The sequence below is a fragment of the Jaculus jaculus genome, chromosome 4 (genome assembly GCF_020740685.1).
Source record: "Jaculus jaculus isolate mJacJac1 chromosome 4, mJacJac1.mat.Y.cur, whole genome shotgun sequence".
NCBI lineage: Eukaryota > Metazoa > Chordata > Mammalia > Rodentia > Dipodidae > Jaculus > Jaculus jaculus.
The window spans coordinates 122,052,355-122,124,443 of NC_059105.1; the positions used below are offsets into that span (position 1 = coordinate 122,052,355).

Genomic DNA, 72,089 nt, shown 5'->3' on the forward strand with positions numbered 1-72,089 from the left:
ACAGTCAGAATGTGTATGGGGCCATTTTCACTAAAGATCTGTACTCCCTCAGGGCTAAAATGGATTTGTGCCCCCATCTTGGTCAGGAGGTCTTGTCCCAAGAGAGGTATGGGCACCTGTAGATGACCATAAATGAATGGGTTGCCTGTCACATTCCCAAGTCAACCTTTATTTGGGTAGTCCATGGATATCGGTTAGTTATGGTGCCCCCCTAGACCCGTATTTTCTTGTTAGACAGGGGCCCCATAGGTTGTTTTAGGATGGAGTGTTGTGCTCCTATGTTGACTAGGAACTCTACCAGTTTCCCCTCCACCTTTAGGGTTACCCAGGACTCATGGAGGGGATGTGAGCCATGACACCCTCAGTCACTCAGTTCTATCTCCAAAACTTTTGATCCTTTCTCTCTCTGCTTTTTGGGGCAGTCATTCTTCCAGGGTCCTATAGCTTTTTGCAGTAAGTGCACTGGTGTTTTTGGAGATGGGGTTGTCTCTCCTCCTCCTCCTTCTTCTTCCTTTTTTTGTTTTTTGGTTTTTTGAGGTAGGGTCTCACTCTAGCCCAAGCTGACCTGGAATTCAATGTTGAGTCTCAGGGTGGCCTCAAACTCATGACAATCCTCCTACTTCTGCCTCCCAAGTGCTGGGATTAAAGGCGTGTGCCACCATGCCCAGCTTTGTCACTTCTTTTGTTGAGGGGTTAGTTTGTCTTTCCCTCTTCCATAGGCTATATCTCTTAATTCTCTGGAATCAGATCTTTCTCTCCATGTAGCCCACCAGTAGTACTCTGGTGAGTCCTTTTGTTTGCCTGTCTTCTGGAGTCTCCCTATTGCTGTAGACCTATTCTGCTATGGCTATGAACTCCACCATTTGCTTACACGTGAATCCATCCTGTTGTTAGAGCTTTCTGCAGATGTCTGGCACTGCCTGGTTGACAAAAGCCATGTTCACAGCAGATTGATTTTCCTTTGATTCAGGGCCAAGGGGTGTGAAAGTCCAGTAGGCCTCCAACAGCCACTCTAGGAAGGCTCCTGGGCATTTCTCTTTACCTTGCATGACCTGGTAGACCTTCTGGTGGTCTCCCAGAGACCACCCATTAGAATATGGTGGTAGACCTTCAGCCTCTCCTTACCTGCAGGGTCGTTAGGGTCCCAGTTTGGGTGAATCAAGGGAAAAGCTGTGTCAGTGTTGGCCTGGACTCCCATGGGCTGGCCATTTGGCCCTGGAACCAACTTTTGGGTTGCAGATAGCACCCATTCTCTTTCCTCAGTCGGGAAGAGTAGTTGCAAAACTGTTGGCAATCATTCCATGTGGGGTCAGAAATCCAAGTGTGACTGGACTAGGTCCAGTGGGGTGGAACTTGCTGCCTGTCCCATGGTGTCTCACAAGAAAGTAGAAAAGGATGAACAGGGCTTCCGGCCAAGATGGCGACTGCCTAGCTGTGCTGAAAATACCAGGGAAAGAAAGGCAAGAAATTAAGGGTTATCAGGGTCTTCTTGCCAGTGGGATGGTGGGGAAAAATAGTGGGGAAAAATAGGGAATTGCAGATCACCTCTCATGTGGGTAGTCTACCCCCCCCCAAACAGCCACCATGCCCCACGTGGCTGTGCTCTGATTGTGTGCCCACTGGCCCACTGCTCTGTGCTCCGATTGCACACCCGCAGGGAACTCCGCCATTGTGTTCTGATTGCACACGTTGGCCCGTCACACTGTGCTCCATTCGCACACCCATGGGGACTGCCACCACTGTGCTCAAATCAGGCGGCCGCCAGACCCCCGCTGCTATGCTCCTATCGCACATCTGCTGGCCAGTATCCGCTGTGCCCTGATCCTGTGTCCTCCTCAGCTGCCTCTGCATTACAATTGAACGGGGAGTGGGCCCAGTCCCACAGCAAGGGCCACATAAGCCCACACTGAGTCACTAGCACCAGCACAGGTGCCATCCCCTACCTGTCCTCGCCGCCCACATCCCACTCCCGTGTGGCGGGGGAGCACAGACTGTTTGCAGGTCCCAGTGTTCCCAGCCAGAGTTTGGGCAGCTTCAGGGCTTGCTAACTCACTCCCCCTCCAAGCTCGAAGGCAGGCAGCTTTGGTGCATTACTGGGTGAGAATTCAGGCAACTTTGGCCCCCCTGTCAGGCAGTAGATAGGTGGCTTTGACAAGAGAGAGCAAAATCCCAGGCTGCTTGGCAACTGCCTCAGGCTGCCTTGGATTCCCATTGACCTAGAGCCTAGGCTGGTCCACCCACCTACCTGCCCATACACTGTCATGGGTAGACCACAACGCAAAAGAAATAACATGAAAAATAAAATGCAAGAAAATCCAGATAGATAACCCAGTCCAACAAGGATTATATCTAACCAAAACATAGAAGAGTGTTTAGGATCAGAACATCAAGTGGAAGCTATGAGCAATGCAACCCTGACAAACCTACTGCTAGAACTTGCAGGAAAGCTACAAAGAACAGATAATTGTGTGGATGCTACCATCACTAAGCTAGAGCAATATGAAAAGACACTGGAAGGAATTCAAAGAGAGCTAAGAGAGTGAGGGAGAGTGAAAAAAAAAAAGGAGGACCTTAAAAATCAGCTGGCCACACTAAATGAAAACATAAATAAATGCAAGGATGAATTCCAAGAATCATCAAGAAAATCAGAAAATGAGGTGGAAAGGGAGCTGGACAGAGCAGTGGAAGTGATACATAGGAAAGTAGTAGGAAATGGAAACTTAATTGAACAAGTCCAAAACCCTCTAGAGGCTCTCAAGAACACAGTCATCGAAGTGGAGGATAGAAACTCTGATCTGGAAGACGGGATGGAAGAAACAGTACGAGAGTTCAAAAATTTCAGTAAGTTCAAAAGTTCCAGTGAACAGAACATCAGGGAAATGTGGGATACACTTAAAAGTCCTAATATCAGAATCACTGGAATACCAGCAGGAGAAGAATTTCAGACCAAAGGCATGGAGAACTTATTTAACACAATAATTGAAGAAAACTTCCCCAGTCTCTTAAAAGAAAGGCCCATCGAGCTACAAGAAGCAAACAGAACTCCAAACAGACTGGACCAAAGGAGAAACTCCCCAAGACATACTATCATTAAGACTTTCAACATTGACACCAAAGAGAAAATCATAAAAGCAGCTAGGGAAAAACAGATCACCACTTTCAAAGGAAATCCCATCAGAATTACTTCAAACTTCTCAATGGAAACCCTGAAAGCTAGAAGGGCCTGGAATGAAACTCTCCCAACTCTAAGAAACTATGGCTTCCAACCCAAACTACTCTACCTGGCAAAAGTATCCCTCAAAATAGATGGTGAAAGAAAAAAACTTTCCATGACAAAACTCAGCTTTACAATTATATGAACCCAAAACCAAACCTACAGAAAGTATTCCAGGAAATTCTCCACAGAGAAGAAACAAATAACCAAACACAAATGCCTACAAGAAGCAGATCACAACAACCAAACCCAGAGTAGACACAAAAAATTTCAAATTCCATGAAAACAACGACACACCTCTACCACCACAACATGGCAGGGATCAAATCAAATCTCACAGTCATTAGTCTAAATATTAAAGGCCTTAATTCACCCACCAAGAGACGCAAGCTAATAGCATGGATGAAAAAATTAAACCCCTCAATCTGCTGCCTTCAAGAAACCCACCTAACCACTAAAGACAGAAACCTCCTCTGGGTGAAAGGGTGGAAAACAATATTCCAAGCAAATGGGAATAAGAAACAAGCAGGTGTAGCTATATGAATATTGGATAAAATAGACTTCAAACCAAAAATAATCAAAAAAGACAGAGAAGGCCACTTCCTAGTTATCAGGGGAACAATCCTCCAAGAGGATATTACAATCATAAATCTGTATGCACCAAACACAGGGGCACCACAGTTCATAAAACAAAACCTACTTGACAATAAAACAGAAATAACCACCAACACCATCATAGCTGGGGACTTCAATACACCATTATCAGTAATAGACAGGTCATCCAAACAGAAACTCAACAGGAAAGTAAGAGAGCTCAACAAAACCATAGATCACTAAGACCTAACGGACATCTACAGAACTTTCCATCCCAAATCCACAGACTATACATTCTTCGCAGCAGCCCATGGAACATTCTCTAAAATAGACCGTATACTGGATCACAAAGACTGCCTACATATATTTAGGAAGATTGCCATAATTCCCTGCATGATATCAGACCACAATGCTATATTGCTAGAAATCAACAATAAAAGACCCACCAAGAATCCCAACAGCACCTGGAAACTGAACAGTACACTCTTAAACAATAAATGTATAGTGGATGAAATAAAAAATGAAATTGCAAAATTCCTGGAATTGAATGACAATGAGAACACATCATACCAAACTTATGGGACACAATGAAGGCAGTCCTCAGGGGAAAATTCATAGCACTCAATGCCTGGAGGAATTCCCATTACGATCAGGAACAAGACAGGGATGTCCTCATTCACCTCTGCCTTTCAATATAGTTCTGGCAGTCCTAGCTCAAGAAATAAGACAGGAGAAGGAAATAAAAGGGATTCAATTTGGAAAGGAAGAAGTTAAGTTAGCTCTCTTTGCTGAGTACATGATTGTATATGTAAGAGACCCGAGAGACTCCATCCCCAAACCCCTGAAGGTGATTAACTCCTATAGCAAAGTAGCAGGACACAAAATCAATGCACAAAAATTGATAGCATTTCTGTATGCAAATGACAAAGATACAGAGAAGGAAATAAGGGACATAGTCCCATTTTCAATAGCAACAACAACAAAACAACCTTGGAATAATGCTAACCAAGGAAGTAAAATATCTATACAATGAAAATATAAAAACACTCAAAAAAGAAATTGAGGAGTACTTGAGAAGATGGAAAGACCTCCCATGCTCCTGGATAGGCAGAATTAACATTGTGAAGATGACAATCCCACCAAAGGCAATATATAGATTTAACACAATTTCAATTAAAATCCCTACAGCGTTCTTCACAGAGATAGAAAAAATGATCTCAAATTTCATATGGAAAAGGAGAAGGCCTCTCATATCCAAACATATCCTCAGCAAAAGAAATACCTCTGGTGGCATCACCATACCTGATCTAAACCTATACTACAATTTTATAATAATAAAAATAGCATGGTACTGGCATAAAAACAGGAGTATAGACCAATGGAATAGACTTGAGGACCCAGATTTTGGGTCAAGCAACTATAGCTACTTGATATTTGACAAAGGCCCAAACAATATAGGCTGGAGAAAAGATAGCATCGCCAACAAATGATGCTGGATAACCACATGCAGGAAACTAAAACTTGATCCACACATTTCACCATGCACAACACTCAAATCCAAATGGATCAAAGACTTCAACATAAGACCAGAAACTCGAATACTACTGGAAGAAAATTTAATAAGTACTTTCCATGATATAGGAATGGACAAAGACTTCCTGTACAAAACTACAGTGGCTCAAGTTCTTAAGCAGTCACTCAACCAATGGGATCATATGAAACTGAAGAGTTTCTTTACAGACAAGCATATAATAAGCAAAGCCAATAGAATTCCCACAGCATGGGAGAAAATATTTGCGGGTTATCCAACTGATAGAGGCCTTATTTATAGAATTTACAAAGAACTCAAAAGTCTAAACAATAAGAAGACAAATACCCCACTCACAAAATGGGGTGCAGAGTTGAACAGGCAATTCACAGAGGAAGAAATACAAATGGCAAACACACACTTAAGAAAATGTTCATCATCCCTAATCATCAGAGAAATGCAAATTAAAACAACTATGAGATTCCACCTTACCCCAATAATGATAGCCAACATCAAAAAGTCAAATGAAAATAAATGCTGGCGAGGATGTGGAGAAGCAGGGACACTCATTCACTGTTGGTGGGAATGCAGGATGGTACAACCACTCTGGAAAGCAATATGGAGACTCCTAAAAAAGCTGACTATAGAAATACCAACAGACCCAGTTATACCCTTACTGGGCATCTACCCTAAAACCTTCAAACCAAAGGCCAGAGAGATTTGCTCAACCATGTTTGTAGTGGCTCAATTTGTAATAACTAAAAGCTGGAATTAACCAGATGTCCATCATTAGGAGAATGGATAACGAAGATGTGGTATATCTACACAATGGAATTCTATACAGCAGTAAGAAAAAAATGACACAAAGAAATTTGAGGAAAAATGGTTGAACCTGGAACAGATCATTCTCAGTGAACTTACCAATCACAGAAAAAAAATCGACACATAGTCCTACTCATCTACAACACCTAACCTGAATCTACCCAAGATACCTTACATACCCAGCAAGCACCTCATGGACTAGACAATAGGATGGAAGGGAGGGTGGGGAGGGCATTGAAGGGTGGAAAACAGTAATCTGGACCCAAATGGCATTGCTACCATAAAATTCTACTTCCTAAAAGTCAGACCAAATGGCTGAACCTTCACTAGACCTTTACAGGAAACACGTGAACCATAAGACACTGGAGAGGGTAGGATCAAGACTAACCTAAATCTTCTACATCTTTCCTCCCTTCCTCTCCCCCTCTTCCCTCTATCTCTCTCCTCTCTAACTCTTGTATATTAGTTATGTTTTTCCTCAATTTATTAGTGGGCACTGGCCTGTAACCCCCACTTCCAGCTTGGGGCTACCATCCACAATGAGCCTTTGATCAGAGAAACCTACAAGGTTTCCCAAAACAATGAAAGACTTCTGTCAGAGTACTTGATGACCCACCAAAGGCCAGTGGTAAGACTCTATTGCTGAAGACTCCATATGCAGCTGATACGCAAAATGGAACGGCATGGCTGGAAGCCAGGAGAGAGTCAGTCCCCAGACAGTCAGCGTGTCTAGTGCCAGAAGGCGCTACATGGGCGACTGGGGGAAATGACCAATATCTGTCCAAGCAACTCATTGTCTAATCTAATTAGCTACAAATAACCTGACATGATTCCCAAACAAGTGCAATAGTGGCACACAGCCATGGTGAGGAACCAACTACTCTTGATTTGGCTAACTGATCCCCTCAGTGGTACTAGACCCATAGCTGGAGCAGGGAAACAAGTCAGAACCATACCCAAACACAAGCCCACTCTACAGTATCAAGCTATCATCAATCATGGAGAACATGAGGGCCTATACCTATCAATCTGTCTATCACAAAAGTTAGTAAGTGTTATTTCAATTTTCTGGGTGCTAACTTAATCTCCGTTGGAGAATCTGCTTCTCTTTTTCAGATAGATGCAGATCCTATGGAGAGAGCTGCCCCAACATACCTCAAAAGGGGCCCAACTGAAACTAAGGACAATTGGTGAAACAAGCAAGGGTGCTGTTTTCCTGTGAACTGGATACCAGCACAAAGGGGAAGGAGACCAACGCAGAGAAAAATCAACTCCTACCAAATCAGAGAGCCAGAGTCTCAGATGCCCCCAACACCTCATCACTGAAGCAGACCAAACATGCTCAGAGAAATTTTGCGGAAGAGGGGGTGGAAAGAATGTCAGAGTCACATGTTGAGTCATGATTTGCAGAGACATTTAGGATACCAATAATTGGGGACTAACTCCACAATGCACGACCCATTTAAATTAACAAGGAGGGTCTAACTGGAGGGGGCAGATCATAGATGAGCCTAAACAATGGTACCAAACTGCCTGTATTTGCTGATAAGAAAACTAATAAATCAAATTTAAAAAAAAAAAAAAGACCTCAACATAAGACCAGAAACTCAAATACTACTGGAAGAAAATTTAGGAAGTACTTTCCATGATATAGGAATGGAAAAAGACTTCCTGAACAAAACCTCAGTGGCTCACAATCTTAAACAGTCACTCAACCAATGAGATCATATGAAGCTGAAGAGTTTCTTTACAGACAAGCATATAATAAACAAAGCCAATACCCACAGAATGCTGGCGAGGATGTGGAGAAGCTCACTGTTGGTGGGAATGTAGGATGTTACAACCACTTTGGAAATCAATATGGAGACTCCTGAAAAGCTAACTATAGAGATACTAAAAGACCCAGTTATTCCCTTACTGGGCATCTACCCTAAAACCTTCAAACCACAGGCCAGAGAGATTTGCTCAACCATGTTTGTAGTGGCTCAATTTGTAATAGTTAAAAGCTGTAATCAACCCAGTTGTCCATCACTAGAAGAATGGATAACTAAGATGTGGAATATCTACACAATGGAATTCTATACAGCAGTAAGAAAAAATGAACCAAAGAAATTTGAGGAAAAATGGTTGAACCTGGAACAGATCATTCTCAGTGAACTTATCCAATCACAAAAAAAATATCGACACATAGTCTCACTCACCTACAACAACTAACCTGAATCTACCCAAGATACCTTACATACCCAGCAAGCACCTCATGGATTAGACACTAGGATGGATGGGGAGGGAGGGGAGGGCATCGGAGGAGTGGGAAACACTACTCTGGACCCAAACAGCAATGGTACCATAAAATTCTACTTCCTGCTGGGCGTGGTGGCGCATGCCTTTAATCCCAGCACTGGGGAGGCAGAGGTAGGAGGATCGCCAAGAGTTCGAGGCCAACCTGAGACTACAGAGTGAATTCCAGGTCAGCCTGAGCTACAGTGAGACCCTACCTCCAAAAACAAAACAAAACAACACAAAAAATTCTACTTCCTAAAAGGCAGACCAAATGGCTGAACCTTAACTAGACCCTGACAGGAAACACCTGAACCACAAGACACTGGAGAGGGTAGGATCAAGTCTAACCTAAATGTTCTACATCTTCTCTCCCTCCCTCTTCCCCTACCCTTCCCCTCTCTCCTCCATATCTCTTGTATATTAGTTATTTTTTCCCTCATTTTCTTAGTGGGCACTGACCTGTAACCTCCACTACCAGCACTGGGCTATTATCCACAATGAGCTTTTATTTCTTTTAATTTTTATTAGCATTTTCCATGATTATAAAAAAATATCCCATGGTAGTTCCCTCCCTCCCCTCCCCCACTTTCCCCTTTCAAATTCCATTCTCCATCATATTACCTCCCCATCACAATTACAATGAACTATTGATCAGGGAACCTACAAGGTTTCCTAAAAGAATGACAGACTTCTGTCAGAGTACTTGATGACCCACCAAAGGTCAGTGGTAAAACCCTATTGCTGAAGACTCCATACACAGCTGACACGTAAAATGGAATGGCATGGCTGGAAGCCAGGAGAGAGTCAGCTCCCAGACAGTCAGTGTGTCTAGTGCCAGAAGATGCTACGTGGGCGACTGGGGGAAATGACCAATATCTGTCCAAGCAACTCATGCTCTAACCTACTTAGCAAAAAATAACCTGGTGTGATGCCCACACAAGTTCAATAGTGGCACACAGCCATGGTGGGGAACCAGCTGCTCTTGATTTGGCTAACTGATCCCCTCAGTGGTACGGGACCCATAGCTGGAGCTGGGAAACAATTCTGAACCATATCCAAACATAAGCCCACTGTCCAATACCAAGCTACCATCAATCATGGGGTACAAGAGGGCCTACACCTATTAAACTCTCTATCAAAAAAGTGTTATCTCAATTTTACGGGTGCTAACTTACTCTCTGTTGGAGAATCTGCTTCTCTTTTTCAGATAGATGCAGATCCTAAGGAGAGAGCAGCCCTATCATACCTCAAAAGGGGCTCGACTGAAACTAAGGAAAATTGGTGAAACAAGCAAGGGTGCTGTTTTTCTGATGAACTGGATACCAGCACAACAGGGAAGGAGACCCACACAGAGAAAAATCAACTCCTACCAAATCAGAGAGCCAGAGCCTCAGAGGCCCCCAACACCTCATCACTGAAGCAGACCAAAAATGAACCCAACATGGCTCAGGGAAATTTTGTGGAAGAGGGGCGGAAAGAATGTCAGATTCCCATGTTGGGTCATGATATGCAGAGACATTTATCGTACTCATAACTGTAGGCTAACTCCACAATGCATGACCCATTTACATCAACAAGGAGGGGCCATTGGTTGGGGGTAGGTCATGGATGAGCCTAAACAATGGTACCAAACTGCCTGTATTTGCTGATAAGAAAACTAATAAATTAAATTTTTTAAAAAAGGATGAACAAGACACAAACACACAGACACAGAAACAAACCTCCCACCAAAATGATGCTGATGGTGGCCTCTCCCGTAAATAGGCTTCACCAGATGGGTGCGACCAGTCAGTATCAAAACCAGATTCACACTGGAGCTCTCTGGCTCCCACAAATGGGGGTCCAGAGAGTCCTCATAACTCCCATCCCAAAGAAAATAATTGCCGTGTCTGCCTGACCTTTGTGGGCCTTCAGATTGTGTCTGGTCACCAGATATACTGGAAAAACAAGAAACAGAGCAGAACAAAGACACACAGTACAGAGGGGTTCCCCAACTCACTGATTGGTGGAGAACCAATTGCTACCCTAGAAACACTCCACTATCAAGTCTGGGGGGTCTCCAGAAATTGCAGACAAGTCCCCAAATGTATTTATTTGTCTCAGAGAGCTGATGAGGTTGGGTGCAATTGGTAGAAGTGAGAGGCTGGAGAGAGGCTGCTCAGGCAGGCTAGGTTATAAGCTAGGTTCAGGACCTGGAGGGGAGTGATCACATACCATTCACAACTCTTGCTTCAGTACCCAAAGGAAGGCTCAGGCACATGCTGGACACCTCTATCTGTAGTTACCACCCAATTTGCCATAAAGTGCAGTGCTCATATATACAGGTAAGACCCCTGATTGGGCAGATCAGGCCAGGGCTCCTGGAAAACTCCTCACTTTTCCCATGCCAATCCTTGTCCCCACCCTTATCTCTACCTTTCCCATTTATAACTATGTGTCTACTGTGCTTCATGGCTTTATGGCACACCCTCTGCAAGGGCTTTGAACTTTTATGATTATGTAAAAAAGTAGCCATATGTATACAAATAAGAGGAGTGCTTCCTGACTTCCCCCAGGGAAAATATCATGTGGTTAAGGCTCCCCAGGCTTACCAACTGTGCTCACACACCTCTGGAAAAGCATCCCCTCAGGCCCCAGGTCACCTTCCCCAGACCCTAGGTCACCCTTCCCAGACTTATTCTGGACCATACATCTGTGGGTAGCTCAGTAAGGCTGTACCAGGAAATGAGGAATGGAGCAAAGGTTGTACTGGGAAGTGAAGACAAAGAGGAGGTCTGTGCAGAAGATATGCTGACTTCTCTTTCACCTCTGGCTGGAATGTTAGCTGCCATCTACTACCCAGTCTCTCTTTCAGCCCAGTTATGCTGCAAATACCACTGGATTCTTTATCTTTCCCAATCAGGTACTTGCTTATAGCATCCCAGTCCTATAAAGTCAAACCTGCCTACACTTAGAGATTGCATTTACTTGTGCATGTGCATACCCACACATGCGTGCATGTGCTGTGTTTATGTGTAGTGTATGTATGTGTATGTGAAGATGCGCATACATCAGTGGCATTTGTACAGAGTCCAGAGGAAGATTGTGGGTGCTCTTTCTCTATACATATTTCCTAGAGACAAGTCTCTGACTCACTTAGGAGCTGCCTTTTTTTTTTTTCCCCATCATCAAATCCCAGTGAGCTCTAGGGCTCCACCTGTCTCTGCCTCCCCAGTGCTGGGATTACAGGTTCATGCAACCATGTCTAGCATTTTCTGTGAGTTCTGGGGCTCTGAATTCAGGACCTCATGCTTTCATGAAAAACACTTTACCTACACTGAACCATCTCCCCTGACTTAAGGAGTACTTTTGATAGAATATGGACATCAAGTGAAGGTTACCACTTGCTGCCTACTCTCCAATACATGGGCTTTTGGAAGCTAACAGGAGCTGTGGTGGTGTGGTGTGCTGCTTGTTGAAGCACAGACAAGTTGACCTCCTTGATTACTGGGTTAGATTTTGTGTACTTAGGATTCTAATACTCTCCATCCAAGTCATTTGCACCTTTCCATTTAGAGGTAGACCATTTCTTGTTTCTAAGCATAAGATACCTAACACAGAGAAATGGAGAGACTTTGGCTCAGGACTAGCTTTTGGAGGGTCAGTTTAGGTTTTGGCTCATATTCAGGAATTGGAACTCAAGCCCTATGTACAGTTTAATGCAGAGGATCAAACAAATGTATAGGTAAATAATTCATAAATATATTCTTCCTGTCAAAAATTCAAATATGAAGCAGTCACAGTGAGATTGCTCACAGTGAGATTGCTGGGCCAAAAGTAAAGTATACTGTTGATTTTCCTAGTTATTATCACATGTGGCTATACCTCCACATATAATATGTAACAGTAGAGCTTCTTTAGTTTTACCAACAAAGGGTGTGTTAAAATTTTGACATTTTGTCATGAGACAGGAAAATAGAGTACTTTTGATTGGACTTTCTTTTTATGAGTAATGTTGAACAACTTTTGCTCTTTCCAGGATCTAATGTAATTCCTTTTATATGACTAGCCTAGCCTGCTAATATACCTCCTTTCCAATTGTTATGTGAACTTTTGTTTCTGTTTTTTTTCTCTGATGTTCTGTATGTTAGATAATTTCACATTGCTGAGATGAACACCCAAAGCAGACACAGTTTATGGAAGGAAAGGAAAAGGTTTATTTCAAACACAGATCCAGGGGAAAGTTCCATCTATTGTGGAAGAAGCTGTTTCCATACATCCAATCAGAGAGAAACAATGAGACAGCCAGCCAAAATAAAAAGTAGTAAGCACAAAACCTAGCAGCAAGCAGGACCCTCAGAGTCAAAACTGCTCTCTTAAACCTTTGGGCTGGTATTTAGTTCTGCTCCAGTGACACCTTAGGGTTGGACTCCAGGATCTATCCCCTGTGATACCTCTTCCAGCTAAGCAGCTGGAGATCCATGTTACAAGTTTAATTTTAACACTTGACTCTATGGGGGACATACATTCAAATTACCATAACTTTCTTTTTAGGAGTAATGTTTAACAACTTTTTCTTTGTCCAGGATCTTGTGTAATTCCTTTTCTGTGATCAGCCTAGCTTGTTAATATGCCTTCTTTCCAACTGACATGTTACATTTTTGTTCCTATTATTTTCTCTGATGTTTTGATGGCATCTGTATGTTCATCAAATTATCCCTTTATCTAGGATGAGTTACAATTTTTAAAAATTATTTAAGTGTATGTGTGCTGTGTGTGTGTTTATGTGTGTGTGTGTACACATGTGTGAATATGTGTGCACACCAGGGTCTGTTGCTGCTGCAAATGAATGCCTGATCTATTTTTCATGGGTTGCTCGGGGATTGAATCAATACTGGCAAACTTTGCAAGCAAGTACCTTTAACCACTTAACTATCTCCCCATCCCCAAGTTGCAATTTTATTTGTAGGTTTTTTTTATGTTTTTACTTTGTTTCTGGTGATTCTGTCATCTTGAATTTATTTCTTTATTTGTTTATTCTCATGCTTGCATGCTTTTATTCACTTGGGTGCCTCTACCAGGTAAAGTTTATCTACAGTGCCCTATTTTCATGTTTTTATACACACCTGACACTTTAAAAAAAATTAAAGTTTTATTTACTTGAGAGAGAGAGAGAGAGAGAAAGAGAGAGAGAAAGAGGGAGTGAGAGAATGGGTGCCAAGGCATTTAGCCACTGCAAACGAACTCCAGATGTATGCCACCATGTGCCTCTGGCTTACGTGGGTGTTGGGGAATCAAATCTGGGTCCTTAGGCTTCACAGGCAAGCACCTTAATTGCTAAGCCATCTCTCTGCCACCCCCCCCCCCTTTTTTAGGTTTTCAAGGTAGGGTCTCACTCTAGCTCAGGCTGACCTATCTATCTATCTACCTATTATCTATCTATCAATCATCAATCAATCAATCAATCAATCTGCATCTATCTATCTATCTATCATCTATCTATCTCTATCTGTCTTCATCATCATATCATCTATCCATCTAATCTGCCTCTCCTATCTAACTAGGAGTTCCTAGATTTTTTAGTTCTATACTTTCAGCCTCAATTGCATAGCATTTTCATAATAGATGTCTATGAATAGACAAATCACCTTATCCCTATAATACTTCAGTTGAACCTAGTTTTAAAATTAACACTCTGCACTGAGTATCTCTTTTTTTTGAAAAACAGAAACTAAGGGTATGGACAAGGAAGTTTGTCTTTGTGACCAGGGATGCTCCTTCGCACTTTGCAGCACTCATTAATAAGGAGTGGACTTCTAAAATTCCATTGAGAGTTCTCATAACCCCATTTATCTTTACCTTCCTGTGTCAAAATCCAAGAAAAGACAATAGCCAGGATGGAAAGTTTTTTTTCAGTGAAATTTATTTCAGACTCATTGAAAGAGTGTGATCATACTTCTTCATTCATGAATATTTCCATCTATATAAGATGAACTTATTTATTTTCATTCGTGATAAAAGAACTTGATGCAGACAGTGTATACTCACAGTTGCCTCTTGTCTCTCTTGAATTAAATTAAATAGATCAATCAATCAATAAATACAAAAATAAATAAGTGAGTAGTTGCTCGGGAGAAATAGTCAGCTCTAACCTATAGCCACTTAAAACCACCTCATTCTCCTTGAGGCTGGATTCAACACACATGGACTTGCTAAGAAGATACATATTCCATACTGAAGTCAACTATATCCTGGCCACTATTTTTTCCCAGGAAGACAGGCCTTTGTTCTGCTTGAGATGTGCTGATGTACCAGTTAGGGAACTGAGCAGACTCAAACTCCACCTTGTTTTTGATTTCTGTCTTGTTGAACACAAATCGCTTTTCCATCTTCTTCTTTGGGTATTGCTTGGGGTCTACACTCTGAAGCAAAACAGAAATAAGGAATTTTAGTGAGGAAAGAGATGAAGAGAAGAAGATATAGATGTGGTAGGGATGTTCTCAGGCTTCTAGAGACTGAGGAATAGCGTGAGGGACCAGAGGCTACACTTCTAAGTTATCTTTGAGACCTCAACTTTCTATATAGTCACCGAGTCTTAGGACTAATGTTGGGGAGCATGATGTAGGTCCACTTTTTATTTTTTAAGGTAGGGTCTCACTCTTGCCCAGGCTGACCTGCAACTCACTATGTAGTATCAGGGTGGCCTCAAACTCATTGCAATCTTCCTACCTCTGCCTCCCAAGTGCTGGGATTAAAGGTGTGCTCAACCACACCCAGTTTAGGTGCAAATTTTTTTAAAGCGAAAATTCGGCTAAGGCTTCTAGTAGTACCTAGTTTCCATGGATTTTTGTTATTTTTGTCTTAAGGTCCTAGCTAGAATGACATTGACTTGGGAACAAAACTTATGCTAAGAAAGCTACAAGTGGTGATGGTACTGTGATTTTGGAATTGAAGTGAAGATGGGTAGCAGGTCCCTTTAATTCATTAGTTACCCAATCTGTCATCTATCAAGTGAAGGAAACATAACAATATAGAATACTTCCAGGTTTTACATTGTATGATCACTTGGGATGATAACATAATAAATGCAAAAAAGAAATTTAATTTTCCTTGGTTGGAGTGAGGATGGCATGCATTCAAAAATACATCAAATTTATTTTACATTTATGCAACACTTTCAAGGAGACATGCTCCGAAATTTTCTGGGTGTGGGGATCATGTCTAGGTTGATGTCTGGGAAGTGAAAGATGGCTGAGGGTCTTTCAGAGGAGACCCAGCTAGGCTTCCATGTGGGATGTGCTCACCTCCAGCTGAAGGGTGGGCTTCTCCTCTTTCATCACACAGGATAGGTACAGATTCTTTCCCCTGAGGGCCAAGGCCACAGGTATTTTGTCATTAGTATCTTCTCCTTGCACGAAGCTCATGGAGAATACCACTGGAGAAAGGAGAGGAGTCTGTGGTCAGGGACACAGCAGTGCATGGTGGCCTCAAGCACCTGTCTCCATGTGTAGGACCCATAGAGTCCTCTGTGGGAACCTGCAGTAAGCTTCCTTTCTCATAGCAGATGAGGTAACTGTGCTTTTCACAGACAACAGTATGGTGATTTGGTTGATTCAGGGTTTGTCAAGGAACACATGAAGGTTTCTCAGAGTCTCTTAATTGTGGTAATTAAGAATGAAAAGGGGTCAAAATTTTAAGCACTGAAGCTGTATTGTCACTGTTGATCTGTGCACTCATCTGTAGGAGCACAACAATTTGGTCGATATACACACACATAAAGCTGGGCTCTAACAGAACCCAGGGCACAGTGCTGTTTCAAGAACATACAGAAGCAAGTGGGAAGAACTGGGAGAGCAGTGGCTTAGGAGGAGAAAGTGGCTTCAAAAAAGAAAAATCCATTTTTGTCTTCCTTAGTTATAGCAGTCTCAGTTGGAGGCCCTAAGCCACCTTCATGACTTGCTTATAAAGAAGCCTAAGGCTGGAGAGATGGCTTGCAGTTAAGGCGTTTGATTTCAAAGCCAAAGGATCCTGGATCAACTCTCCAGGACCCACGTTAGCCAGATGCACAAAGAGGCGCATGCATGTGTTGTTCATTTTTCTTGCAAGGAAATGTATTGCAAGGAGGTATTGGGTGGGAAGGATGTTGGGAGCAATGGACAGGGTTGTACACAGGGATATACAGTACATATCACCTCTCCACCATACTAGTTTTAGCTTGAATAGCAGGAAAGAAAACCCACAGGCAGTTAGAGCATGCCCATCAAATGACACTACATTATGGTAAATTGACATTGCATTATCCTTGTGTGACTGGGCTGGGCTATAGCCCTTTTATGTTTCTTTTCTTATCTGTTGATAATTTGATTTTGAAACATGGAAAAACTAAAGTTGCCAGGAGCCTAGAGAGGGAAACTTACCTTCTTGATTTAGATTCTGTCCATTGAGGTGGAGAGCTTTCAGCTCATATGGGTCAGACAACACGAGGCATTTTTGTTGTTCATCCCGAAGTCTGCAGTTCAGATGTCTCACAGCTGCATCACATACATAGCCATCGTCATCCCATGTGTCACAGATGATGGGCTCTGAAAATTGAAGAACAAATGTTTAAGGAGGAAATTAGAAGGGAAAAACTTAGCATTTGGTTTCTTGGAGGACATTTAAGCACACATGGTCAGAGTTCAGCTCTAATTTTTGTGGGGTGAAGTTGGGAGGGAGTGAGTAAGAATATTCGATTTGGCACTGTGAGATATGGGTGCAAACTTCAGTGCTCACTGTGGATTAGCAAATAAAGTATAGTAATAATGAAGTCTAGTAATAATGCTAGCCCAACATGGAGATGGTGAATTTTGCAAGTGAGAGCGCTTGGAGATGGAGCAGGTGAATTGCAAATATAAGTGGTTACAGAAGTCTTCTTTTAAGAATAGTTTGAGCTCCAGATGATTAATTTTGTTTGGAGGCTTTTTTGCTTTCCTCTCATTGCTGAGCCTGCCACCTGTGAGGGGCTTCAGCTTGGAGAGGGAAGTTGACTGCTGAGAAAGGGACTGGGAAGGACCTGAGTAATGGTCTACCATCTGTTCCCAGCTTTCTTCAAGTACCTTCTTCAAAGATGAAGGAAAGGAAGGTTCTCAGGTCATCATCCTGGAAGGCCCATGAGCAAGAAACTGGTTTCTGCCTCAGTTTCTCCACAGCCACGATGAGTGACACTACCTGTCTGAAGCTCTTATTGAAGTGTTTTTGGGAGACCTGCAGCTGGATGCCCTCATCCAGACAGCTGACCTCCAGGTCTCTGGAGCAGCGCTGTGGAGAAATCAGGGCAGTGAGCATGTTAAGTAGTCTGGTCAGTCAGTGAACTAATATATAGCATAGGAGACCACCAACCTCCTAAACACAATTCCTTTGTTCTGAAGCCCAGAGAAGTTAAGTGGCTTACCCAAGTGCACGTGGCAAAGAGATACAGGCTTTCTGACACTCACATTCTATTCTTTTAAATAATCCCCATTTCTACCTTATCTTTCTTATACAGGCCCCATCTCACCCCATACTTACACCTGTTTAAATTTTTTATCCTTTGGTATTTTGTTCTAACACTTTGCATTTAATTTTTCATGACAGTAATCACTACATTCTCTATTTGCCTATGCTCACTCAAGTTCTCAATTGCCCTACATACTTCCTTTTCCTCCTAAATATTCCACACATATTATAAGAATGGTTTCTACTTGGTTATTTCCTGTTATTCAGAGGAATTCTTTAAAAGTCCAGCATTAAAGCATAACTAAAGTTGATAATGGTTGCAAAGCTTGAAGGACAGTGATAGAGCCCTCTAACAGTACAAAGACAAGCTGAACAGGACAAAAGTTTCTTCACAGAGCGGATTTTTTCCATGACAGCCAGGCTTTAGAGCAGGCAGTAGGGTGAGAGACTGGTGGAGAAGCTGAGGGGACCCACCCAGAAATGAAGTTAGCCAATTACAGAGGTCTCAATAAAAAATAATAAAAGATACATATACTTTTTACAACAGTGAGTACTGGATTTTGAAGTTAGGAAAGGCTTTCATAAACTTTAGAAAAGGTTTGAGAAAAGGATTTCTATACTGCTCCACCCAAATGGCCTATATGTGGTCACATCACATCAGAAAGTTACTCAAGCCTCATATGGATGGGATGTCATCATGGCTCTCCATGGGGATGAGAGTCTGAAAAGGGCCCATCTGCTGAGATGAACTTAGGCAGCACTGAAAATATTTAAGGGCTAAAGGTTTTCCAGGATGCCAGCAGCTCAGAGATCATCTGCTTCATGCCCTGTGTTTTTCAGATGAGGGCCAAAGTGAGAAGAAACTTGTCCAAGACCAAGTAGCAACTGAGCAATTATTTTTTAATACCAATTATTCTTTCATTTACATTGTTTACATCTTATTATCTTAACCTCCATCGTAAGGAATATAACAATCTATTCTACTATAAAGGACAGGGGCATGTTAACTCCAGATCAGCCTATCTGGGTTATAGTTTCACTTAAATGACATGAGTGGACTGCAAGCATCTCCTTAAGGAGGACCAAATGTGTGCTGAAGGCTTGGCAGTCTTCCTAGTATAAAACAACATGGACATCTCAGAAAGCTTTGGTGAGTGGCTATGGCAGGGTCAGGTCAGCAGGTAGACAGCCCATGTCTGTCTCACTGGAAGAAGCAGAACTCATTTCATCACAAAATACCATGAGCTTTTTCCATGTCAGAACCCCTCCATAGAATGTGAGCCAATCTTAGTCTTACCTTCATCTTGGGGCTATCAGCCTCAAAGAACAGGTCATTCTCCTCACTGTAATGAAAACAGACATGGGAGTGATGCTTCCTAATCAAGATTATTTTTCTTTTGCTGTGCACAAGCTTTCACTGTTAGGTCTATAAACAATTGCCACTTAAAGCTGTCTGAAGACTTTTAGCAAGTTCTGTGGTGATATGTAAGGAACAAACTAGAAAGTAGACTTTGGGTTAGGCAGGTGGGCACCCTAGATACCACTCTGTTGGTTCCTGATGCCTTAATTCTAGACTAGCAGAGTCAGCTAAGATCTAACCTTGTCCTTGCCCTCATCCAAGCAAAACTTTGCAAGGTCTCTATAATTGTCCACTTGGAGTTTTTCTTCCCATTGTACGAGTCCATGTAGAAACAACCTCTGAATCATCCACAAATCCCAAGGCTTGAGTTGGAGTGGGAAGCTAGTCTTTAAACTAGTTTGACTTGAGGTTTGCTAGCCACTGAAGGAGGCAAATTGGGGGCAAATCTGGCCTTGTATCAAACATAATCCTCTTATTCCTGAAAGCATAGCTGTGAGGATGTGACTACTTCTCCTTTCCCCACTGACCTCTGGAAAGCCATCATGTTACTGGTGAGTTCAGGAACTGCTGTCATAGCTGATTCCAAGATCTATACAAAGAGGAGAAAGCCAATGACCATGTGCAGAAAGAGGGAGAGGGAGAGAAAAGGAGAAACACAGAGAGAGACTCACTGACTGACTGACTGAGACTCTCTGAGGACCTACCTGTAAATTGTAAATAAGAGTTAATTCTTACCTGAGCAATACAGTAAAGCGTGGCTGGAGAGGATCCCAGATCAACGTGCTTTGTCTCTGACCTCAAACAGATCTGTTGTCTTCCAGTTCTCCCTCACCATTTTATAGTCTCCAAAAGCAGAAGTGAAGAACTGAGAAAAATTTCTCTTCACTTAACAGATTTCACAACCAAGGTAAAAGCATGGGGCGGGGGGGGGGGGGAAGAGGATTGATGGGAACTCATGGAGGAAGGGGCTATTACACTGAAATAATTCTTAGTCCCTGGAAGGACAAGGGGTAGCAAACTATGACACATTAAATGTGTCACCATGGAAACAGGCATTGCTTTTCCTTAGAGCACTGTGCAGATGATGTCAATATTAAAGTGCTGGATTTCTTCTGGGTTAGAAAAATGTCCTAATTTATGAACTCAGAACAAAGAACTCCTAACTTATGAACTCAGAACAAAGCCAGATACACATGCACAAATATATCCCATCCTTTGTCTCCTTGTATGTAAGTTCAGGAACTTCCCAGAGTGGAGAAAAATAACTTCCTATAATGCAGGGACAACAGCCCTCCCTGCATGGTTTCAAAATGCCATTTGGAAGCTGGCAAATCAACTAGAGAATCCTCTGGAGAGACACTTGCTTTCCTTTGGATAGAACAAAGCACATAAAGTGTTTAGGCATCCAGAATTTTCACAGTGTTGGATTAATGCTGGAGGCTAGTCCATACAATCCAGTAATTCTGGGTGTTAGTATCCTGGCCAGTTTCATGTTGAAACCACTTTAATGCTTGATGACCATTGGAAATGAAACCGAGTTAAGTTGCACTATGTAAAGGTATGAGGCACAAGATCCAAAGGATGACAACTCTTTTGCAGATTGAACAAGTAACCAGTACATAAACAGTGCACGGAGTATGGTACTTTTGACACACTTTTTTTGTTATAGCATTCATTACAGTCCTGAATCAAAACCTGGTTTGCCTTTCTGGTTTTCAGAAGTCTGTTATAACCAAGTCTAGCACAGGGCCTAACATATAAATGCAGGCAGTAAAGGTTTGGTTCTGTGCAGGTGAACAGGAATTTGACAATGTTTGCATCCAAGTAAACATGTTCTGGATATTGTGCTTGTTATGCCTTACTTCAGGGGAACAGCATTTGACTTTGACAGCCAAGAGAATCTTAAGCGCAAAGAGACCAGGCTCTATAGTGGCACTGGAAAAGCTTTAGGGCTTGTTCACCAATGGCTACCCTTTTATTATTTTTTTAATAAAAACTTTATTAAAATTTAAACACTCAATGGTCAATTGCTTCAGCACTCAGAGTTTTGAATCTCCCCAGTTGTCACCAAAAATTGCAAAAAGAAGTTTCTCTGACCAAGGGTGCAGCATTTGTAGAATTTGATATTCATCTTTCAAAGGACTTTGTGTCTATGGTATATCACAAATTTACCTGTTGTTTGATGATGAAAAAGAAATTTGATGCTGATCCAGTTGAATTATTTGAAATCTCAGTTAAATAATTAACATTTGACCAGCTCCAGTTGTCAAAGTTTACTCATGGGACTGCACTAAAATCTAAAGATAAGAAAGAATCTATGATGAAGAAAATTCTTTGTCTGAAAATCAGCCGTTTTCTTCTCTGAAGATGGTTTTAGAGTCACTTCCAAAAGATGTAGAGTTTAACATAGAAATAAAATGAATCTGCCAACAAAGGGACAGAATGTGGGATGGGAACTTATTATCAACATATTTTGACATGAATCTATTTTTGGATATAATTTAAAAAACTGTCTTGAAAAATTCTGGGAAGAGGAGAATTGTGTTTTCTTTGTTTGATGCAGATATTTGTTTGATGGTTTGGCAAAAGCAGAACAAATATCCCATATTATTTCTGACCCAAGGAAAACCTGACATTTACCCTGAACTCATGAACCTCAGGTCTCAAAAACCCTATTGCAATGAGTTTTCACAGTTTGAAAATCTTTTGGAAATAAATGCACATACTGAAGACCTGCTCAGGAACACATCCTACATATAAGAAGCAAAAGATAAGGGACTGGTTATATTCTGCTGGAGAGATGATATACCAACAACTCTGGTAAAGAAGGAAGTTGAAGGACTTTGTAGTTAATGGTCTAGTTTATGGTAGGTATTTGTTTTTATAAAAAATTCATGAAATAGTAGAGAAAGTGTAGCTTTCATCTTATAAACTATTAAATAAAATTAAATTTGGGTAAGTTAAAAACATATACAATCCCCCCCTACTACCTTCCTTTGTCCTTCTCCTTCACCTCCTTCCACTGAAACCCTCAGCTTTCCAACTGTTCTCTTTTATTTTGATAACTTCTTTTCATTTTTGGTGGGCCCAGTATTATACAGACCTTGTTCAGGTAAAACAGCTGCTGTGAGGTCAGGAATGCAATGGCCACTTGGTATCTATAAGACAGTGTTTCAAAGCACTTCTCCTCATCATTTATTTTTTATTTTTATTTTGTAGTTTTAAGACAAAGAGAGAGAGAGAGAGAGAGAGATTGAGAGATAATTGGAAGACCAGGGCTTGCAGCCACTGCAATCTAACTCCAGATGTGTGCACCATCTTGTGTGCATGTGTGACTTTATGCACTTTGTGTCACCTTGTGCATCTGGCTTACATGGGACCCAGGATACTTAGACTTTGAGGACAAGCACCTTAACTTCTAAGCCATCTCTCTAGCCCTGTCCTCATCTTTTGGTTATTTATTTATTGCTACTTATTTTGCAATTGCGCAATAGTCCCTGAGCCTTGACAGGTATGATAGAGATGTCTCAGTCTTCTTATTTTTATGTGGGTGGATGGAGAATAGAACCTGGGCCTCAAGCTTGCAAATACATTATGCCTTTAATTTCTGAGCCATAGCCTCAGCCCCTCAGTCTTCTTTTTAAAAATTTATTTATTGGGCTGGAGAGATGGCTTAGCAGTTAAGCGCTTGCCTGTGAAGCCTAAGGACCCCGGTTCGAGGCTCGGTTCCCCAGGTCCCACGTTAGCCAGATGCACAAGGGGGCGCACGCGTCTGGAGTTCGTTTGCAGAGGCTGGAAGCCCTGGTGCGCCCATTCTCTCTCTCTCCCTCTATCTGTCTTTCTCTCTATGTCTGTCGCTCTCAAATAAATAAATAAAAAATGAACAAAAAAATTTTTAAAAATATTTATTTATTTGTGAAGAGAAAGAGAGAGAGAGAGATTGAGAGAGAGAGAGAGAGAGAGAGAGAGAGAGAGAGAGAGAGAGGGAGAAAGAATGAATATGCATGGGCATGCCAGGGCTTCTTGCCACTGCAAACAAACTACAGATGCATGCACCACTTTGTGCATCTGGCTTTAGTTGGGTTCTGGGGAATTAAACTAGGCAACAGGCTTTGTAAGCAAGTGCCTTTAACTGCTAAACCATCTCTCCAGCTCCATTTTTCTTACTCTTTAGTTTTTACATTCATTCATTTATGGGAGGGAAAGACAGAGAATGGGTGTACCAGGGACTCTAGCCACTGCAAATGGTCTCCAGATGCATGTGTACCTGGCTTTCATGGATTCTTGAGAATTGAACCTGTGTCCTTAGACTGTTCAGGCAAGCATCTTAACTGCTAAGTCCCCATTTTTCTTGCTACTTTTTAAATAAGTGAAAAGTGCTTTAAATTATGTAGTTATTTGAGGGGGGGGGGAGAAAGAGAGAGAAGGAGGGAGAGGGAGAGCCATTGCAAATGAACTCCAGACGCATGTTCCACCTTGTGCATTTGGCTTTATGTGGGTACTGGAGAATGGAACCTGGTCTTTACATTTTGCAGGTAAGCACCTTAACTGCTAAGCCATCTCTCCAGCCTCAATTTTTCTTACTCTTAATCTGTCTTTCAGTACCTTGATATCAGGAAGCCAGGCACAAGAATCCCATCTTTGATAAATTGTATGTTTTGCTAGAAAATCTAAAAACTATTGAGAACATCAGTTTCCTGTGAATTTGGTGAACTATAATCAGTTCCTAACACTGAGCTGTCATAAAATTTTATGTCTAGGAAGGCCAGGAGATATGATGTGTTTCATGTCACAGTGTGGTTGAAGTGATACATAGGTTATTTTCTGCTGGAGGAAAATTTTGGAACAACAGGGCAACGCCAATGGTGTAATAGACTTGATTATTCTACCATGTCTCATGCTGACCCTGTGGTCTGGGCTCCAAACCTTCCAACATCCTGTCTGTCTCGGGAAGTGAAACCCTTTGTCGTATGAAGCAGGCAAGTTGCACAATGTGTGTACCAAACCCTGTCTCTCTAAGGAGACAGCTCAGACTATACTTCTTTCCAGTCCCCAGTGAGCAGAAAACAACTCACTATAGAAATTGTTGCACTTAAGGGATGTGTGATTGAGTGATGACAATGTAGATTCCAGAAAATGAAACAAGCACAAGTGGGAAGTTGGCAATGTCAGGGTGATACTGGGAACTCCAGCTTTTGGGGAATTCTTAAGCTCTTTAGTCAGTTGAACCATTTTCGACTGCAAGTTTCCCACTTCCTTGGTAGATTTTGCCTCCAAAATGAAGGCAGCATTAAATGACTTGGTAACATCTTATGTCTGGTCCTGTTCATTCCAGTCTCTGTTGTCAAGACTGATCAGCCCAACAATCCTCAATCAGTCTAACAAGCAGACAAACAAAATCATTATGGGTGGGTTCTTTTATTCATTCTTTTGCTTTTACACTTCATTCAGCTATTTTGTCATAGGTGACATAAGTTAATAACAACAAAAAGAATTCACCTAGCCCCCAGTCTGTGATGGTTATAATTCTAAGTCCTTTTTTTCTTTACATGTATGTCATCTATTTTGATCATATTCATTCCTTCATTACTTTCTCTTCTTTTCCCACTCCAATGGAGCGCCTTCTTTCCAGCTAGTATGAGTGGGTTCTTACTTCATACTGTGTGTGTTTAGTGATGTCTTCCTCTCCTCTCTTTCTCTTCCTTTCCACTGCTCTCCCCTTCCTTGCTTATTTATTTAAGAAAGGTTCTATATATATTGCCCTGACTGGCCTCAAAATGTTTTGCATCTCAGGTTGGCCTTGAACTCATGACAGTGTTCCTGCCTCAGCTTCTCAAGTGCTGAGATTACAGACATGAGCACCTGTGTTTAGCTAATGACTTTCTAAAAGGGGGGGCTTCTTTTTTTTTCCTTGTTCAGAATGGAGCTAAGCAAAGACTGTCTTCACCATTTTACCTAGACCTTGTCTTATCTTTAGAGTTGATGTTTTCACATAGTTCTTTGGAGTCTGTCATATCATCAGCCCTTATGGTTTATATCTGAAAATACCAATAATAAATCTCATATATACTTCTTGGTTTGTATTTTCTTTTCTTTTTCATTTTAGGGACTAGGAATTTAGAATTAAGCAACACAATCTTCAACAATGTTGTTTGTTTTGTGTTTGGGGAACAGTCTCATTATGTAATCAGGCTGGCCTATCTCAGACTACCAGGTGCTAGAGTCTTCAGTTTTAAGGTCTCTGTCCTTTCTCTTATGTATTCATCCTCAGTGGGCCTGGACCCAAGAACATAAAAATTGCAGGCATAATCCAAGTAATATTTTCTTTTCCTCCCTAGTTTAGAATAAGGAGACCTGAGATAAAGGAGGTGGTAGCTGTGCCTAGTAAAATATATATGGTCTCCAGTAACTTTTCCCTGTTGGATAAGTTGTTATTCTATTTCTGAGAGGTTAAAAGCTTGAAATTTCTTTGGATCTAGCAGGAAAAGCTCTATGGTAGAAAAGGTAGATGTTAGAATTTTTCTAACACACAATGGGTGTAAGAGAATACATCACAAACTCTGGCACTACTTATCCCAGGATTCTGAAAACATTTTCTGTAAAGAGCAGATAATAAATGTTTCAGGTACAACACCTCAACTCTGCCATTGCTTAAAAGGGAAGTCATATATCATATGTAACTTAATGGACTTTCCTGGATTAGTCCTTCAGTCAAAGGTCTTGGGACCTTGTCTGTCATTTTTTTTTGGGGGGGGTGATATAAACTTAGAAACAATAGTTTTTAAAAAGATGTGCTAAGTGTCAGCCATCTTTAAAATAGCTCTGTCTCCATAGTGACTTTTAAGTAACCCATTTTATCTATGAGGAAGCTGATGCAGAAAGAAGTAAATTATCTAAGATTATTCAAATAGTAAATGCTAGAATCATGACACAATGTGGGGTTATCTGAATCCCAGATTCTTCTTTGGCAACTTTAATTATTCTGTACATTTATCACTTTATTCCAACTCAGTGTCTACACAGCACCCACCTGTGGCCCATTTTCCCAATGACTCAATTCTATTCTTTTTTTTTAAGAGTACATACGCTTATGTATATGTAGTTTTTATTTCTTTTTTTTGTAATTTTTATTTATTTATTTGAGAGCGACAGACAGAGAAAGAGGCAGATAGAAAGAGGGAGAGAGAATGCGCGCACCAGGGCCTCCAGCCACTGCAAACGAACTCCAGATGTGTGCACCCCCTTGTGCATCTGGCTAACGTGGGTCCTGGGGAATCGAGCCTTGAACTGGGGTCCTTAAGCTTCACAGGCAAGCACTTAACCGCTAAGCCATCTCTCCAGCCCTCAATTCTATTCTTTTTTTTTTTAAATTTTATTTATTTATTTATTTGAGAGCAACAGACACAGAGTGAAAGACAGATAGAGGGAGGGAGAGAATGGGCGCGCCAGGGCTTCCAGCCTCTGCAAATGAACTCCAGACGCGTGCGCCCCCTTGTGCATCTGGCTAATGTGGGACCTGGGGAACCGAGCCTCGAACCGGGGTCCTTAGGCTTCACAGGCAAGCGCTTAACCGCTAAGCCATCTCTCCAGCCCTCAATTCTATTCTTAACAGCAGACACAAACAGGCAGCAACTCTGCTCAAGTGTTCTATACTGTGTCCAGATTGGGGTAAACTCCATTCCCTGTTTTCGCTCGTTGCCCCACCTAGCTGTGACATGGTATGTGATTTGCTGTTGTCTCTCAGGGAAGCACTGGGGTTTCCACATGAGTTTTCTGTTACCTTCCTTCCCTATTCTGCAGTTCTTCCTTATTCCTCTTCATTTTCTCACCTTCAATTGACAAACATTTGCTGGATTGCCTTTGTGCTTTTGCTCTTACTTCACTGTTAGAATAATATCTTTTTTTTAAAAAAACTCAAATGCTTAAAAGAAGCAGATCACAATAACCAAACTCAGAGTAGGCACAAAAAACTTCAAAGTCCATGAAAACACCAACACACATCTACCATCACAATATGGCAGGGATCAAATCTAATCTCACAGTCATTACCCTAAATATTAATGGCCTTAATTCACCTATCAAGAGACACAAACTAACAGGATGGATATAAAAATTAGACCCCTCAATCTGTTGCCTTTAAGAAAACCACCTCACCACTAAAGTCAGACACCTTCTCAGGGTGAAAGGGTGGAAAACAATATTCTAAGCAAATGGGAAGAAGAAACAAGCAGGAGTAGCTATATGAATATTAGATAAAATAGACTTCAAACCAAAAATAATCAAAAAACACAAAGAAGGCCACTTCCTATTTATAAAGGGAACAATCCATCAAGAGCATATTACAATCACAAGCAGGCGTAGCTATATTAATATTGGATAAAATAGACTTCAAAGCAAATATAATCAAAAGGCCACTTCCAACTTATCAAGGGAATGATCCAACAAGAGGATATTACAATCATAAATCTGTATGCACCAAACACAGGGGCACCACAGTTCATAAAACAAAACCTACTTGACAATAAAACAGAAATACCCACCAACACCATCATAGCTGGGGACTTCAACACACCATTATCAGCAATAGACAGATCATCCAAACAGAAACTCAACAGGAAAGTAAGAGAGCTCTACAAAACCATAGATCACTAAGACCTAGTGGACATCTACAGAACTTTCCATCCCAAATACACAGACTATACATTCTTCTCACCAGCTCATGGATCATTCTTTAAAATAGACCATATACTGGATCACAAAGACTGCCTCCATATATTTAGAAAGATTGCCATAATTCCCTGCATGATATCAGACCACAATGCTATATTGCTAAAAATCAACAATAAAAGACCCACCAAGAATCCCAACAGCACCTGGAAACTGAACAGCACACTCTTAAACAATAAATGTATAGTGGATGAAATAAAAAATGAAATTGCAAAATTCCTGGAATTGAATGACAATGAGAACACATCATACCAAACTTATGGGACACAATGAAGGCGGTCCTCAGGGGGAAATTCATAGCACTCAATGCCTTCATAAAAAAGACAGAAAGATCCCAAATCAATAACCTAACCATCCACCTAAAGGCACTGGAAAAACAAGAGAAATCCAACCTAAAGAGCTCCAGAAGGAAAGAAATAATTAAAATCAGAGCAGAAATTAATGAATTGGAAACCCAGGAAACAATTAAGGCAATTGACAAAACAAAGAGCTAGTTCTTTGAAAAAATAAACAAGATTGAAAAACCCCTGGCCAATTTGATCAAGCAAAAAAAGGAGAAGCTTCAAATTAACAAATTCAAAATGAAAAAGGAGAGATCACAACAGACATAAGTGAAATTGGGAGAATCATCAGGACTTATTTCAAAAACCTCTACTCCACAAAACTGGATAATGTGGAGGAGATGGATAAATTCCTGGATGCATACCATTTATCAAAGCTAAACTCAGAGCAGGTTAATCACCTCAATGAACCCATCACATTCATGGAGATTGAAAAAGTAATAAAAAATCTCCCCAAAAAGAAGAGTCCAGGACCAGATGGCTTCTCAGCTGAATTCTATCAAACCTTCATGGAAAAACTCAAACCAATCTTCCTAAAACTGTGCCAAACAATATAAGAACAGGGAAAGCTACCCAACTCCTTTTATGAAGCTAGTATCACCCTAATCCCAAAACCAGGCAGAGATGCCACAAGAAAACTACTGGCCTATTTCCCTGATGAACTTAGATGCAAAGATCCTGAAAAAAATCCTCCCAAACTGAATCCAACAACATAACACATCAATAGCATTATCCACCTTGATGAAGTGGGATTCATCCCAGGAACCCAGGGGTGGTTCAACATACAGAAATCTGTGAATGTAATACACCACATAAACAAGGTTAAACATAAAAACCACATGATCATTTCGATAGGTGCAGAAAAGGCCTTTGACAAGATGCAACATCACTTCATGATCAAAACATTGGAGAGAATTGGCATGGTTGGTTCATATTTTAACATAATAAAGGCAATATACAGGGCTGGAGAGATGGCTTAGCGGTTAAGCGCTTGCCTGTGAGGCCTAAGGACCCCGGTTCGAGGCTCGGTTCCCCAGGTCCCACGTTAGCCAGATGCACAAGGGGGCGCACGCGTCTGGAATTCGTTTGCAGAGGCTGGAAGCCCTGGCGCGCCCATTCTCTCTCCCTCCCTCTATCTGTCTTTCTCTCTGTGTCTGTCGCTCTCAAATAAATAAATAAAAAATTAAAAAAAAAAGGCAATATACAAAGCTCAGAAGGCCCAAATAATACTTAATGGAGAGAGACTGGAGGAATTCCTATTAAGATCAGGAACAAGACAGGGTTGTTCTCTCTCACCTTTGCTTTTCAATATAGCACTGGAAGTCCTAGCTCAAGCAATAAGACAGGAGAAGGAAATAAAAGGGATACAATTTGGAAAGGAAGAAGTTAAGTTAGCTCTGTTCGCTAATGACATGATTTTATATGTAAGAGACCTGAGAGACTCTATCCCAAAATTCCTGAACATGATTAACTCCTATACCAAAGTAGCAGGATACAAAATCAATGCACAAAAATCAGTGGCCTTTGTATATACAAAGGAGAAAGATACAGAGAAGGAAATAAGGGACATAGTCCCATTTTCAATAGCAACAACAACAAAATACCTTGGAATAACGTTAACCAAGGAAGTAAAAGATATATACAACGAAAACATTAAAAAACTCAAAAAGAAATTGAGGAGGACTTGAGAAAATGGAAAGACCTCCCATGGTCCTGGATAGGCAGAATTAACATTGTGAAGATGACAGTCCTACCAAAGGCAATATACAGATTTAATGCAATTCCAATTAAAATCCCTACAGTGTTCTTCACAGAGATAGAAAAAATGATCTCAAATTTCATATAGAATCTGATTTTTAATGGAGTTTGGACCTTTACATCTATAATAAAATTTTGGTAAGTATCTATGTTGTTTATTTTCTTCTCTTTGGGATTACATAATGGAAGATTATTTGGTCATTTCCTTCCAGGATGTTTTTAATTTCACTTTTTCCTTCACTTCCTCCTTGTTGGCTTGGACAGAATTTTTCAACTTGAATTAGAGGAAGTTCTCAGTAGGGCCACTCAGGATGCGTTGGTGCCTTGGTCAAGTGACAGACTTCAGGTGGCTGTTCTCTGTAATCACTGAGCAGTGTGGAAGGAATGAGTCTGATTATGTATAGGTATTAACCCCTTCTGTGCAGACATGAGTTTAATGCTATGAGTAGATATTGTAGAATCATTAGCTTTTGACTTGTGGTTCCTTCTTTTTCTGATATTGGAAATTTAGCCAATCTATGATGTGGTAGCATGGGGATCATTTTTCAAAATTGGTTTTCATTATTATGATACCTAGTATGCTTGTTTCAGGAAAGAAATGTCAAAGTTAGATGTGATTTAAGGGGCTGGTTTTAAGGAAATGGTTCAATGGATAAGAGCACTTGATGGACAAGCACAAGGACCTGAATTTTATCCTCTGCACCCGCATAATAAAAGAAAGCCAGTTATGGCTGCACATGTCTATATCCCTATCACTGTGGAGGCCAGAGATAGCAAGACTACTGAAGCTCACTGGTCAGCAAGTCTAACTGAAATACAATCTCCAGGTTCAATGATAGACCCTGTCTCAAGGAAATAAGGCAGAAGATCAATGGAGGATATCTGGCAATCTCCTCTTGCCTGTATATGTATGCATATGGGGCATGCATAACTGTACACATGTACATACACAACATATGTATCACACATACTTTGCATGCACACATCAAAAAAAGAATAAAGTTAGTAGTGATTTACAAAATAACCTTCCAGGCTAGGGAGATGGCTTGTAGTTAAGAGCACTTGGTCCTAAACATGAGAGCCTGTCAGCCTGGAGGCAGTCAATTTGGACTCCCCAGAAACTATGCTAGAAAAAAAAAAAACTGAGTGTGGCTACGCTTCTCTGTAACTATAGTCCATAATGAGAAGAGATCAGAGAATCTCTGGGTCACATGTTTGATAGCAGTTTTGGATTGAGGAGCAGTTCTCTTCTCAAGGAAATATGCAGATGGTAGTAAGAGAAGGACACCCAACATTCTCTGGCCTCTGCACACATGTGCATTGGATGTGTGCATCTGCACATACGTGTGCATATACCACATTACACACATACTATACACACATATGCAAAAAAATCCTTCTTAGCTTTTTGCTACTACATATACTCATTTTAAAATTTAAAGTAATGTAAAAGTTATGTAAGATTAAAGGGTAGAAGACTTTCACTCTCCCTGCCTCACTTTATCTCTCACTGGGTGAGAACTTCAACCAGAAAAATTATTTTTCCTAGTTGCTGCCACCTCAGGACTCATGCATCCATCCATCCACCATCCTCAATCATCATTGGATTCCTTTGTAGATTTTTCTTACTGTTACCTTATAGTTTAGGAACTCCTTCCTTCCCCCCAAGGCTATTTAAATCATTCACTAATTGGGCCCACTTAATTGCTCTGGACTCATCAGCCACTTGAATCACACCATCAGTTTTGAAGCTGTACCATCAAGCTCTTGTTCAAAACCCACTTTGGTTCCCTACTTCCTGCATGGATAAGCCCAAGCACTGATATATGGTATGCAAGGCCTACCACGGGATCCTAGGTTCTCCTATCCTATACCACACTTTAGTCCCTCTCAGATAGTCATGGTTTCTTAGATGTCACATTCTTTATAGGCTCTTTGCTTTTTTGTACAACATGCTCTTTCTGTTTGAAAACTCTTATAATTTTGGCTCACTCTTTCAAGATTCAGCACATATTTCACCCCTTCCATGACAAGTCCCTTCCCAGGATAGATGATAGAAGCTGTTTGTCTGTCTTGTGTGAATCTCTAACACTCTCAGCAAACTTCCCTCCTGTGCTCTCTTATATCCCAGCATACCTATAGATGAGGTCTGAGATTACTCCTTTTTTGGCAATGATTGACGAAATAAATGAAGCCCCGAATGATCTTGCCATCATACCTTGATTCTAGCTTTCTTGGACATGCAAGCGTTTTCTTAGAAATTCTTTGGGTTAAAAGACGAGACTCACAGGGACAATATCCAACTCAGAGAACATTATTCATCTGTTTCTTGATGTGGATGTAGCAGTGGCTCCAAATATCTCCAGGGTGGAACAGTGGCTCTGGTTCTGATCAGGGATGTTATTCCCTTGGACAACAAGAAATGAACAATAGCATAGCAGAGGCCATTTTGCCCTGTTTTGAGTCAGAGTGGTATCCATCTACTTGCTTGAAATTCTAAATCTTTTATGAAGTTCTCTGGAACAAGAAGGCAACTAGGGCTGAGCTCAGTAGGGACAGTATTGCTCCCATGTCTTTTGTCTTTTCAGATATAACAGTGGCAGGTAGATTTCTATAGAGACGCTCCTATCTTCCCTTATAGAAAATTAAAATGTTTCTTGAGAGATTTGCAAAGACTTCTGAGAATTCCAGAGAGCCAAGATGATGACATGTCAGAAAAGCCACACAAAAGTAAGTGATTTCTGATCTGTTGTTAAACACACTGTCCATTGTACCACTGGCTCCTGCTGGAAGTGAATGATTTCTATTAATTATTTTAAAAGTATTTTATTTATTTATTTGCAAGCACACACACACAGTCGGGTGGGGGGGAAGGAAGATGTTGATGGGCTCAATGTTTTGCAGGTGGTGCCATTCATTGTGAGGTCATCAATAATGGCCACCTTGCACCCCGAATACAAAATGCCAGAGCCTTCTTCCTCATTCTCAGGCACTTATGTTGTTCCCACTACCTCTTTGACAATGGTCCCAGAGCTTTTGCAGGTGTGATAGATCTGTGGTCATTTAATGTTGAGTCTTTAACTGTCACTTCTTCTAAGAACTTGGATGAGTTTTGAGTCTGCCTAGTACTTACTATCATTTGCAAAAAGAAGCTTCTCTGATCAAAAGTGAAAGCAGCACTATTATATAAACAGAAAAATCAGAATTTATAGAGCATTTTGATGATGGACATGACATTTATTCAAACAACAGTAGTAGCTTTTGGGGAGGGGGCCATATAGCCTTGCAAGCCATATGCCTTTGACTAGATTTTCAGTACCAGGTATGAATTACCTTCTGTGGAGCAGGCCTCAGATCCAAAAAGCAGTTGGTTACTTCCATAACAATCATGCCACTATTGCACTGGTGGCATGGCATGGCTGGTTATGTAGTTTGTAGGGTCCATAGTTAGTTATGATTGTTGATGACTTTTCTCCCCTATCAGGTTTCATAGCACTTTCCAGTACTATGGCATCTAATCATCAGGGAGGAGGTTACCAGCTTAGTTTCAGCTTGATTTCTCAGTGTCCTACAATGAAATCATGTAGTATTATCAGCCATAGGGTCTTATCTATCTAGCTCCAGTGGGTTAACAAGAGCATTTACAATAGCCTGTATTGTTTTGGGGCCTCATGAATCTCCCTGACCTATGACTCACTGGGAGGCTTCTCACCTCTGGCACTGGAATTTTCCTTTAACAACCTATGGCTTAAATTATATTTCTCAATATGTAACAGAGAAGTAGGGTTCCAAATGGCTTATTCATTTTGTTTTCAGTTTTTTGTTTAAACCCCCTCCCACTCCCTCCTCACTCCCATCCCACTTCCCTGACCCCTCTTTAGACCATTCTAGCCCCAGTATTCTTTTTTTTTTTTTTTTTTTTTGAGGTAGGACTTCACTCTAACCCTGGCTGACCTGTAACTCACTCTGTAGTCCCATGGTGTCCTCAAACTCATAGTGCTCCTTCTACCACTGCTACCCAATTGCTGGGATTAAAGCATGCACTACCATGCCTGGCCACTCTTATGTACTTATATATACTCTTATATACTTATCCACTTATATATCTGCTATTCCTTCCCCTTAAGTCCTCCCCTACTGTCCCTCTAATGGCCCCTTTTTATGTTCTTGGGCTCTAGTACTGATTCTAACTTACATACAAATCTAAAAATATTCAATGCTAGGTTCTAAATATGAAGAGAGAATGTGCCATGTTTGTCTTCTTGTACCTGGGTTACCCCACTTAGTGTAACATTTTCCAGGTCCATACATTCCATCCAAATTTTCTTGAAATTTTCATAATTTTTCTTTTATAGCAGAATAAAACTCCATTGTGTATATGTATCGCATATTCATTATCCATTCATCAGTTCATGGACATGTAGGTTAATTCCATTTCTTAGTTTTGTGAATAGTGTGGCAATAAGTGTAGATCTTAAAAGTGTAGATTCCTTAGGGTATATAGCTAGGAATGGTATATCTAGGTCATATGGCAGATACATTTTTAACTTTTTGAGAAACTTCACACTGATTTTCATAGTGATTGTACCAATTTACGCCCCCACCAACATGGAATAGGGGTTCCTATTTCTCCATACTCCCTCTAGCATTTGTTGTTATTTGCTGTTTTGTTTTGTTTGTTGTAATGTTTCCTGCATCCTTTTCATCTCTAATCTTATTGATTAGAGCCTTCTCTCTATTTCCTTTGATTAATTTGGCTAAGGATTTTCAATTTTGTTTATTGTTTTAAAGAACCCACTCTTTGTTTCATTAATTGCTTTGACTGTTAGGTTTTTGTTTCTGTTTCACTGATTTCTTCTGTAATCTCGAGCATTTCTTTCCATCTGATGATTTTGATTTTGGTTTTGTCATTGTTTTCCCAAGCCCTTTAGATATATCATTAAGTTTTTTATTTGTGATCTTTCTGTTTTTGTTATGAAGACATTTAGAGCCATACATTTCCCTGTTAGGACTGTCTTCATTGTGTCCCGTAGGTTTTGGTGTGTTATGTTTTCATTTTCATTTACTTTACTTTTTTTCTTTTTGAGGCAAGCCCAACAGACTGGCCTTTTTTATGTGAGAGAGTGAGAGAGCAAGAAAGAGAGAATTGGCACACCAGGGCCTCCAGCTACCATAAGCGAACTCCAGATGCATGTGCCACCTTGTGCACATATGTGACCTTGCATGCTTGCATCACCTTGTGTGTCTAGCTTATGTGGGATCTGAAGAGTCAAACATGAGTCCTAAGGCTTTGCAGGCAAGCACCTTAACTCCTAAGCTTTCTTTCAGCCCTAAAATTTCTTTCTTGATTTCATTGATAATCTATTCATTGTTTAGCAATGGTTTGTTTAATCTCCAAGAGTTTTTGAAGTTTCTGCAGATCCTCTAATTGTTGATTGCCAGCTTTATTGCATTGTGGTCATATTAAGCACAAGGAGTTAATCAATTTTTAAAAATTTGTTGAGACTTTCTTTGTGACCAAATATACAATATATTTTAGAGAAGATTCCATGGACTCCTGAGAAGAATGCATATTTTTTAGTACTTGGGTGGAATGCTATATAAATATTTGTTAGCTTTATTTGGTGTATGGAGTCATTTTACTCCATTGTTTTTCTGTTTATTTTCTATCTAGATGACTTGTCTATAAGTGATAGTGAAGTGTTGAAGTTGCACATTATTATTGTGAAGTTTATCTCTGAGTTTATATACAGTAGATTTTGTTTTATAAAGTTAGGCAGACCTATGTTTGGTGTCTGTATGTTTAGCATTGTAATTTTCATTTTCATTTACTTTACTTTTTTTCTTTTTGAGGCAAGCCCAACAGACTGGCCTTTTTTATGTGAGAGAGTGAGAGAGCAAGAAAGAGAGAATTGGCACACCAGGGCCTCCAGCTACCATAAGCAAACTCCAGATGGAATTGTTCCCTTGATCAGGCTAAAGTGACATTCTTAATCTCTTTTGATTAATTTTGGTTTGAAGTTTATTTTGTTAGATATTAGAATAGCCATATATGTTTGTTTCCTAGTTTGATTTGCTTGGAATATGTTTTTCTAGCCTCTCACCTTAAGTTAGTATCTGACTTTGATGGTGAGGTTAGTTTCTTAACAACAGCAAAAGGATGAATCCTGTTTTCTGATCTAAGCTGTTAGTCTATGTATTTTTTTTTTTACTATATATATGGACATAGTTAGTATCTAAATGACACATTTTGATACCATCCTTTCCCTCCTCCCTGCCCTTTTCCTGAAGAAGCCTTCCTTGCTGGGGATGGAGGTCAACCCCATGGGGATTGTGGGTCATGAATTATGGAGGAGAGAGAGGTAATATCTCTGTGCAAAATGGCCTAATGTATGGATAGGTGGACCAGATATCAGGGTAAAGGAGAGAAAAATCATGCCTGGTCCCCATTCTGTCCCTCCATATCATAGTAGTGGATAATGTTCACTTCCACTTCTTTTAAGTTCTAGCCATCTTATGAAGAAGAAAATAATCCATTACTTCAAAGCCCAGAAATGGACCTCTCATCTTAGTCACATCTGAGTATCAGTTAGTGGAGGGTTGCTTTGAATGTGACTGGTTTTGAACATACCTGACCCTCTCTACTGTCTGTGGTGGGCAGTGACAAAATTGTTCACCTCCACAGTGACACCCTGCCTGTGGTATGCACTTGATAAATGAGCTAAAGCAGTATAGGTGGCATGTGATTGGTAAATTGGAAAAAAAACAAAACAAAATAGGAGGGATTGGATGTAGTGCTTCCCTTCCAGATGTATCTCAATATGGTACTCAGTTTCCTGGCCTGATGTCCCCATGTTTACAATGTGGGCAGAAAGACCAACTCTTGTTGCAAAGATAAAATGTTTCACAAAGGAACTGGGCATGGTGGCACATGCCTGTAATTCCAGCACTTGGGAGGCACAGGTAGGAGGATCACCATGAGATTGAGGCCACCCTGAGACTCTACAGTGAATTGTAGGTCAGTCTGGGCTATAGTGAGACCCCACCTCGAGAAACAAAACAAAGCAAAAAAGTTCCATAAAGGAAAGCAACTAACACAGGCAGAGCATTGTTGACATGCGGGAAGTATTTGCTTTGCTCTCTCCTCCTTTCTTACCCTCTTAGTGAGAGTGTCTGTGCTTTCATTTTTGCAATTGAATCCCTAACACTAGTGATAATCTAACAAGTATCACTGGTTGTGTGTGATCTTGTGTGAATTAATAATGACTAGGAAGTGTTACCTGGCAACATTTACTCATGCAGTGATTCTTGGCCCTGAGGCTGCAGTGCAGATGGGGAATGCTGTTTGAGGATGCATCAATGTTCCTGAGGCCTTTGCTCAAGTGAAGCCTCCATACACATACCAAATAGGTATTTCTTGAGCTTGCCACCATCTTTTACAATGTAGAAACCATTCTCAAATGTTGTAACTAGCTTCCAAGTAGTATTGTTTTGTACTGATGGGCATCCACAGATGAGTTAAACTAGAGCACATCCCTTCAGGGAGTTTACTGTCTTTAATATAAGGAATTGGTATTAGATTCTCCCTTTTGCCACCTCCAGTTCCATTTATGCACACACACACCCCACACACCCACACACCCTCACACCCACACATCCTCTTCTATGGCCTAACTTCACTACTAGCCTTCCTGTGTTCTCTTCCTTATCCTCTCAACACATCAATTATTTGCTCTTCCCAGAGCTTCTTGCTCCTCATCCTCTTTCTTTGCCTGCCTTTCTCCCTTTTTCTCCAGCTTGATTTCTATGCTTGTTCTCCTCAACTACATACTTACTGGACTGGACTCCTGAGCAGTTTTCTAATTTTTATTCTGTTGCACTCATTCTACTGAACTTGAGGCTAGTTATACATATGCATGATCTGCTGCCCTTGTATTTCCACTGGGGATGCTGAAAGCTGTTGGAAGGAATTAATTTCCCTCAGCGATAGTGCTACAATAAGTACATGTCTACCACCCCTCAGTGGTCTCTCCATCTGCTCACCAGTCTGTACAGTTTCCCTAGTCTGCTTTCTACAGCAATAAATTAAGGTACTATTGACCTCTGTTGCAGTCAGGCTTGCATTGCTGGTAGAAATCATCCAACAAAGAGCAGCTTGTGGGAAAAGGAGGTTTATTTTGGTTTACAGTCTCAAGGGGAAGCTCCACGATGGGAGGGGGAAACGATGGCATGAGCAGGAGGTGGACATCACCCCCTAGTCAATATAAGGTAGACCATAGCAACAGGAGAGTGTGCCAAACACTGGCATGGGGAAACTGGCTATAATACCCATAAACCCACCCCAAATAATACACTCCCTCTAGAAGGCATTAATTCCCAAACCTCCATCTTCTGGAAACCTAGTTCAGATCACCTAAATTTATTGGGGCCTCCTGAATCAAACCACCACAACCTCCAAACCTGATTTCATCACTTTCTTTTATAGTCAGCCATGAAAAGATATGCCCTCCTCGAGAAAACTCTCTGCATTTTTCATCATCCATCTGTCATCTTACTGCTAAAGTGGTAGATGCTCTGCAATCTCCCTGCCTCATCCTTTCATCCAAGACCTGAATTTCCTATTATTGTCTGATAAAGAATTCGTCTGGTCTTGGTCCCAGGTTGCTGATAAACAACTTCTAAACCCCTTGGGATTTTCTGAGAAATAGAAATATTTTTGATGTATGAGAATCAATTAACTCTGGGCTAGCCCAAAGACACAGAGAAAGGTCAGATGAAGAACAAGGTGCCTCTGTTCTGGACCCTTGTGGAATCAAGATGCATTGTCTTCCAATGTACTCCCCAGCCAGAAAGCTCCCCCACATCCCAGTGTCTAGGAAGCTTCAGGATAGGGGCAACACACCAAAATGTCCAAGCACTTGATGAAACGATTACAGCTTTGGACCATTGGTATCACTAGATCACTAGGAAGGAGAATAGGTTCAGTTCTGTGACCAGTGATTTAATCTGTCTTATTTACATAATGAAACCCTTAAAAAAGCTCCAAATACTGGAGACTGGAGGAGCTTCCTGGTTGGTGAGCACACTGATGTTCTGCAAGGAGGGCAAAGCAAAGTGAGCCGGCAATACCCCCTTGCCACCCACTCTGTTTCTCTCTCTTTTATATTATAGGAGGAGGGCAATGGGCATCCTAGAGTCTCTAGCCACTGCAAAAAAAAAAACTCCAAATGCACGTGTAACCACTTATATCTGGCTTATGGAGGTACTGTGAAATTGAACCTGGGTCCTTAGGCTTTGCAGGTATGTACCTTAAGCACTGAACAATCTCTCCAGTCCTCTGTTTCTCTTGAAAGGATACCATCATTGGCTTCTCCCCTCATGCCTCAGCCTCCACAATTTGATCCCTCCCACTAGTTAACTGAAACCTCTTTCCCCCATTGTCATGCATAATTTTCAGCATGTTTTAAAATTTGACTTTTGCATGAAGTATGCTATTTTATAAAGACATTTATTTAGCTCACAGTCCTGGTTATGTACTTCTTTGAACATATTCTTCACTGAAGAGCCAGTGTGGTATTTCCAAAAAAAAATTAAACAAAGCAGAAAAGAGGAGGGGAAAGAGGAGGAGGCAGAGAAGGAAGTAGAGGAGAAGTAGTCGTCATGTAAGTGCTTACATGGATATGTCTGGCAGGTGACAGAGAAGGTATTTGTTAAATGAATGGATCGGTGAAGTTTATGTTCTTTTTTCTCAGAGTATAAACTTTTCGCTATGATTTTAGGCCTCCTTGCCTGGCCCATAACCACTCCTCTCTTGGGCATTAAATAAATCATAAAAATACATCATACAGCTTCTACCTGGAACATACTTTCTTCCCTTAAGTTTCAGCTTTCAGGAACTGTTTTCTGCCCCACTTACTATATGGACCTATGTCATTTCCTGGCTCACCTATTACATAATTTTGTAATTCATATTTTACATATTTACATATTTTATTGTAGTTGAATGTAGTACACACCTGCCAGCAGTTTCTCAGCATCCACTTTTTTGAAACATTTGGTACAGTTTGACTTTTAATTGAGTCTATTTTGTGTAAAATGATACCTTTAAAAATTTATTTATTTATTCATTTTTATTATTAGATATGGACATATTTTGTATGTATGCATCACATGTTGGTACCATCCTTTCCCTCCTCCCTTCTCCTTTTCTGAGGAGGCTTTCCTCCTTGGGGATGCAGGTCAACCCCATGGGGATTGTGGGACATGCATTGTTGGGGGGAAGGGAGAGGCAATGTCTCTGTGCAAAATGTCCCAACTTGTGGCTCTAATAATCTTTCCTCCCCATCTTCCACCAAATTCCCTGAGCCATGCTGGGAGCATTTTAAGTCTACTTCAGTGATGGGCACTTAGGAGCAACTGGTCATCTGGTTTTGTAGGAGTTGAGTGTCCTCAATATCTTTCTTCATCACCCTTGTGCTGATATCAGCTTAACTAAGAAATCAGCACTCTTGCTCAGTTCCCCAGTGCCACTGTGGTTTCAGATGGGGCATTTATCTCCTGAGATCCAGTTCTCATCTGAAAAAGAAAAGCAGATTCTCCAATGGAGAGTGAAGTCAATGCCAGTTAAATGGGCTAACTATTATTAATTTAGAGAGAATTAAAAGGGTTTAGGCATTCTTACAGTCTAAGGTTAGTGGGAATTTAACAAAGGAAAGCAGAATCATCTGGATATGATTCTGACTCATTTCCCAGTTCCAGATATGATTTCCTTTCCACCGAGTGGGTCTGTTAGCCAATCCAAGAGCACTTGGTTACTCACCATGGCTGTGTGCCACTATTGCATTTGTGTGAGCATCAATTAGGTTATTTGCTTCTGAGTCACCTAGACTTTGAGTTGCTTGGAGAGATGTTGGCCACTTTCCCCTGGTAGCTCATATAGCACCTTCCAGTACTAGATGAGGTGATTTTCTGGGGACTGGCTCCAGATTACAACCAGGTCTCTCCATGGTCCATGCCAACAACATTTGGTGTCTTCAGTAGTAAGGTCTTATCATTAACTTCTGGCGGGTAATCAAGTGCTCTGACAGAAGTCTGTCTTGTTTGTTTTGGGAGATCAACAGCTTATTGTGGATGTAGAACACATCCTGGTACAGGGAATTGCAGGCCAGTGCCAAGGGAAAAGGAAAAAGAAAAAGCAAGAGAAGAAAGATAAATAGGAGAAATTTGAGGTTAGGTTTGGTCTTACTCTATCAGGGCCCTTTGATTCAGGTGTTCCCTCTAAGGTCCTCTTGAGGGTTCTACCTTTTAGTCTGACTTTTATGATATAGGATGCTATGGTACCAGTTAAGTTTGTGTTCAGTTTTGTGTTCCCCCACCGTGCCCCTTCCCCCAAGCCCTACCCTCCCTGTTGTCCAAGCCTCAAGATACTATTCAATTATGTCAGCAATTTGGGCTGACCCAGGTTAGGAACTGCAGATGAGTGAGATCATGTGACAGTTGTCTTTCTGTGATTGTGTGAGTTCACTTAGAATGTTCTGTTCCAAGTTCGACTTTCTTTCTACAAATTTTAATGTGTCATTTTTTTTTTTCACTGCTGAGTAGAATTCCATTGTGTAGATATACCACATCTGGGTTATCCATTCATCCAATGATTGATTCCAGGTTTTAGCTAAGAAAAATTGAGCAGCTATAAACATGATAGAGCAAATATTTCTGAACTGAGATGTGGAGCTTTAGGATAAATGCTCAATAAGGGAATAAAAGGGTCTGTTGGTAACTCTATATTCATCCTTTTCAGGAGTCTCCATATTGATTTTCACAGTGATTGTATCAGCTTACAGTCCCACCAATAGTGAATGAGTGTTCCTATTTCTCCACTGTCGCCAATGTTTGTTTTCATTTGACTTTTTAATGTTTGCTATCCTTACTGGGGTAAGGTAGAATCTCATAGTTGTTCTAATTTACATTTCTTTAATGGTTAGGGATGTTGAACATTTTCTTAAGTGTGTGTTAGCCATTTGTAATTCTTCCTCTGAGACCTCCCTATTTAGTTCTTTGCCCCACTTTTGGAGTGGGCTGTTTGATTTTTTATTGTTTAGTTTTTTTGAGTTCTTTGTAGATTCTAGATATTAGCTTTCTGTCAGTGGTATAGCTGGCAAAGATTTTCTCTCATTAAGTGGGTAATCTATTGGCTTTGCTTAAAAGCAAAAGCTTTTTAGCTACATGAGATCCCACTGGTTGAGTGCTGGTTTGATTTCCTTAGGTACTGGGATTGTGTTCAGGAATTCTTTCCCCAGTCTTATGTCATGGAGAATGCTTCCTATTTTTTCTTCCAGTAGGTGAAAAGTTTCAGGTCTTATATTGAGGTCTTTAATCCATTTGGACTTGACTTTTGTGTATGGCAAAATGAGTGGGTCTAATTCATTTTTCTACATGGGGCCATCCAATTTGTCCAACACCATTTGTTGAAGATGATGTCTTTTCTCCAGTCTACATTATTGGCACTTTTGTCAAAGATCAAGCAGATGTAGTTTCTTGAACTAAGGTCTAGGTCATCAATTCTGTTCCACTGGTCTATGTTTCTGTTTTTATTCCAGTACCTTGCTGTTTTTGTCACTGTGGCTTTGTAATATAGCATTAGATCAATTATGGTGATACCACCAGAGGTTGTTGAGGATGTGTTTAGATGTCTGAGGCTTTCTGCCATTCCATATGAATTTTGAGATTAGTTTTTCAATCCCTGTGAAGAACGATGCTGGTATTTTTATTGATATTGTGTTAAATCTACAGATTGCTTTTAGTAGAATTGCCATTTTCACATTATTAATTCTATCTATCTAGGAGCATGGGAATATTTCTATCTTCTCAAATTCTCCTCTATTTCTTTCTTGAGTGTTTTTATGTTTTCATAGATAGGTTTTTCACAACCTTTGTTAATGTTATTACAAGGTATTTTTGTGTTGTTATTGAAAATGGGACAGCCTCACTGATTTTTTTCCTATATATTTGTCCTTTGCATATAGAAAAACTACTGACTTTTGTGCATTGATTTTATGTCCTGCCACTTTGCTGAAGAAATTTATCACCTTTAGAAGTTTGGAGATAGAGACCTTTTGGTCATTTATATATAGGATCATGTCATCTGCAAATTGGGCTAAGTTGACTTCTTCCTTTCCAATTTGAATCCTTTTTATTTCTTTCTCCTGTCATTGCTTGGGCTAGTACTCCTAGTACTGTGTTGAAGAGCAGTGGTGTCTTGATCCCTGTCTTCTTCCTGATCACAGTGGGAGCTCCTTGAGTTTTTTCCCGTTAAGTATTGTTTAGGCTTTAGGAGTTTATTTTTCTTTATTGTGTTGAGATATAAACCCTCCAAGCCTATTCTTTCCAGTGTTTTGATCATGAAGTGGTGTTGTATTTTGTGAAAGGCATTCTGTATAGCAATTGAGATGATAATGTGGTTCTTATGGTTCAGCTTATTCATGTGGTATATTATACTGACTGATTTATATATGTTAAACAATCCATTCCTGGGATGAAGCCTACTTTATCAAGATAGATAATGCTTTTGATGTGTTGTTGAATTTGTTTGCAAGAATTTTATTCAGGATCTTTGCATATAAGTTCATTATGGATATAGACCTATAATTTTCTTTCTTTGTTGCACCTTTGTTTGGTTTTGGTACTAGGGTGATGCTAGCTTCAAGAAAAGATGTGGGGAGGATTCCCTGGTCTCCAATTATGTGGAATAGTTTAAGAAAAATTGGTTGCAGTTCTTCTATAAAGGTTTGATAGAATTCAGCTGAGAAGCCATCCAGTCCTGGACTTTTCTTTTTGCAGAGGTTTTGGATTGCCTTTTTAATCTCCATGGATGTGATAGGTTTGTTTAGGAGATCAATCTTCTGTGAGTTTAGTTTTGGTAGGTGGTATGTGTTTAGAAATTCATACATTGCTTTCAGATTATTTAATTTTGTGGAGTAGATGTTTTGGAAGTATGCCCTGATGATTCTACCAATTTCATTGATGTCTGTAGTGACCTCTCCTTTGTCCTTTCTGACTTTGTTAATTTGATATTTCTCTCTCTCTCTCAGTTTGGTCAGGGGTTTGCCAATCTTGTTTGTTTTTTCAAAGAACCAGATCTTCATTTCATTGATTTTTAAAAATTGTTTTCTTAGTTTCCAATTCATTAATTTCTGCTCTAATCTTGATTATTTCTTTCCATCTGGAGCTTTGTAGGTGGGATTCTTCTTGTCTTTCCAGTGCCTTTAGGTGGACAGTCAGGTTATTGATTAGGGATCTCTCTGTCTTTGCAATGAAGACATTTAGGGCTATTGATTTTCCCCTTACAACTGCTTTCATTGAGTCCATAAGTTTTGGTAGGTTGTGTTTTTATTATCATTCAATTATAGGAATTTAAAAATTCTTCCACGATCCATTCATTCTTTAAAAGTGTGTTGTTTAGTCTCCAGGAGTTGGTGGAATTCTTGATGTGTCCCTTGTTAATTTCTAGCTTTAAAGCATTGTGATCTGACATGATGCAGGAAGTTACTTCAATTTTTTTGACCTTATGAAGGTGTGCTTTATGGCCTAATATATGGTCAGTTTTGGAGAAGGTTCCATGGGCTTCTAAGAAGAATGTCTATTCTGTAGAGTTGAGGTGGAAAGTTCTGTAGATATCCATTAGCTGTAGTTGATCTATGATGTTGTTGAGCTCTATTATTTCCCTGTTGATTTTCTGCTTCCATGATCTGTCTATTAGTGATAGTGGAGTCTCTGACTATTATGGTGTTGGTGTTTATTAATGTTTTATTGTTGAGTAGATTTTATTTTATAAACTGTGGTGCCCCTGTGTTTGGTACATAAATATTTAAGATTGTGATGTGCTCCTGTTGGACCATTCCCTTGATGAATAAGAAGTGGGTCTCTCTAGTTGTTGTGTTTTCATTTGGGGAATGAATTTCTGCTGATTTCTCTATGATTTCATTGGAGGCTTCTGTAGTAGGACTAGGTGTCCTTGGAGATCTCTCAGTTTTCTGACTTTTGTTGGCTTTTTTTGTGTTGTTAGGAAGTCTCTTCATTTTCTTGAGGAGGAAGCAAGTTTTTGTCCTTTTCCCCCTTTACCCTCTGCCTTGGGTGAAGAGGGATGTTGGTACCTAGTGGCCATTCAGGATGCCAGAGCAAAAGGCCTGCTTCCACAGCTCACACAGGGGCCAGGCTTCCCTGAGCAAGGCACAATGGGACTTACCAAGATCAGGGGACTAGGAGGAGCAAGGGAACAGGGATCTAGCTTACTTGGTGTAGTGCCCTCTTGGACACAGAACAGTACAGGCAACCCAGACTGGGGAGGTGGGAGGAGCCCAGATACAGGGGTCTGGCCTACTCACTCCAGACTTCCACAACTGCCCACACACTGTCTAAGCAAGCAACTCTGAAAAGGGAGGTGAGAGGAGCCCAGGAATGGGTCAGGCCTACTCACTCCAGACTTCTGTGCCTGCCCACAGACTGACCATGCAAGGAACTCTAAAATGACATCTTATTGTGGCTCTGTTTTCCATTTCTATAATTTAAAAGTATTTTTATTTATTTGAAAGGAGAGTGAGAATATGAGAATGCGCAGGCAAGCCAGGGTCTCTTACCACTGCAAACAAATTCCAGTAGATTTATGTGGGTCCTGGTGAATTGAATCCAGGCTGTCAGGCTTTGCAAGCAAGTGCTTTTAACCTCTGAGCCATCTTTCCAATCCCTTTCTTTATTTTTTAATAAGGTTGAGCATCTTTTCAAATATTGGCTAGCCATTTGTGTTCACTCTTTGATAGAATGCATGTTATCTTTCTCCTGGTGATTTTTCATATTCATTTGTAGAAATTGCTCATATACTTAAAACCAATGAAAGGGAAGGGATGCAAGGAATCAAGACTCAGGGGCAGAAAGGATGTTCTTGGAGGGAAGTTGGCCAGTTAGCATGAGTAGGATCCAAAATTGAGATGTGAAGAATTGCTTGTAGGCAGATGAATGGTCAGGATGAAAAAGGTGTGATTCCTCTGGGGTTTCCATGGACAGACTTTTTTCTAGAGGCTCAGGAAGAGTCTACTTCTATCAGCAGAACAGTAAAGAAATGATTGTGATTTTAAGGAAAGCCAGAGCAAGGAGGAAGCTGGGGACCAGGGAAGTAGAAGCAAGAATTGATGGCCATACACAGTAGGGGATGATAAAGGTTGGAGCCATGGAGGAAGAATACAGGGACTTTGGAGAGGATTTGAATAGTTTTATGACCTCACCTTAGGAAATATTTTCTCTGAAAAATGGGGGGAGGTGGTGATAGGCCTAGGTTGTAAGCCTTCACTTTCTGAAGTGAAACCTTTTAGATGGTGTTTAAATTACCACACAGTAGAGTTTTTATCTGGCATTCTAGTGTGTATAGTATAGCATCACTGGGAAAACATAAGTTCTGTGTTGGTTCAGGGGTGCCTAGGATGTGGTCTAGGCTCATAACTTTGATTGCATACCATAAACTGTCACCTGGCTCTCAACCTTCAACTTAGTGTGCCCTAAATAGAATTCTAGACATTCCTGTCTAGCCGGGTCCTCCCCCAGTTTCCTGGTTCTGACTAAATGGTTCTTTAATTACTCAATTACTCAAGTAAAAAGCTGAGTACTCAACTTTATCCTTCCTCTTCCCTCACCAATGCCACCCTATCCAGTATATTCTGTGGGCTGTCCCATATGGACCTTGCCCTTGTCTTTAGCTCATTCCAGCCATCCCTCATGGGTGCTCCACCCTCTAGTTCTAAGCACCCATTCATTACCTTCAGTATGTTACCTGTAAAGTCAGGTGTGCACATAAATGCAACCAGGAAGTGACTGGGTATGTTTACAACTTACAAAGTTTTCCTCCTTAAACATGTTCTATCTCTGTCTAAAAACATAACACTTTTCTTTACTTACCTAAGACATGTTGTGAGCTGACAAAATGTGCTGGCAGTATTATTGCTAAGTGTGATGACCTTGCTTTAATTATTCTTTAATTCTGTAATTATTATATATGGAAGTTGTTCTCTGTAAAGGCTTTGTCTCTCAAAACAGAAATTTGCTTGTGCCCATGAAGAATGATTCATGGAATTAGATTCTTGGAGGGAGCCCATCTGGCCTCCAGGTTGCTTGTGGAAAAACTTCACTGGTCCTGATGGAAGTGTTCCTTTGGTGGGGCATGGTTAAAACACTGTCACAGGTGCTCCTTGCATCTGCTGAACTATCAGGAGTCTGACTCTTTGGGATCTATCTAGTTAATGACATTCAGATTCATAAGGAATCAATTAATAACACGGATTCACAATGGGTTACATTTGTGATGAATAGTTCCAGCAATTGTATCTGATCAAGCTCAGATTAGGATTAGCATTCTGTCAAATACATGTGTTGTGATCCATGAGGTTAAGTACTTGGAATTTAGATTTTTTTTCCCAAGAAAATCTATGATTGCTATTGAAATACGTTTCTGTAGACTCTGATTCATTAGTATTAACTAAGCTATGTGGGAAGCTAAATTGGGAATTAGATTGTTTGACTTCAAGTCAAACTGGGAGTTAAATTGTCTCCCATAACTTTGTAGCCAGAATCATTAATAGGTCCTCCGTTATCTGTAGAATAAGAAGCACATTCTTGCTTTTGGCTAAGTATAGACTCTGAAGGTTCCTTCCAACTCAAAATGAAATCAGCCTCAGGTACAATAGATTCTGAAATGCATGTCTGGCATATTTGGAGGGAAAGGAAGACTCTTGAGTTTTTCTTTCTTTTTTTTTAATTTTTAAATTTTTATTAACATTTTCCATGATTATAAAAAAAATATCCCATAGTAATTCCCTCCCTCCCCACCCCCACACTTTTCCCTTTGAAATTAGATTCTCCATCATATTACCTCCCCATTACAATCATTGTAATTACATATATACAATATCAACCTATTAAGTATCCTCTTCCCTTCCTTTACCTTCCCTTTATGTCTCCTTTTTAACTTACTGTCCTCTGCTACCAAGTATTTTCCTTCTCACACAGAAGCCCAATCATCTGTAGCTAGGATCCACATATGAGAGAGAACATGTGGCGCTTGGCTTTCTAGGCTGGGTTACCTCACTTATTATAAACCTTTCTAGGTCAATCCATTTTTCTGCAAATTTCATAACTTCATTTTTCTTAACCGCTGAGTAGAACTCCATTGTATAAATGTGCCACATCTTCATTATCCACTCATCAGTTGAGGGACATCTAGGCTGGTTCCATTTCCCAGCTATTATAAATTGAGCAGCAATAAACATGGTAGAGCACGTACTTCTAAGGAAATGAGATGAGTCCTTTGAATATATGCCTAGGAGTGCTATAGCTGGGTCTTATGTTAGATCAATCTTTAGCTGCTTTAGGAACCTCCACACTGTTTTCCACAATGGCTGGACCAGATTGCATTCCCACCAACAGTGTAGAAGGGTTCCTCTTTTTCCACATCCCCGCCAACATTAATGATCATTTGTTTCCATGATGGTGGCCAATCTGACAGGAGTGAGATGAAATCTCAATGTAGTTTTAATCTGCATTTCCCTGATGACTAGTGACATAGAACATTTTTTTTAGATGCTTATATGCCATTCGTATTTCTTCCTTTGAGAATACAATATTTAGCGCCATAGCCCATTTTTTGATTGGCTTGTTTGATTCCTTATTATTTAACTTTTTGAGTTCTTTTTATGTCCTAGATATTAATCCTCTATCAGATATATAGCTGGCGAAGATTTTTTCCCATTCTGTAGGTTGCCTCTTTGCTTTTTTCACTGTGTCCTTTACAGTGCAAAATCTTTGTAATTTCATGAGGTCCCAGTGATTAATCTGTGGTTTTATTGCCTGAGCAATTGGGGTTGTATTCAGAAAGTCTTTGCCAAGACGAATATGTTGCAGGGTTTCCCCTACTTTTTCCTCTAGCAGTTTCAGAGTTTCAGGTCTGATGTTAAGGTCTTTAATCCATTTGGACTTAATTCTTGTGCATGGCGAGAGAGAAGAATCTATTTTCATCCTTCTAAAGATATATATCCAGTTTTCCCAACATCATTTGCTGAAGAGGCCATCTCTTCTTCAATGACTATTTTGGGCATTTTTATTAAATATCAGGTGGCTATAGCTACTTGGGCTTACATCTGGGTCCTCTATTCTGTTCCACTGATCTACATGTCTGTTTTGTGCCAGTACCATGCTGTTTTTGTTACTATGGCTCTGCAGTGTAGGTTAAAATCAGGTATGGTGATACCACCAGCCTTATTTTTTGCTCAGTATTATTTTATATATTCGAGGTTTTTTTGTGATTCCAAATGAATTTTTGGATTGGTTTTTCTATTTCCATGAAGAAAGCCTTTGGAATTTTGATAGGGATTGCATTAAATGTGTAGATTGCTTTAGGTAAGATTGCCATTTTCACAATATTGATTCTTCCAATCCAGGAACAAGTCATGTTTCTCCACTTTCTAGTGTCTTCTGCAATTTCTCACTTGAGTGTTTTAAAGTTCTCATTGTAGAGATTTTTTACTTCTTCGTTAGGTTTATTCCAAGGTACTTTATTTATTAATTTATTTTTTGATGCAATTGTGAATGGAAGTGATTTTCTGATTTCATTCTCTCTGTGTTTGTTGTTAGCATATACGAAGGCTACTGATTTCTGTGTATTTATTTTGTATCCTGCCACATGGCTGTAGGTTTTGATCAGCTATAACAGTTTGCTAGTAGAGTCTTTAGGGTCCTTCATGTATAGAATCATGTCACCTGCAAATAATGATAACTTGATCTCTTCCTTTCCAATTTGTATCCCTTTTATGTGTGTCTCTTGCCTTATTGCTTTGGCTAAGACTTCCAAAACTATATTAAATAAAACTGGGGACAGTGGACACCCTTATCTTGTTCCTGATTTGAGTGGAAAAACTTCCAGTTTTTCCCCATTTAGTAATATGTTGGCTGTAGGCTTGTCATAAATAGCCTTTATTATATTGAGATATGTTGCTTCTATTCCCAGTGTCTGTAGGACTTTTATCATGAAGGGATGTTTGGATTTTGTCAAATGCTTTCTCTGCGTCTAATGAGATGATCATGTGATTTTTGTCCTTTAACCCGTTTATGTAATGTATTACATTTATAGATTTGCATATGTTGAACCATCCCTGCATCTCTGGGATAAAACCTACTTGGTCAGGGTGAATGATCTTTTTGATATACTCTTGTATTCTGTTTGTAAATACTTTGTTGAGAATTTTTGCATCTATGTTCATGAGGGAGATTGGTCTGTAATTTTCTTTTTTTGTTCTATCTTTGCCTGGTTTTGGTATCAGGGTGATACTGGCCTCACAGAAGGAGTTTCATAGAATTCCTTCTTTTTCTATTTCCTGGAAAAGCTTAAGAAGCAATGGTGTTAGCTCTTCCTTAAATGTCTGGTAAAATTCAGTAGTGAATCCATCTGGGCCTGGGCTTTTTTTAGTTGGGAGATTATTGATAACTGTTCAGATCTCCATGTTTGTTATAGGTCTATTTAAGTGATTAATCTCTTTTTGATTTAATTTACGTAGGTCATATAAATCAAGGAAATCATTCATTTCTTTTAGATTTTCATACTTTGTGGAGTATATGCTTTTATAGTATGTCCCTATGATTTTTTGAATTTCTCTGGAATCTGTTGTGATGTTACCTTGTTCATCTCTGATTTTATTAATTTTTGTCTCTTCTCTCTTTCTTTTGGTCAGATTTGCTAAGGGTTTATCAATCTTGTTTATCCTGTCAAAGAACCAACTCTTTGTTTCATTAATTCTTTGGATTTTTTTTTTGTTTGTTTCTATTTCATTAATTTCTGCCCTAATCTTTATTATTTCTTCCCGTCTACTGATTTTTGGTTTGCCTTGTTCTTTTTCCAAGGCTTTAAGGCGAAGCATTAGGTCGTTTACTTGAGACCTTTCTAATTTCTTAATATAGGCACTTAAGGCTATAAATTTAGCTCTTAGAACTGCCTTCATTGTGTCCAGAGATTTTGGTATGTTGTGTTCTCATTAACGTTTGACTCTATAAATTTTTTGATTTCCTCATTGACCCATTCATCATTTAGTAGTGTATTGTTTAGTTTTCATGATTTTGTGTATGCTATATAGCCTTTCTTGCTACTGATTTGTAGTTTAATTCCATTGTGGTCAGATAGAATGCAAGTAATTGTTTCAATTTTCCTGAATTTGTTAAGATTTGCTTTTGTCCTAATATATGGTCTATTTTAGAGAATGTTCCATGTGCTGCTGAAAAGAATGTATATTCTGCAGCCTTTGGATGAAATGTCCTGTATATATCTGTTAGGTCCATTCCTTCTATGACCTTATTTAGTCCAGATGCCTCACTGTTTATTTTTTCCCGTGATGAACTGTCAATTGATAAGAGTGGGGTGTTAAAGTCACCCACCACCACTGTTTGGTGTTATCTGTGACCTTAGTTCTAATAGTATTTTTTTGTTTGTTTGTTTTTTTGAGGTAGGGTCTCACTCTGGCCCAGGCTGACCTGGAATTCACTATGTAGTCTCAGGGTGGCCTCGAACTCACGGTGATCCTCCTACCTCTGCCTCCCCAGTACTGGGATTAAAGACGTGCGCCACCACGCCCTGCCCAATAGTATTTGTTTGATGAATTTCGGAGCCCCCATGTTAGGTGCATATATGTTTAGGATTGTAATGTCCTCCTGTTGGAGTGTGCCCTTAATCATTATAAAGTGACCTTTCTTATCTTTTTGACGAACATTGGACTAAAGTCTACCTTGTCAGATATTAGGATATTAACCCCTGCTTGTTTTCTAGGCCCATTTGCTTGAAACACTGTCTTACAACCGTTCACCCTAAGATAATGTCTATCCTTTGTAGATAGGTGACTTTCTTGTAGACAACAAATTGTAGGATCCTTCTTTTTAACCCAGTCTGCAAACCTATGTCTTTTCTTTGGGGCATTGAGACCGTTGATATTAAGAGATATTATTGAAAGGTGTGTATTTATATTTGCCATTTTTGTGTGTGTGTAGTTCCAGTTGTACCTGTGCTGTGTTGTGTTAACTAGTATTTGAGTATAGCTTGTTTTTTCTAGGTTCCTTATATGTGTGCTTTTCCTTTTCTTCAGCATGGAGGATTCTAACAAGTATTTTCTGTAGAGCTGGTTTTGTCTTCAAATACTCCTTTAACCTGCTTTTGTCATGGATATCCTTATTTCTCCATCTATTTGGATGGATAACTTTGCAGGATAAAGTAACCTTGGTTGACAGTTGTTATCTTTCAGAACTTGGAATATATCACTCCAAGCTCTTTTGGCTTTAAATGTTTGTGTTGAATAATCTGCTGTAATCCTGATGGGCTTGCTTTTGTAGGTAACTTGATTTTTCTCTCTAACTGCTTTCAGTATTTTTTCTTTGGAGTGTGTGTTTGCAAGTTTGATTATTATATGGCGAGGAGAGGTTCTTTCCAGGTTTTGTCTGGCTGGGGTTCTAAAGGCTTCCTGTATCTGCCTTGGCACCTCTTTCCCAATTTTTGGGAAATTTTCTTCTATGATTTTGTTGAAGACGCCTACTATCCCTTTGGAGTGGAATTCTTCTCCTTCTACTATGCCCTGAATTCTTATATTGGATCTTTTCATAGTGTCCCAAATATCTTGAAATTCCCACTCATACTTTTCTATAAGTTTGTCTTTCTCTTTGTTGGACTGTATTAGATCTGTCACCTGGTCTTCTAGCTTAGATATTCTGTCCTCTCCCTCATCCATCCTACTGGTGAGATTTTCTACAGAGTTTCTTAATTCATTAACTGTGTTCTTCATTGCTAGTAATTCTGACTGGTTTTTCTTTATTATTTCTATTTCCTTATTTATGTCTTGTATTGCCTTCTTTATTTCATGAAATTGGTGTCCTGCATCTTCTTTGATTCCTTTGATTTCCTCTTTGATTCTTTTGATTTGTTCTTTGACCTCTTTGAACATATTTATAATCATTCTTTTAAACTCTTTCTCAGGCATTTCCTCTAACTCATTCTCACTGGAGGATATTTCTGATGCATTAATACTTTTAGGTGGATTTATATTGTCTTGCTTTTTAGTGTTTCTTGTGTTATAATGTATATATTTTTGCATCTTGGATTAAGTTAATGCTTGGATTTTCTAGCTAGCTGGGTACTCTTAGCTGTATCAATTGGTTTGATGTTATATATTTTCAGGGTAGGAGCTTGAGGTGTTAGAAGTGGCTCTTAAGACTCTGAGAGTATCTACCAAGGTGCTCCTAGGGTATGTGTTTCCCTGCTATGGGGGTATTCAAGTAGGCTGAGTGGAATAAAATACAGGTAGATTCTAAAAGTTAACTAAACACTGTACCCCTTCAGTCAAAAACAGCCCCAAGTATGTATGCCAGAGTAGTTATTATAACTACCAGATCCTCTATCAACAAAGAGGTTAAGATTTCTGGTCTGTTGAGGGATCCAAGTCAGCTTGTGATCAAGTGAGACCCTTCCCTGGTGCAATCCCAGTTACCTTGGATGATTTTGGTCTCAGTCAAGTTGCTGCCTGGGCCGTCGGGCTGCTGTTCTGATTTCTGGAGTTGGGCACTGGCTTTTCCTGTGGGGCAAACCGAGCCTGGCAAGTGTGGCCCCGCAGATCAACACCCGTGCTGCTGGAACTGCTGCTGCTAAAGCTGCTGCTGCTGGGTCTGTAGCCGCTGCTGCTGAAGCTGCTGCTGCTGGGCCCACTCCTGCTGCTGCCTCTGCTGCTGCTGTAGCTGCCATTGCTGGTGACACCACTGCTGCTGAAGCTGCTGCTGTGTCCACTGCCACTGCTGCCACTGAAGCTGCTACTATGGGATCTGCTGCTGCTGCCACTCCTGGATCTGCTGGGGCCACTGTTACTGGTGCCGGAGCCACTGATGTTGCTGCCGAACTCTGCTCCTGCTTGGGTCCCTCTGTTGGCTCAAGTTGGTGTGGCCAGGTCCTGGGGCCACTGCTCTGTTCGCTGGAGCTGGGCTCAGGCGGTGGGGGAGGGGAGGGAGCTGCAGCTGCTCTGGTTCTCGCTGCTCCACGTGTTCTTCTACCTCGTGGTCTGGTCCTCCATTGCTCACTGCCACTCTCCCTTCACATTTCCTGAGTTGCCGAGAGCACCGGTGTGAGTGGAAAATTCCCGCACCTGGCTTTTCCTGTGGCTGGAGCTGAGTCTGGCAGTTTTCTGTTGTGCTGCTGCCGTGGTTGGCAGAGCTGCTAGAGCCGCCATCCTGTGCAGGCTCTGGATGCTCTGGATCTCTTCTACTTCTCCGCTGCCACTTCAATTTCTTATACACCTCACTTTTTAGTAAAAGTGTGTATTTTGCTGAGTTTTTTGGTCTTTTTCCCCCCCTAGGCTGCTTTGGCGTGGTACCTACGCCGCCATCTTAACTGGAAATCCCTGTTTTTCTTTCTATACCCAGGGCGGTAGTGAGTTGCAGGCATCAGACACCTGAAGCAGGCCTCTTCTCTGAGGAAAAGCACTTACTTACACTGGCATTGCAAGTGATGACACACAGCTTTGAACTGTAGGGGAAAGTGGTGTAGGGATGCTGAACTCATGGGCCTATGCCAATATGGGGCTTTTGTAATATATTAAAGCAGGTTCCACGTTATTGCCATCCCCCTGGGTACACAGCAGGCGCAGGCAAGAGATAGAGGAGTGACAGACTCCTGTCAGGAATTTAAAGTCCCCAATCCCTTCTCTACTCCCCAGACTTACCTCCCACCACAATACTTGTTCTTCTATGAACCCCATGCTCTCTAGTTAAGATCACAACTGGGGTGAGTACTTTGTCCATACTCTATTAACTCTTGTCTCAGGATAGCATGAACTCCCGGACAATGTGCAGTTGGGGTTACTCACTTTTCTCATTTTCCTCGGTTACTTTTTTCTACCTATATCATATTATTTACCTCATCTACTCTGGTTTTCACTTTGTGTCTGCCTTTCTCTTTCCTAGACTCTGAGAGCTCCTGAAAGCTCAATTTCCCTTTTATTGTTGGTGCCTACAATACAATGAGTGCTGCAAAAGTGATTATTAGCTCAGATTGAACTTTGTTTAAAAACGCATATTCCATCTTGAATTGGCCTTTGGCATTTATCTCTTTTCTTTCTAATGTATCCAGGGGATAAGAAACAATATCAAAGGGAGGACAGGTTCATATAAAGCCTTGTCCCTGAGAGCTGACAAAAGGTGGTGGAGTGTACAAAAACAAAACCTGCTTTGGGTACAATGTAAGAATGTGGCCTGCCTCATGAAGGACATAACATGAAATAATGGTTTGCGATTTATAACTGTTTACACAGATACAGATTTGTCTCCCCCTTAGGCGACTGATGCTGGCTATTTTTTGATGGAAACTCTGGGTAATGAGGTTACTACTTGGGGGAATTTCCATTATGTAGTTTTAGAAGAAATCTGTTTTGCATTTCTTTAAGTAATATTTATTTCGGCAGGTAGTTTAATTGTAGTCTGAGAAGATGTTTTGGGTATCTTCATAAATGATGGCTTTGATTTAAAAAGGTCATTCTGAAGCAGATATTTCTGGCAACTACCAGTTTAATCATTTGTTTTGTAAAGCCTTCCATAAACTGTGACAGTAAGATCTCTGTGTAGAAGAATACTTATTCTTCTGTCCTCTCCAGTAGGGTACAGACTCAGTTGTCTTCATTTATCCCCCAAAAGAAATTAGGTGATTAATGTGCCATCTCTAAGAAAATGCTTTGCTCGGTTATAAATTATCTGTCCAGAGTTACCAAGAAAAGTGACTAATTTGAGCTCAGTCTTAACCATCTAAACCACATCCTCCAAGGCTCAGGGAAACTCATGAAGGATGGGACAGAAAGAATGTCAGAACTGGAGAATGACAAGTGGTGCTGAAGAATGCTGTCTTCTGGTTATGAAAAATCTGCTACACTCATAGACTCACTGAAGATGGGGTTTCCTGCACATGATTGAACCTGTCATTATATTACTGTATATAATGAACGGGCCCATGAGACCCCACACTTCCCAGAGTAAATTGTGGCAGCTGATGACTTCTGGGAGACTGGAAGATTGCCAGTTCTCCAGTAAATAACCTCCCATCCATGATTATACAAATGATCCTAGTTTAAATCAGTGGGTCAAAAATAAAATAAACAAGGCACAGTAGTATCTACTGAGAAGAAGAAGGGTTTTAGAAGGAGGAAAAGAGAACGAGAGAGAAAGTGGGGGAATCAAAATACATTGTATGCATGTATGTAATTAAAAAAAAATCTCTCAGGAGGGCTAACTCCACAATGCATGATCCATATACCTCAACAAGGAGGGTCGGGGGAGGGGGGAGGACATGGAGGAGGATAACAATGGCACCAACTTGAATGTATTTACTGAGTACAAAACTAATTAATATAAAACGAAAAAAAGATCTCTCAGGAGATAATTCCACCTGGCTCTAACTCATGTGAATAGAATAAAATAAGATCTAACAATGTTGATTTACAATGTTGATATTAAAGAATTTTTTCTACATTTTAGGGAGAACATTGGTTGAAAAGCTAACAAATCTATAATTTGAGGCTGGTAGCCTTTGGTGATTTGATTTATTCAAAGCTACATCTAATTTTGTTGCAAAGTAGCCTGTATTCTTTTTAAAAAGTTGAGTTGTGGGCTGGGGGATTGCTTAGTGGTTAAGGCACTAGCTTGCAAAATTAAGAGATTCAGGTTTGATTCCCCAGGATCCACATAAGCCAGATGCACAAGGTGGCACATGCTTCTGTAGTTCATGGCAATTGGGAACATGCTGGACATGCGAAAAAACATAAATCAGGAGAGACTTACCTGAACACCCTCTATGGCCAACTGGAAGTCATTTCCATCATGCTTTAGATAGCCAGATGTTTATTTATGCACCCTGTGCAGTCCTGCCCCCAAACTTCCTTCAGACCAGCTCTGCTTGGCCTGGTCCCTGCCCCTGTGAATTCAGAACCCTCATGCTCAGCCAGACCTGCACCTGACCTCTGGCCCACTCAGCTCTGCTCTGCCCCAGCCTGTGCATCTTCAGACCTGCTCTGCTCCACCTCGCCCCGCCCCGCCCCCATGCGACTTCTAACCCACTCTGCTCTTCTCTACCCTGCCCCACATGACTTCAGACCTGCTCTGCTGCACCCTGCCCTGACCCCAGGCGCTTCCCACCTGCTCTGCTCTGCTCTGCCCTCATCCACTGCAAATTCAGACCTTCTCTGCTCCACCCTGCCCACCCCCACATGATTATTGGCCCTCACCACTCTGCCCTGACCTCACGCCACCTATCACAACCACTGTCCCATTCTCCCTGCTCCACACACTGTGATGGTCAGTCCACAACCCAAAAGGAGTAACAAAAAATCAAATGCAAGTAAATCCAATAAGACCTCCCAGTTGTACAATGGATATCTCTAAACAAAACATAGAACAGACAATAGGATCTGATTCTCAAACGCAACTTCAAACAGATTGGACCAAAGGAGAAACTCTCTAAGACATATTGTCATTAAGATTCTAAACAGTGACATCAAGTTGCCGACATACGTACCAAGCATCTTGTGGACCAGACAATATGGAGGGTAGGGAGGGAAGGGAGAGGAAGGGTGGGGGACCCAAAACTGGATCCAAAAGGCAATGGTAACATAAAACTCTACATTCTAAAAGAGAGACCAAATGGTTGAACCTCCACCAGGCCCTTAGAAGGAACACCAGATTCACAAGGCCCTGGAGAGTGTATGACGAAAACTGACCATTATCTCCTCCTGTTTCTGCTTCTCTCTCTCCTCCCTCTTTTCTCTCATCTCTCTATCACTTTTATATCACTTATCTTTTTCTTCCTTCTGTTCTTGGGTGCTGACCTGTAACTCCCAGTACCAGCAGGTGGATATCATCCACAAGGAGCTTTTGATCACAGAGATCACATAGACAAGTTCTCCCCAAAAAAGACAGGCTTACGTCAGAGCACTTGATGACACACCATAGGTTAAGACCCTACTGCTGAAAACATCATACACTGTTGGCACATATAATGGAGCAAACATGGCTGGAAGCTATAAGACAGACAGTACCCAGAGAGTTAGCATGTCTAATGCTGGGAAGTGCTACATGAGCAACTGGGGGATAATGACCAATATCTGTCCATACAATGCATGGTCTAACCTACTTAGCAGCAAACAACTTGATGTGATGCTCATACAAGTGCAATAGTGGTGCATAGCCATTTTGGGAAACTAACTGCTCTCTATTTGTCTAACTGATCTGTTCAGTGGAACAGAACCCATGTCTGGAGCTGGGAAACAAGTACAAATTGCTCCGCCTAGCCTACTAGAATACTTGAATAGCAGGCAAACTGAACACCTGGAGTTACTTCTGCTGCTTTTTTAGAGTACAAGATCTACACTTGGTATGTTAAACTCTAACCCTGAAGGTATATAAAGTTGGGTTTTCACAGCTAAGAACACTACAGATAATTAGAAAACCCAAGCATCAAATTAACTCAAAAATCTCTACATTACAATACAAGAAACACAAAGAATCAAGATGATATAATCCCACCAAAAATTATAAATCCATCAGAAATGAACCCCAATGACACTGTTTTGGATGAAATGCATGACAAAGACTAAAACAATTATTTTATCTATGCTCATAGAAATCAAAGAATAAATCAAAGGACTCAAAGAAGAAAACAAAGGAATCAAAGAAGAAAACAACCTCCTGAAGGAGAGCACAGGAAGCCAACTTAATAAAATAAGGAGGCCAATACAAGACATGAGTAAAGAAATAGAAAAACCAGGCAGAAATACTAGCAATGAAAAACAAAGTAAGTCAAATAAAAAACTCTGTAGAAAGTCTCACCAGAAGAACAGATGAAGGAGAAAACAACATATCCAAACTAGAAGACCAGGTGGCTGATCTAATACAGTCCAACAGATAGAAAGACAAGATAATATAATTGGGAATTTCAAGATATTTGGGACAGTATGAAAAGATCAAACATAATAATTTAGAGTATAGTAGGAGGAGAATTTCACTCCAAAGGCATAGCAACAGTTTTCAACAAAATTATAAAAGAAAATTTCTCCCAAATTGGGAAGGAGATGCCAATGCAGATACAGAAAACTTTTTGAGCAGCAAACAGACAAAACCTGGGAAGAACCTCTCCTCACCATGTTATAATTAAACTACTAAACCTGCAAACCAAATAAAATATATTGAAAACATTAGAGATAAAAAGCAAGCCACCTATAGGGGCAAGTCCATCAGGATAACAGCAGATTACTGAACACAAACTTTAAGAGCCAAAAGGGCTTGGAGTGATGCATTCCAAGTTCTGAAAGATAACAACTATCAACCAAGAGTACTTTATCCAGCAAGGCTATCTATCAATATTGATGGAGATATAAGGACATTCCACAAAAACCACAAGCTAAAGGAATATATGAGAACTAAACAAGCTCTACAGAAAATAGTTGAAGGGATCCTTCATGATGAAGAGAAAACAAAGCACACTCATGCGGAAATAGGAAAAAAATAAATCAGACTTCCAGGTAAGATAGCTCCTATGGGAGCTATGCCAAATCAGCCTAGGAAGGGATTTAAGCAAAATACACTCTTCTTCTGGAAAATGAAGGAGTATACATTCTTCTAGATACAGTGGAGATACACAGAAAGGCGGAAAACATCCAGAATCACACTGAGGCACTTGTGGCGCCCATTGATCCATGCACCTGTGCAGCACTTCCATGCCCAGCATGCCAATGTGGTGATGGCAGCAGAGACCAAACAAGGGGATTTTTCAATTTCATCAGCCTTTTTGCAGAGTTAAGAAATCTGAAGGAAAGACAGATGAAATCAATTAAGGGGCTACTGAAAGGGATACAGGTGGAACTGCGTAAGCAGTTCCAGTAGTGTGCATTTTCCCATCCCCTAACCATCAGAACCATGAACCTCCTGGATTCAGCCCCTAGTGGCAGTGCAGCCAGCATAGCTGACTAGAGCTCCAGCTCCACAGAACAACACAGAGGGATCAAGGTGGGAACTCAGCATTGGTGAAATTGGAAGCAACCCCAAAAGGTAATGATGCTGACTGACAAAGAAAAAAAAAGACCAAGAAAAGAAAAACAGGTACATAGTCCTGCAGTGGAAGAGCTAATCTCTATTTCCATGTCAGGGCAGGCTATGCATTATATGAATTATATATTCTTGGTTGGCTTTACCATTTTCAAATAAGCTGTATTTGGGTATTTAATATTGTTGCCTTTGATGCTTTCATATTTGTAGGGCCTTTGTCTTTTGCTTCTGTCATTATTGGAGGCAGGGTCTGCTGCATATCCAGACTGACCTGGAACACAATTCAGAACAGAAATCTTTACCTCCCAGCTGACAAGATTAAGGGTGTAGAGCACCACATACCCTTAGGGTCACAAATAACATCAAACACAATTATAGTGGGTGACTTCAATACTCCACTCTCATCAATTGAGAGGCTATCCCAGCAGAAAATAAACAGAGAGACATCTGAATTAAATGATGTCATGGAGCAAAAGGACCTAACAGATATGTACAGAACATTCCATCCAAATGCTGCAGAATATACATTTTTCTCAGCAGCACATAGAACATTCTCTAAAATAGACCATATATTAGGTCACAAAGCAAATCTCAACAAATACAAGAAAAATGAGATAATCTCCTTTACTCTATCTGACCACAATTTTTTTTTTAAAATTTTATTTATTTGAGAGCAACAGACACAGAGAGAAAGACAGATAGAGGGAGAGAGAATGGGCGCGCCAGGGCTTCCAGCCTCTGCAAACGAACTCCAGATGCATGCGCCCCCTTGTGCATCTGGCTAATGTGGGACCTGGGGAACCGAGCCTCGAACCGGGGTCCTTAGGCTTCACAGGCAAGCGCTTAACCGCTAAACAATCTCTCCAGCCCTCTGACCACAATTTGATTAAACTGCAAATCAGAAACAAGAAAATCTACAGAGCATACAGAAATTTATGGAGACTAAAAAGTACAATATTTAATGATGATTGTGTCATTGAAAAAAATCAAAAAGGAAATCAATAAATTCATAGAATCAAATAATGATGAAAATACAACATCCTAAAGTCTCTGGGATACAATGAAGACAATCCAAAGAGGGAAATTTATAGCTCTAAGTGCCTTTATTAAAAAATTAGAGAATTAGGTATGGTGGTGCACACCTTTAATACCAGCATTCAAGAGGCTGAGGTAGGAGGATCGCCATGAGTTTGAATCCACCCTGAGACTAAACAGTTAATTCCAGGTCAGCCTGGACTACAGTGAGACCCTACCTCAAAAAAAACCAACAACAACATAAAAGAAAATAGAGAGTTCACAAATAAAAATTTTAATGCTTCACTTAAGGTCTTGGAAAAAGAAGAGCAAGGCAAACCAAAAATCAGTAGATGAGAAGAAATAATGAATATTAGGGCATAAATTAATGAAATAGAAACAAAAAAATCCAAAGAGTCAATGAAACAAACAGTTGGTTCTTTGAAAGGATAAACAAGATTGATAAACCCTTAGCAAATCTGAATAGAAGAAAGAGAGAAGAGACAAAAGTTAATAAAACTAGATATGAAAAAGACACCATTGCAACAGATATCAAAGAAATTCAGAAAATCATAATGGCATACTTTAAGAAGTTTGAAAATCTGAAAGAAATGGATGATTTCCTTGATTTATATGATCTACCAAAATTAGACCTATAATGCATACAGTGATATACGGTGATCCAAGCAGTTATAAAAAGTCTCCCAACTAAGAAAAGTCCAGGCACAGATGGATTCACTGGTGAATTTTACCAGACCTTCATGGAAAAACCAACACCACTGCTTCTCAAACTTTTCCATAAAATAGAAAAGGAAGGAAATCTACCGAACTCATTCTATGAAGCCAGTATCACCCTCATACCAGAACCAGACAAAGAATATAATAAAAGAAAATTACAGACCAATCTCCCTCATGAAAGTAGATGCAAAAATTATGAACAAAATATTGGCAAACAGAATGTAATAATATATCAAAAAGTTTATTCACCCCAACCAAGTTGGTTTTATCACAGGGATAAATATATGGTTCAATATGTGCAAAATGAGAAATGTAATCAATGATATAAATGGTCTGAAGGACCATTTCATGCACAAGAATCAAATACAAGTGGATCAGGACCTTATTATCAGAACTGAAACTCTGAAATAGTTAGAGGAAAAGGTAAGTCAAACCATTCAACATATTGGCATAGTTAATGACTTTCTGAATATAATCCAAATTACTCAGGAAATAAAAACACTAATCCAGACTTCCGGTTAAGATGGCAGCGTAGGAACCATGCCAAAGCAGCCTGGGGGGAAAAAAGACCAAAAAAAGCCCCCAGCAAAATACACACTTTTACTAAAAAGTGAGGTGTATAGGAAATTGAAGCAGCAGTGGAGAAGTAGAAGAGATCCAGAGCATCCAGAGTCTGCACAGGCCAGCAAAAGCAGCCACGGCAGCTCCGGCAACCGCGGTGGTGGCAGCGCACCAGAAAGCCGCCAGACTTGGCTCCAGCCTCAGCAAAAGCCAGGTGCGGGATTTTCCACTCACACTGGCACTCTCTGCAACTCAGGAAATGTGAAGGGAGAGCAGCAGTGAGCAATGGAGGACCAGACCACGAGGTAGAAGAACACATATAACAGCGATTGATCCAGAGCAGCTGCGGCTCCCTCCCCTCCCCCACTGGCTGAGCCCAGCTCCAGCGAACAGAGCAGTGGTCCCGGGACTGGCCACGCCAACTTGGGGCGAGAGCGGGACCCAGCAGCTCTGGCACCAGTAACAGAGGCCCCAACAGCAGCAGACCCAGGAGCGGCAGCAGCAGCAGACCCAGCAGCAACAGACCCAGGAGCGGCAGCAGGAGCAGACCCAGCAGCAGCAGCTTCAGCAGCAGAGGTGGCTCCAGAAGTCGCAGATACAGCAGCAGCAGCAACAGAGGCAGCAGCAGCGGTGGGACCAGCAGCAGCAGCTTCAGCAGCTGACTGACCCATCAGAGGCAGCTTTAGCAGCAGCAGTTCCAGCAGCGGGGATGCTGATCTGCAGGGCCACAGTTGCCAGGTTCGGTTTGCCCCGCAGGAAAAGCCAATGCCCAGCTCCAGAAATCAGAGCAGCAGCCCAAATACCCAGGCAGCAACTTGACTGAGACCAAAATCATCCAAGGTAACTGGGATTGCACCAGGGAAGGGTCTCACTTGGTCACAAGCTGACTTGGATCCCTCCACAGACCAGAAATCTTAACCTCTTTGTTGATAGAGGAGCTAGTTGTAATAATAACTACTCTGGCATACATAATTGGGGCTGTTTTTGATTGAATGGGTACAGTGTTTAGTTAACGTTTAGAATCTACCAATATTTTATTCCACTCAGCCTACTTGAATACTCCCATAGCAAGGAAACTCAACTCCTAGGAGCACCTTTGTAGATCTCTGAGAATCTTAACAGCCACACCTAACACCTTAAGTTCCTACCCTGAAAATACATAACATCAAATCAACTGATGCAGCTAAGAATACCCAGCTAGCTAGAAAATTCAAGCATTAACTTAATCCAAGATGCAAAAATATATGCATTATAACACAAGGAACACTAAAAGGCAAGACGATATAAATACACCTAAAAGTATTAATGCATCAGAAATGACCTCCAGTGAAATTGAGTTAGAGGAAATGCCTGAGAAAGATTTCAAAAGAATGATTGTAAATATGTTCAAAGAAGTCAGAGAACAAATCAAAGGAGTTAAAGAGGAACTTAAAGACGAAATCAAAGGAATCAAAGAAGATGCAGGACACCAATTTCATGAAATAAAGAAGGCAATACAAGACATAAATAAGGAAATAGAAATAATAAAGAAAAACCAGTCAGAATTACTAGCAATGAAGAACACAGTTAATGAATTAAGAAACTCTGTAGAAAATCTCATCAGTAGGATGGATGAGGGAGAGGACAGAATATCTAAGCTAGAAGACCAGGTGACAGATCTAATACAGTCCAACAAAGAGAAAGACAAACTTATAGAAAAGTATGAGTGGGAATTTCAAGATATTCGGGCCACTATGACAAGATCCAATATAAGAATTCAGGGCATAGTAGAAGGAGAAGAATTCCACTCCAAAGGGATAGTAGGCATGTTCAACAAAATCATAGAAGAAAATTTCCCCAAATGGGGAAAGAAGTGCCAATGCAGATACAGGAAGCCTTTAGGATCCCAGCCAGACAAAACCTGGAAAGAAACTCTCCTCGTCATATTATAATCAAACTACCAAACACACAAACCAAGGAAAAAATACTGAAAGCAGTTAGAGAGAAAAATCAAGTTACCTACAAAAGCAAGCCCATCAGGATTACAGCAGATTATTCAACACAAACATTTAAAGCCAAAAGAGCTTGGAGTGATATATTCCAAGTTCTGAAAGATAACAACTGTCAACCAAGGTTATCCATTCAAATAGACGAAGGAATAAGGACATTCCATGACAAAAGCAGGTTAAAGGAGTATTGAAGACAAAACCAGCTCTACAGAAAATACTTGATAGAATCCTCCATGCTGAACAAAAGGAAAAGCACACATATAAGGAACCTAGAAAAAACAAGCAATACTCAAATACTAGTTAACACAAGAGAGCACAGGTAGAACCAAAACCACACACACACACAAATGGCAAACATAAGTACACACCTTTCAATAATATCTCTTAATATCAATGGCCTCAATGCCCCAACAAAAAGACATAGGTTTTCAGACTGGGTTAAAAAGCAGGATCCTACAACTTGTTGTCTCCAAGAAGCTCAGCTTTCTACAAAGAATAGATATTATCTTAGGGTGAACTGTTGGAAGATGGTATTTAAAGCAAATGGGCCTAGAAAACAAGCAGGGGTTGCTATCCTAATATCTGACAAGGTAGACTTTAGTCCAATGTTAGTCAAGAAAGATAAAGAAGGTCACTTTATATTGATTAAGGGCACACTCCAACAGGAGGACATTACAATCCTAAACATATATGCACCTAACATGGGGGCTCCGAAATTCATCAAATACTATTAGAACTAAGGTCACAGGTAACACCAAACACAGTGGTGGTGGGTGACTTTAACACCCCACTCACATCAATTGACAGGTCATGCCAGGAAAAAATAAGCAGAGGCATCTGGACTAAATGAGGTCATAGAAGGAATGGACCTAACAGATATATACAGAACATTTCATCCAAAGGCTGCAGAATATACATTCTTTTCAGCAGCACATGGAACATTCTCTAAAATAGACCATATATTAGGACACAAAGCAAATCTTAACAAATTCAGGAAAATTGAAATAATTCCTTGCATTCTATCTGACCACAATGGAATTAAACTACATATCAGTAGCAAGAAAGGCTAAAGAGCATACACAAAATCATGAAAACTAAACAATACACTACTAAATGATGAATGTGTCAATGAAGATATCAAGAAGGAAATCAAAAAATTTATAGAGTCAAACGATAATGAGAACACAACATATCATAATCTCTGGGACACAATGAAGGCGGTTCTAAGAGGGAAATTTATAGCCTTAACTGCCTATATAAGAAATTAGAAAAGTCGCAAGTAAATGACCTAATGCTTCACCTTAAAGCCTTGGAAAAAGAAGAACAAGGCAAACCAAACATCTGCAGGCAGGAAGAAATAATAAAGATTAGGGCAGAAATTAATGAAATAGAAACAAACAAAAAAAAAAAACAAACAAAAAAACAATCCAAACAATTAATGAAACAAAAGTTGGTTCTTTGAGAGGATAAACAAGATTGATAAACCCTTAGCAAATCTGACCAAAAGAGAGAAGAGGCACAAATTAATAAAATCAGAGATGAACAAGGTAACATCACAACAGATTCCAGAGAAATTCAAAAAATCATAGGGACATACTATAAAAGCATATACTCCACAAAATATGAAAATCTGAAAGAAATGGATGATTTCCTTGATTTATATGACCTACCTAAATTAAATCAAGATGAGATTAATCACTTAAATAGTCCTATAACAAACATGGAGATCCGAACAGTTATCAATAATCTCCCATCTAAAAAAAGCCCAGGCCCAGATGGATTCACTGCTGAATTTTATCAGACCTTCAAGGAAGAGCTAACACCATTGCTTCTTAAGCTTTTCCAGGAAACAGAAAAAGAAGGAATTCTACCAAACTCCTTCTATGAAGCCAGCATCACCCTGATACCAAAACCAGGCAAAGATAGAACTAAAAAGGAAAATTACAGACCAATCTCCCTCATGAACATAGATGCAAAAATTCTCAACAAAATATTGGCAAACAGAATACAAGAATATATCAAAAAGATCATTTATCCTGACCAAGTAGGCTTTATCCCAGAGATGCAGGGATTGTTCACTATACGCAAAGCTATAAATGTAATACATTATATAAATGGCTTGATGGACAGAAATCACATGATCATCTCATTAGACACAGAGAAAGTGTTTGACAAAATTTAAACATCCCTTCATGATAAAAGTCCTACAGAGACTGGGAATAGAAGCAACATATCTCAACATATTAAAAGCTATTTATGACAAGCCTACAGCCAACATATTACTAAATGGGGAAAAACTGGAAGCTTTTCCACTCAAATCAGGAACAAGACAAGGTTGTCCACTGTCCCCACTTTTATTTAATATAGTTTTGGAAGTCTTAGTCATAGCAATAAGGCAAGAGACACACATAAAAGGGATACTAATTGGAAAGGATTAAATCAAGTTATCATTATTTGCAAATGACATGATTCTATACATAAAGGACCCTAAAAACTCTACAAGCAAACTGTTATAGTTGATCAAAACCTATAGCCATGTAGCAGGATACAAAATAAATACACAGATATCAGTAGCCTTTGTATATGCTAACAGCAAACACACAGAGGATGAAATCAGAGAATCACTCCCATTCACAATTGCATCCAAAAAATAAAGTACCTTGGAATAAACCTAACCAAGGAAGTAAAGAATCTCTACAATGAGAACTTTAAAACACTCAAGTGAGAAATTGCAGAAGACACTAGAAAGTGGAGAAACATCCCTTGTTCCTGGATTGGAAGAATCAATATTGTTAAAATGGCAATCTTACCAAAAGCAAGCTACACATTTAATGCAATCCCTATCAAAATTCCAAAAGCATTCTTCATGGAAATAGAAAAAACAATCCAAAAATTCATTTGGAATCACAAAAACCTCGAATATATAAAATAATACTGAGCAACAAAAATAAGGCTGGTGGTATCACCATACCTGATTTTAACCTATACTGCAGAGCCATAGTAACAAAAACAGCATGGTACTGGCTCAAAAACAGACATGTAGATCAGTGGAACAGAATAAAGGACCCAGATGTAAGCCCAACTAGCTATAGCCACCTGATATTCGATAAAAATGCCCAAAATACTCATTGGAGAAGAGACAGCCTCTTCAGCAAATGATGTTGGGAAAACTGGATATATATCTTTAGATGGATGAAAATAGAGTCTTCTCTTTTGCCATGCACAAGAATCAAGTCCAAATGGATTAAAGACCTGAAACTCTGAAACTGCTAGAGGAAAAAGTAGGGGAAACCCTCCAACATATTCGTCTTGGCAAAGACTTTCTGAATACAACCCCAATTGCTCAGGCAATAAAACCACAGATTAATCACTGGGACCTCATGAAATTACAAAGATTTTGCACTGCAAAGGACACAGTGAAAAAAGCAAAGAGGCAACCTACAGAATGGGAAAAAATCTTCGCCAGCTATATATCTGATAGAGGATTGATATCTAGGATATACAAATAACTCAAAAAGTTAAATAATAAGGAATCAAACTAGCCAATCAAAAAATGGGCTATGGAGCTAAATAGAGCATTCTCAGAGGAAGAAATACGAATGGCATATAAGCATCTAAAAAAATGTTCTATGTCACTAGTCATCAGGGAAATGCAGATTAAAACTACATTGAGATTTCATCTCACTCCTGTCAGATTGGCCACCATCATGAAAACAAAGGATCATAAATGTTGGCAGGGATGTGGAAAAAGAGGAACCCTTCTACACTGCTGGTGGGAACGCAATCTGGTCCAGCCATTGTGGAAATAAGTGTGGAGGTTACTAAAACAGCTAAAGCTTGATCTACCATACGACCCAGCTATAGCACTCCTAGGCATATATCCTAAGGACTCATCTCATTTCCTTAGAAGTACATGCTCAACCATGTTTATTGTTGCTCAATTTATAGTAGCTGGGAAATGGAACCAGCCTAGATGTCCCTCAACTGATGAGTGGATAATGAAGATGTGGCACATTTATACAATGGAGTTCTACTCGGCGGTAACGAAAAATGAAGTTATGAAATTTGCAGAAAAATGGATGGACCTGGAAAGGATTATACTAAGTGAGGTAACCCAGGCCCAGTAAGCCAAATGCCACATGTTCTCTCTCTTATGTGGATCCTAGCTACAGATGACTGGACTTATGCGTGAGAATGAAAATAGTTAGTAGCAGAGGCCAGTAAGTTAAAAAGGAGACATAAAGGGAAGAGAAAGGAAGGGAGGAGGGTACTTAATAGGTTGATATTATATATATGTAAGCACAATGATTGTTATGGGGAGGTAATATGATGGAGAGTGGACTTTCAAAGGAGAAAGTGGGAGGGGGAGGGAGGGAATTAACACTGTATTTTTTTATAATCATGGAAAATGCTAATAAAAATTTAAAAAAAGATGCATAATAAGAGGAAAAATAGAAAAGTTTCTACTTGAAAAGGACAAGGGCTTCAGTAGAGTGGAGATTTGAAAGGGATTCAGTGGAGGAAGAGAAAGGGAAAGTGGTGGGAGGGTATTATGATAATGGAATATTATTTATATTTTGGAATCTATCAAAATATTTTTAAAAGTAAAAGAAATGTTGGAGACATAAGACTGTAAGGGTCTTTCAGCCTGTCCTCATAAAACCTTTCTGTTTGCAGAACACTTTGTGATTCTGGTGACACCATGTTTTGGGAATAAGGACATCTGTGCTTAACCAGAATGTTGAGAATAAAGTTTGTGATGTCTATTGTCCTATTTTTATGGCAGTATAATATTCATCTATAGTTTCAAGCTAGAAAAAGGCTATAAGTGAGGGAGGAGAGGGAAGGTTTTAAGAGGATGGAATTGTATACATGTAAGTAGAAGAACACATTACAGAGAGGGCAAAGGCCTAAGTGAGGTCAGGGGAAGGGATTGTATAATAGAAAGGTGGGGGCAGAGGTTCAATCAAAATTCAAGATATTCTGAATAAGACATATGAAAATCTACTTTCTTGAATAATGGCATATCCAGAAGCCATAGATTTTTACTAGAAAAATTTCAGTGCCAGGGCTGGGATACCTTTCAATGAGTTGATGGCAGAGAGGTGCTTGTTGCCTCCAAAACATTACAGGCTATTACCAAGGTAGTTGGTTTCCCATGAGAAAGAGATGGTAATATCCTATTGCTAAAGACTTCAAATGCATGAGTGGCAAAGTCACTGAGAAATCAAGCTGGTGCTGAGCAGAAAACTTTCTCCCTGTAGCTCATCCAACTGAAGGCTGGAAAAAGATGCACTGTATGCAGCCTTATGGGAGACAGAAGTCATCAGTGGTGAAAACAGTATGCACTGGAAGCTTCAAGTTTGGCCAGACAGGCCAAATGACTAAACAAGCTCAATTGCGGCATGTCTGCTCTGGGGGAAACCAATTGCTCTCTAATTGGACTGAAGGCCTCCTCTATGGGAGGGAATGCATATCTGGTACTGAAAACCTAATCAAAAGCCTATGGTAGGGGAGGTCATGAGCCTTAGGGGTATAAAGCCTGCCCTTGTCTGGATAAATGCATATATTACTCTCACCAAATTGCCCTGAAAGCACTACATTTAATGTTCATATTCATGTTAATGCTATTCTCACTTCTGGTTAGAGAAGCTTCTCTTTTCAGATGGCAATGACCACTGAGATGACCCAAAAGGCAATATAGTGTTGAGAAGAAGGGAAGGAGGCATGTCTAACACTGAAACATCTCATACCCTCCAAGACTCAGGGTCCATTGAGGAGGAGGTGGTGGAAAGAATGTAAGAGCCAAAGGAAGGTTACCACTCCTTAAGTACAATGGTCTGGACAGAAATTGGTCTCGATATCCATGACCTCACAGTGCCTAGCAAATATAAATATATTACAAAATAAATAAAAATAAAAAATGAACATCATATGTGTATCTATCAAAAATAAAAATCCTTACTCAAATAACAGTTAAATAAGAGAGAAAAAAGAAATTGGAAACACTATAAAACAAGAAGAATGGAGAGAAAAAATACATACCTTTCAATAATAACTCTTAATATCAATGGCTGCAATGCCCCAACTAAAATACACAGGCTTGCAGATTACATTAAAAGGCAGGATCCTTCTGTTTTTTACCTCCAAAAAACTCACCTCTCAATAAAAGACAGATACTATCTCAGGGTGGAAGGATGGAAAATGGTATTTCAAGCAAATTGGCCTAGGAAAGAAGCAGGTGTTGCTATCTTAATATCTGACAGGATAGACTTCAAACCAACATTAGTGAGGAAAGATAAAGAAGGTCACTTTATAGTGATTAAAGGAACACTCCAACAGGAGGACATTACAATTCTAAACTTATATGCACCTAACATGGGGGGTCCCAATTTCATCAAACAAACACTATTAGACTTCAGGTCACAGATAACACCAAACACAGTTATAATGGGTAACTTCAATAGTACACTCTTATTAATTGACAGGTCATCCAAGTAAAAAATACAAAGATAGACATCTGGATTAAATGATGTCATGGAACAAATGGGCCTAAAAGATAACTATAGTACATTCCATCCAAATGCTACAGAATACACATTTTTCTCAGCAGCACATGGAACATTCTCTAAAATAGAGCACATATTAGGACACAAAGCAAATCTTAACAAGTACAGGAAACTTGAAATAATTCCTTGTACTCTATCTGATCACAATGGGATTAAACTACAAGGCAACAAGAAAAACTACAGAGCATACACAAAAAACAGTTCACTACTGAACGATGAATGGGTCATTGAAGAAATCAAGAATGAAATAAAAAAATTCATAGAATCAAATGATAATGATAACACAACATACCGAAACCACTGGGACACAATAAAGGCAGTCCTTAGAGGGAAATTTATAACTCCAAGTGCCTATATTAAGAAATTAGAGCTGGGCATGGTGGTGCATGCCTTCAATTCCAGCACTCTGGAGGCAGAGGTAAGAGGATTGCTGAGAGTTCAAGTCTACCCTGAGACTACATAGTGAATTCCAGGTTAGTCTGAGCTAGCATGAGACCCTACCTCAGGGGGAAAATAAAAGAAATTTGAAAGTTCACAAGTAAACAACTTAATGCTTCACCTTAAGGTCTTGGAAAAGAAGATCAAAAAAGAGAGAAGAAACAAAAATTAATTAATAAAATTAGAGATAAAAATGCACCATTACAGCAGCTACCAAAAAATTAATAAAGCATAATAAATAATATAGTATATATAATAAAAATAAGAAAATTAATAAAATTATAAGGTCATAATTTAAAAATTTAAGAATTTCTACCCTAAGTTTGAAAATATAAAAGAAATGGATGATTTTCTTGATTTATATGACCTATCTAAATTAAATCAAGATGAGATAAACCATTTAATTCGACCTATAGCATGTATGGAAATCCAAATAGTTATAAAAAATCTCCCAACTAGCAAGGAGACCAACACAGAGAAAAATCAACGCCTACCAAATCAGAGAGCCAGAGCCCCAGAGGCCCCCAACACCTCATCACTGAAGCAGACCAAAAATGAACCCAACATGG

At 40.1% G+C, this 72,089-nt stretch overlaps 1 protein-coding gene and 1 pseudogene across 1 annotated transcript; one reads left to right on the forward strand and one right to left on the reverse strand.

The window, feature by feature from the left end:
- Positions 1–14,539: 14,539 nt before the first annotated feature.
- Positions 14,540–20,041, reverse strand: Il1b (interleukin 1 beta). Its single transcript, XM_004669768.2, has 7 exons — positions 19,987–20,041; positions 19,779–19,840; positions 19,189–19,234; positions 17,513–17,714; positions 16,835–16,999; positions 15,722–15,852; positions 14,540–14,839 (listed from the first exon to the last, which is right to left on the reverse strand). The coding sequence occupies exons 2-7, from the start codon at positions 19,823–19,825 to the stop codon at positions 14,630–14,632; spliced, it is 801 nt and encodes a 266-aa protein (XP_004669825.1). The 5' UTR covers positions 19,826–19,840; positions 19,987–20,041; the 3' UTR covers positions 14,540–14,629.
- Positions 20,042–21,104: 1,063 nt separating this feature from the next.
- Positions 21,105–55,108, forward strand: LOC105944866 (annotated as a pseudogene).
- The last annotated feature ends 16,981 nt before the right edge of the window (positions 55,109–72,089 follow it).

Coding starts and splice junctions, on each gene's coding strand:
- Il1b (XM_004669768.2), bottom strand. CDS start 19,825: ATGACAGCAGTTCCTGAACTCACCAGTAACATGATGGCTTTCCAGAG. Junction 19,235..19,778: donor AACATGATGGCTTTCCAGAG/GTCAGTGGGGAA, acceptor TTTTCATTACAG/TGAGGAGAATGACCTGTTCT. Junction 17,000..17,512: donor TTCCTTCATCTTTGAAGAAG/GTACTTGAAGAA, acceptor TTCAATTTTCAG/AGCCCATCATCTGTGACACA.